The 70733-nt window shown below is 48.2% G+C and overlaps 3 protein-coding genes across 7 annotated transcripts; 2 read left to right on the top strand and 1 right to left on the bottom strand.

Moving 5' to 3' along the window:
* The first annotated feature begins 13829 nt into the window (after window positions 1–13829).
* Window positions 13830–39235, top strand: Ptprh (protein tyrosine phosphatase receptor type H). The gene is made up of 18 exons (XM_040734058.1): window positions 13830–13936; window positions 14650–14683; window positions 14896–15162; window positions 17196–17462; window positions 19117–19383; window positions 20821–21087; window positions 22257–22523; window positions 25616–25882; window positions 27463–27541; window positions 27654–27698; window positions 31209–31299; window positions 32913–33003; window positions 34187–34263; window positions 34379–34513; window positions 35454–35576; window positions 35699–35859; window positions 37882–38017; window positions 38103–39235. The coding sequence occupies exons 1-18, from the start codon at window positions 13886–13888 to the stop codon at window positions 38241–38243; spliced, it is 2766 nt and encodes a 921-aa protein (XP_040589992.1). The 5' UTR covers window positions 13830–13885; the 3' UTR covers window positions 38244–39235.
* LOC101830195 (transcription initiation factor TFIID subunit 13-like) lies at window positions 36568–54955 on the bottom strand. Of its 3 annotated transcripts, XM_040734060.1 has the most exons (3): window positions 54951–54955; window positions 52426–52428; window positions 36568–37282 (listed from the first exon to the last, which is right to left on the bottom strand). In XM_040734060.1, the coding sequence occupies exon 3, from the start codon at window positions 37275–37277 to the stop codon at window positions 36903–36905; it is 375 nt and encodes a 124-aa protein (XP_040589994.1). In that variant the 5' UTR covers window positions 37278–37282; window positions 52426–52428; window positions 54951–54955; the 3' UTR covers window positions 36568–36902. The 3 variants fall into 3 exon arrangements, with proteins under 3 accessions (XP_040589994.1, XP_040589995.1, XP_040589993.1); XM_040734061.1 differs by lacking the exon at window positions 52426–52428; XM_040734059.1 differs by lacking the exon at window positions 52426–52428 and having other exon boundaries at window positions 36571–37294.
* On the top strand, window positions 39838–48761 carry Syt5 (synaptotagmin 5). Of its 3 annotated transcripts, none has more exons than XM_021235386.2 (9): window positions 39838–40008; window positions 40933–41071; window positions 41567–41739; window positions 44700–44819; window positions 45013–45180; window positions 45933–46100; window positions 46339–46453; window positions 47292–47425; window positions 48221–48761. In XM_021235386.2, the coding sequence occupies exons 2-9, from the start codon at window positions 40993–40995 to the stop codon at window positions 48419–48421; spliced, it is 1158 nt and encodes a 385-aa protein (XP_021091045.1). In that variant the 5' UTR covers window positions 39838–40008; window positions 40933–40992; the 3' UTR covers window positions 48422–48761. The 3 variants fall into 3 exon arrangements, with proteins under 3 accessions (XP_021091045.1, XP_012979098.1, XP_005084186.1); XM_013123644.3 differs by having other exon boundaries at window positions 39841–40008; window positions 46336–46453; XM_005084129.4 differs by lacking the exon at window positions 39838–40008 and having other exon boundaries at window positions 40074–41071; window positions 46336–46453.
* Window positions 54956–70733: the final 15778 nt, after the last annotated feature.

Raw genomic sequence — 70733 nt, 5'->3', positions numbered from 1 at the left:
AGTGAGGGGAGCCAAGGTGGCCCCCAAGGTCCCCCTTCTTTACTTCAGCTAAATAGGCTTTTAAAGTGTGATGAGCATGTTCCACGATAGCCTGTCCTGGGGCTTGTAAGGAATTCCAATTTTGGGGGAGATATCAAAATCTAGACAAAAGTGATTGAAACCTCTGCTGACGTAGGCGGGGCCATTACCGGTCTTAATTTGTTTTGGGACCCCTATTTAAGCAAAAGCCTGTAGACAGTGGCTCTTAAGATCTTTCACTTTTTCACCAGAGTGGACAGAGGCAAATATCAGGTGGGAAAAAGTATCTACAGAAACATGAACAAATTGTAATTTACCAAAGGATGGCACATGTGTTACATCTATTTGCCAAATGTGGTTAGGCAAAAGTCCTCAAGGATTGACCCCCAAGTGAGTCACAGGAGGAAATTCTGCACAAAGAGGGCAATCCTTGACTATTAGAACAGCCTGTTCTTAGGTAATCCCAGTATGAAAGCCCAGAGACCCTGCACTAAGATGAAAGCGCTTGTGCAGGGATTGTGCTTTAGCGAGTCCTGGTAAAACTGCATGCCTGTCAGCCGTGCGATTTCCTTCGCTGTGAACCTTGTTGGGAGCTGGGAACTGGTGCTGCGAGCCTGGGTGGGTGGTTGTGTTAGGACCTCACACTGATCTTTTATTTTTTCCAGGTACACAGCTGTCCCTCCGTTTCGTTGCTCACAGATGCCTGCCACTGAGAGACGTAGTGTGTATTTACGTGCATGCTTGTGTTATTTGAGCCGGCCGCACACTACAGCCCAGCTTCATCTCACGGTGCCCCTTCTACCTGAGCCTCCAGATTCTGGGGCGACAAACCTGATTCACCTTTGCCTCAGCCCCGTGCCTGCTTCTGCACTTCCTGCCGAGAAGGTCCCCGACTCACCCTCTGACACTGCAAGCCCCAATAAACTCTCCTCTAAGTGCCCTCAGTCACGGTGTCCCTCCTCTAAGTGCCCTCAGTCACGGTGTCCCTCCTATAAGTGCCCTCAGTCACGGTGTCTCTCCTCTAAGTGCCCTCAGTCACGGTGTCTCTCCAATAAGTGCCCTCAGTCATGGTGTCTCTCCTCTAAGTGCCCTCAGTCACGGTGTCCCTCCTCTAAGTGCCCTCAGTCACGGTGTCTCTCCTATAAGTGCCCTCAGTCACGGTGTCTCTCCTATAAGTGCCCTCAGTCACGGTGTCCCTCCTCTAAGTGCCCTCAGTCATGGTGTCTCTCCTCTAAGTGCCCTCAGTCACGGTGTCCCTCCTATAAGTGCCCTCAGTCACGGTGTCTCTCCTATAAGTGCCCTCAGCCACGGTGTCTCCTCACCATGGAAGAGTCCCTTGCAGTCCCTTCAGTGGCAGGTTAAGGGTGGGAGCGGGCTCTGTTCTGAAGAGTCGAGGAGGAGAAGGAAGATCCTCTGTGTCTTACTTAACATGTCTTTGCCCTGCACAGGCAAGGGTTCCTCCATTAGCCACGCAGAAGCCAGGGGGATGCAGACAACAGAGGTGTGTGGCCGGGCCGGGCGGTGGTAGCGCACGCCTTCAATCCCAGCACTCGGGAGGCAGAGGCAGGCGGATCTCTGTGAGTTCGAGGCCAGCCTGGTCTACAGAGTGAGTTCCAGGACAGCCAGGACTGTTACACAGAGAAAGAAACCTTGCCTTGGAAAGTCAAAAAGGGGTGGGGGGCTGGGCATAGAGGAAGACGTCCAGTGTTGACCTTTGCCCTCTGTCCTGTGTTCATGGGAACATGCATCATCATACACATATATATTAAACACATGCTGCGTTCCTAGGTAGTGAAAAACAAGTTTTTTTTTTTTTTTTGAGACAAGGTTCAGGCTGTCCTTAACCTCAAGTCCTCTGGCTTCAGTCTCTCAAGAGGTGGGGTTACAGCTGTTGGCTACCATGCATTGAAATAACTAACCTTCCTTTAGTTTTTGAGACAGGTCCTCACCATGTAGGCCTGGCTGGCCTGCGGCTGGCTGTGTACACCAGGCTGGGCTCACGTGCCTCTGCCTCTGGAGTGCTAGGATTAAGGGCATGTCCCACCAGATCTGGGGTGCCCCACCCTGAGACAGAGCCCTCTGTGTAGTTCAAGTTGGCCTGAAACTCATACCGTGTTGATCAGGCTGACCTCGGACCGGGCTTCTGCCTCGCAAGGGTTGGGATTACAGTTGTGTACTACCTTAGACCCTCGCCCCACAGGAACAAAACTGAAAGTTCCTGTGGTTCTAATGGCGGCACATTCTGGAACGCATTAAGATAACTGCATCTTTGCATCTTAGGAGATGTGGAAGAGGAGGGAGCTGGGCTGGGCTGGGGGAAGTTAGGATGGGGTAGGGGTGAGGCGGGAGGGGAGCTGAGAGGGGGTGGGGGTTTGGTCAAAAGGGAGTTGGGATGCGAAGGGGTGAGGTAGATGGGGATTTGGGATTGGTAGGGGTGAGATGGGAGGGAGCTGAGATGGGGTAGGGGTGAGGTGGGAGGGGAGCTGAGATGGGGTAGGGGTGAGGCGGGGAGGGAGCTGAGATTGGGTAAGGGTGAGGCGGGAGGGGAGCTGAGATGGGGTAGGGGTGAGGCGGGAGGGGAGCTGAGATGGGTAGGGGTGGGGCGGGGGTTGGGAAGCCTGTCCAGGAGGTCAAAGTGCAGCACTTGCGTTATGACCCCCGTGAGTCTCGCTTCCTCCTCTGACTCAGGGACACTCTCCAAGGCTGAGATGATGCTAGGGACAGGGCAGTAAAAGGTAGCTCTCTCCCCACCCTTCCCCGCTGCAATTCTGCCCCGTCAATGACGGAAAGCGAGGAGGTCAAATATGCACCCTGGCCCGGTACGTCAGAGTAGATGGCATCGCCTGGATGGCCCCGTGACCCTCACTTTTTACAGTTTTCCAGTGCCGGGGAGCAAGAGGCCCTGGGGACAGGTGTGAGCCTCCTGGGCAGGGCGAGCAGAGACGTGCACACTCCTGTCACATCGGGAGGAAGCACAAGCCCTTCTGCAGTATGAGTTCAAATCTGTCCCGGGCAAGCACTAGAACAGCCAGGTGTGGTGTGGCACTCTGGGGGACTAAAAAACAGAAAACAACAACCACAGAAAACCCCGCCGAAGCCGAGGTGACTGCAGACCCCTGTGAGTTCAAGGCCAGCCTGGTCTACATAGACCGGGCGAGACCCTGGAACTCAGCTGGGGTCTGCCTGCGTGGTTTGCGCACGGCCCTGGGTCTGACTTCGCGCACTGCGGAAGCCAGAAGTCCTGGAGGCTGGTTAGATCCCAGCTCTGGGAGGTGGGGTGGTGACGGCTGGCTGTGGTGCGCCCCATCCACCAAGAGAGGACAGTGAGATGGACGGACAGCCTGCACGGTGCGTGGAGAGGTCCCGGAGGCGTGGAGAGGTCCCGGAGGGCGTGGAGAGGTCCCGGAGGGCGTGGAGAGGTCCCGGTGCGTGGAGAGGTCCCGGAGGGTGTGGAGAGGTCCCGGAGGGCGTGGAGAGGTCCCGGAGAGCGTGGAGAGGTCCCGGAGGGCGTGGAGAGGTCCCGGAGGGCGTGGAGAGGTCCCGGTGCGTGGAGAGGTCCCGGAGGGTGTGGAGAGGTCCCGGAGGGCGTGGAGAGGTCCCGGAGAGCGTGGAGAGGTCCCGGTGCGTGGAGAGGTCCCGGAGGGCGTGGAGAGGTCCCGGAGGCGTGGAGAGGTCCCGGAGGGCGTGGAGAGGTCCCGGAGGGCGTGGAGAGGTCCCGGTGCGTGGAGAGGTCCCGGAGGGCGTGGGGCCAGCCTGGGGTGTATGCGACAGGTTGCCGTGTAGCCCAGGCTGCTCTCTCTCTGACCCTTGGTCCTCCTCAGTGCCGGGATGACAGGTGTGACGACACACCTTGCTCTGGTGCAGGACATGCCATCCTCCAGCCTCAGCTTCTTGGGCGCGGCGATGCCGAGCACACTAGCCACACCCTCGGTGGTGAGATTTTCCAGGCCACCCTTTCTCTAATTCCCCATGGCTTGTTTCCAGGTGGCTGTGGTCATTTCTCATACAGGAGGAATCTGAGTCACCGCGGATTGAAGTCGCCCTGTCGAGGTCACGGAGGAGCCTGTGACAAGGTGCGAATGTAAATAGTGTACCAGGAAGGATGACAGCCCGGGCTTCCTGGTGTGGACTCTCCCGAGCCGAGCCGAGAGCGCGGGACAGGAGGGAGCCTGCGGGAGGGAGGGAGCAGCGGGAGCAGCGGGAGGATGGATGTGCTGGGGACCGAGTGTGCAAAGGGCGGGGCGTCGGGGCACGCAGGGCTCGTCTCCGTCAGCCGCAGAGGCCTCTGGGAGGCCGGAGGCAGAGCAGAGTCAGGCTTAGCCCACCGGTGGGATGCAAGACGCAGATGCCAGGCCGGTCGAGCGTGTGTGTGTGTGTGTGTGTGTGTGTGTGTGTGTATGCATGCACATGCATATGTGTTTACATGTGTATGTATGTGTGTGAAATACGTGTGCATACATGTGGGTATGCATGCACATGCATATGTGTTTATGTATGTATGTATATGTGTGAAATATGTGCATACATGTGTGTATGCATGCACATGCATATGTGTTTACGTGTATATGTGTGTGGATACATGTGCATACATATGGGTATGTAGGCACGTGTGCTTATGTTCATATCTATGTGTACATATGTGTGCAAACTTACATGTGTGTATGTGTGTGTGTGGGTATATGTGAGGAGCCGCCCTCGCTATCGCTATTGCCGTTAGAAGATGGCGCTGACATCCACTGTCAGTTGGAGTTAACTGTCGCTGTCAGTTGGAGTTAACTGTCGCTGTCAGTTGGAGTTAACCGTTTAAACTGTGCCTCTCCCGTGACGTCATCTGGGGTGATGTGCAAACCACCAATCCCGGCTCTACACGTCTCACTCGGAGCTCCTAGGCTTATATAAGGGGCTGGGTTTCTTAGCTTGGGGTCTCCTCTAAGAAGCTGATCATCTATCTCTCAAGATGCATTAAAGCTTTACTGCAGAAGGATCCGAGTGTTCTGCGTTGTTCTTGCTGGCGAGACGGTAGCGCGGGACATCTGGTGCCGAAACCCGGGAACTCTTCAACATCGCCGGCGCCGCGGGAGACCCCTCGGAAGACGGGGCGGATTCAGAACTGCAGGGACGTAGGTTCAGAGAGGTATGCTTTATCCTGAACAACCCTTTTCTCGACTTTGGCCTTAGTTTGTCATCACCGTGGGACGGGTCAGTGGAGGCTTTGGTGCTAGTCCTGTTTGTCCTTCTCCTTCATCGTGGCTGGTGCTGACAGAACGGCGCTGTCCGTCTGGCGCTGTCCGTCTGGCGCTGTCCGTCTGGCGCTGTCCATCTGGCGCTGTCCATCTGGCGCTGTCCATCTGGCGCTGTCAGTCTGGTGCTGTCAGTCTGGTGCTGTCAGTCTGGTGCTGTCAGTCTGGTAACGGAGTTGAGCGCGTTTTTTAGATAAGCTGTCAGCGCGATGGGGTCGTCACAGTCAGTGGTTACAGCCTTACAGACTGTGCTAAAACAAAGAGATCTTAAAATTGCACCACGAACACTTCAAAATTTTGTGAAGGAGGTAGATAGAGTGGCACCATGGTATGCTTGTTCCGGGTCCCTCACTGTGGCCTCATGGAACAAGCTAGGTAAAGAACTAGACAGGAAGCATGCAGAAGGAGATCTCTGCTTAGGTACCAAAGCCATTTGGAAGCTAGTTAAAAACTGCTTGGAGGATGAGGCCTGTCACCCTGCTATAATAGAAAGTCAGGGAACCTTAGAGGAAGTTCAGGATAGCATGTCAGAAACTGAACGGAGTGAGAGAATGGGAGCTCGCAAAAGAAAAGACATGTCTAAGAAAAAAGGCCCTCCCCAGGAAGTTAAGAAAGGGGGAGAGAAAGAAGGGAGTTATCATTCACCCCTTAACAAATCTAAGAAAAAGAAAAAGCCAGAATCTAGTCTATACCCTGCAGTAGAGCTAGAAGCCTTGGAGCTAGATAATTCTGATTCTGACACTCTGGATTCTAGCGAAGAAGGTGGTCTAGAGGAGGAGGTGGCACGGTATGAGGAAAAAGATATCACCCTGATAGACACCGGCCACTGAAAACAAAAATGAATGTGAGGCCACCGCCTATAAATCCGGCGGGCTCACGCCTCTCAGCGCCTCCGCCATATGAGCTTCGGCTGAATACTGGTACTGACTCCTTTTTACCTTTAGAGGAACGGAGAAAAATACAAATGGCTTTTCCAGTATTCGAGAATGTGGAAGGCGGAAGAGTACATACCCCCGTAGATTACAATCAAATTAAAGAATTGGCCGAATCCGTTCGTAATTATGGGGTCAATGCTAACTTTACCACATTACAGGTGGAAAGGCTTGCTAATTTTGCCATGACTCCCACTGACTGGCAAACGACAGTGAAAGCAGTGCTTCCCAACATGGGACAATACATGGAATGGAAGGCTCTCTGGTATGATGCAGCCCAGGCACAAGCTAGAGTTAATGCCACGGCTGAAGATGAGAATCAGAGGCAGTGGACATTTGAAATGCTGACAGGTCAGGGTCAACATGCCCTTAATCAAACCAACTACATCTGGGGCGTCTATGGTCAGGTGTCGGCCGCCGCTATTAAAGCATGGAAGGCCCTCACAAAAAGGGGAGAGTCCAGTGGACACCTTACAAAGATTGTCCAAGGACCCCAAGAGCCATTTTCAGACTTTGTGGCCAGAATGACAGAGGCCGCCAGTCGCATCTTTGGTGATTCAGAACAAGCTATGCCCCTGATTGAGCAACTTGTCTATGAACAAGCAACCCAGGAATGTCGAGCGGCTATCGCCCCTCGCAAAAGCAAAGGTTTACAAGATTGGCTCAGAGTGTGCAGGGAGCTGGGGGACCCCTAACCAATGCAGGACTAGCTGCCGCCATTTTACAAACGCACAGGTATAGAGATTTATCTAATCGAAAAGCTTGTTTTAATTGTGGGAGAATGGGGCACCTTAAGAAAGATTGTCAAGCCCCTGAAAGAACAAGAGAATCGAAGCTTTGCTATCGTTGTGGTAAAGGTTATCATAGGGCTAGCGAATGCAGGTCAGTCCGGGATGTAAAAGGGAGGCTTCTGCCCCCTATTGAAGAATCCAAGGTACCCCAATCAAAAAACGGGTCACGGGGCCCATGGTCCCAGGGCCCTCAGAAATATGGGAACCAATTTCAGAAAAGCAATCAAGAGGAAGTAGAGGTTTCCGAGGAACCTCCGGAATGGACTTGCGTGCCGCCTCCGACTTCTTACTCATGCCCCAAATGAATGTTCAACCGGTCCCAGTCCATTCCCTGACCTTTGCCCCCTGCCACCATTGGGCTTATTCTGGGCCGTGGCTCCTTAACTTTACAGGGACTCATTATATATCCTGGGATTGTTGACCCATATCATAAAGAGGAGATTCAAGTTCTCTGTTCTAGCCCTCGGGGTGTATTTTCTATAAAGCAGGGAGATAGAATTGCACAACTGGTGTTGCTGCCCTCCCTCGGGGATGGAGAAACCTACACTTTACAAAAAAGGGCTATGGGATCTTCTGGAAGTGATTCAGCCTATCTGGCTATACCCCTAAATGAGAGACCTACAATAAAATTGTTAATTAATGGAAAAGAATTTGAAGGGATAATGGATTCGGGAGCAGACAAAAGCATTATTTCACTCCATTGGTGGCCGAAGTCTTGGCCCACTGTTGTTTCATCTCATTCTCTACAAGGTCTTGGATACCAGTCCTCTCCTGCCATCAGTGCCTCAGCCTTAACCTGGCGGGATGCTGAAGGCAAACAGGGATGTTTTACCCCTATGTGTTGCCACTCCCTGTAAATTTATGGGGACGAGATGTGTTACAAGCCATGGGCATGACCCTAACTAATGAATACTCCCCCAGGCATCAGCCATTATGGCAAAGATGGGGTATACAAATGGTAGAGGCTTGGGTAGGCAAGAACAAGGCAGAATAAAACCCATTACACAACACGGAAATCGGGGTAGAAAAGGACTGGGTTTTATTTAGGGGCCGTTGAGGCTTCACGACCCATACCATGGAAAACAGAGGAGCCGTTATGGGTCTCTCAATGGCCTCTATCCTCTGAAAAATTAGAGGCTGTCACAAGATTAGTGCAAGAACAGGAACGGCTGGGGCATCTAGAGCCTTCTACCTCCCCATGGAATACACCAATTTTTGTTATTAAGAAGAAATCTGGGAAGTGGAGATTACTCCACGACCTGCGGGCCATTAACAATCAGATGCATCTTTTTGGCCCTGTTCAAAGAGGCCTTCCTTTGCTTTCTGCACTTCCTCAAGATTGGAAGCTTATTATTATAGATATTAAGGATTGTTTCTTCTCTATTCCACTTTACCCACGGGATAGACCAAGGTTTGCCTTCACTATCCCTTCTCTTAATCATATGGAACCAGACAAGAGATTTCAGTGGAAGGTACTGCCGCAAGGCATGGCCAATAGCCCAACAATATGTCAGCTATATGTGCAGGAGGCTTTGGAGCCAATTAGGAAGCAATTTACATCTTTAATCGTTATCCATTATATGGACGATATTCTTATTTGTCACAAAGAGTTAGATGTTTTACAAAAGGCTTTTCCCATGCTGGTGGCTGAATTAAAACAGTGGGGATTAGAGATTGCCTCAGAAAAGGTTCAAATTGCAGATACAGGCCTCTTTTTGGGCTCAAAGATTACTCCCAAAAATATAGTTCCTCAGAAAATAGAAATTCGCAAAGACCACTTACAAACATTAAATGATTTTCAGAAACTTCTGGGAGATATAAATTGGTTGAGGCCCTTTTTAAAAATTCCATCTGCTGATCTAAAACCCCTCTTCGATCTCCTGGAGGGTGAGCCTCATATCTCCTCACCCAGAAAATTTACCCCTGCCGCCCACCGAGCCTTACAGATGGTGGAAGAGGCCTTACAGGAAGCACAATTACAACGAATTGAGGAGTCACTACCTTTTAATCTGTGTGTTTTTAAGACAGCTCAATTGCCAACTGCAGTCCTGTGGCAACATGGACCATTACTTTGGATTCATCCAAATGCTTCCCCTGCTAAGATTATTGACTGGTACCCTGATGCTGTTGCACAGCTCGCGCTCGCGGAATAAAAGCAGCTGTTACACATTTTGGCAGGGATCCTGATTCCTTGATTGTGCCTTATACTGCTGCACAAGTTCAGACCTTGGCAGCCACATCTAGTGATTGGGCAGTTTTAGTTACTTCCTTTTCAGGACAAATTGATAATCATTTTCCAAAGCATCCAATTTTACAGTTTGCCCTAAACCAGGCTATAGTGTTTCCACAAGTGACAGCTAAAGACCCACTCCCAGATGGGACTGTGGTGTACACTGATGGATCAAAAACTGGTATGGGAGCTTATGTGGTCAAGGATAGGGTTATATCTAAACAATATAATGAAACTTCACCTCAAGTTGTAGAATGTCTGATAGTACTGGAGGTTCTTGAGGCTTTTCCAGGACCCCTCAATATTGTATCAGATTCCTCTTATGTGGTTAATGCAGTTAATCTCCTTGAGATAGCTGGAATAATAAGATCCTCCAGCAGAGTTGCTAACATCTTTCAGAAGATACAAGCTGCCTTGTTAAATAGGAGATTTCCTGTTTTCATTACCCATGTCCGAGCACATTCTGGACTCCCAGGTCCCATGTCCTTAGGGAATGACTTAGCGGACAAGGCTACAAAGCTGGTGGCCACTGCCTTGTCTACCCATGCACAAGCAGCAAAAGAATTCCATAAGCGCTTTCATGTGACGGCTGAGACCTTGCGCCGTCGTTTTGCTCTATCCAGGAAAGAGGCTAGGGAAATTGTTACTCAATGCCAGAATTGCTGCGAATTCTTACCTACTCCCCACATGGGAATAAACCCACGTGGCATTAGACCATTGCAGATGTGGCAGATGGATGTTACTCATATTCCCTCTTTTGGAAGGCTTCAATATGTTCATGTTTCTGTTGACACCTGTTCTGGCGTAATGTTTGCCACACCCCTAACAGGGGAAAAGGCCTCATATGTGATTCAACATTGCCTTGAGGCCTGGAGTGCTTGGGGAAAACCCAGAATTTTAAAAACAGACAATGGACCAGCATATACCTCTCAAAAATTCCGACAGTTTTGTCGGCAAATGGATGTTACCCATCTAACTGGCCTACCTTATAACCCTCAAGGACAGGGCATTGTGGAACGTGCCCATCGTACACTCAAATCATATCTGATTAAACAAAAGGGGAGTATTGAGGATGTTCTACCCTCGGTACCAAGAGTTGCTGTATCCATGGCACTTTTTACCCTTAATTTCTTGAACTGTGATGCCCAAGGCCACACTGCGGCTGATCGCCACAGTTTAGAGCCTGATAGGCCAAAAGAAATGGTAAAATGGAAAGATGTCTTGACTGATCTCTGGAAAGGCCCGGATCCTATTCTTATAAGATCCAGGGGAGCTGTGTGTGTTTTTCCACAGGAGGAAGAAAACCCCCTGTGGATCCCTGAAAGACTCACTCGAAGAGCTCCTTCACAACTCCAGAATAAGAAGGATGGAGGCCAAGTGGGTGATGAAGACTCTCCTACTCGGGATGATGGTTCCTAGTATGATGGGAGAGTTACGGTGGGCCATCATGTCTACCTTCCCCTACCGATGCCAGTGATGCAGAATGCCCAGGTGTTCCCTAGATTTTTCACAAATAATAGAGAGTTGGGGCTTGCCTTTTTGCCTTTAGATCCTCAGATACAGAGTTTTCAGGATGAGAGAACCTTGTCATTAGTAGGAAGCTTGTGCTTTACTGTGATTTCTTCATTAAAGGATAATTTTATTCATATGGATCCAGAAAGATCTAATGCTAATCCTTTTGAATTAATGGAAGCTGTACTGATCTTTCTCCTATGATAGTGAGAAGGGACAGATTGGAAAGGGGCATTAGGCAACAGTCTGAGTGAGGGACAGAGCTCTGGATCATCTGATTGGTCCTCCTCCAATGTTAAGTATACCCCTTTTAAGAGAACTAATTATTCAGCTGCCCTTTATTTGGGTTGTGAGTAATGATACCTTAGGTAAGAATCAGAAAGAAATAAATTGTTCTGCTTAGAATTGTTTTTATGCATTATGCTGGGATGCTATTAAGCACCCTTTTGCTTTGGTAATGCGCATGCCTCGATTTATTCCAGCTCCTGTTGAGGCGCCAAGTAATTTGAGTTTGTTTAGGGAAAAGCGAGATTTTTGGGATCTCTGCTATTATTGTGGGCCTGATAGCCACCGCCGCGGTTACTGCTTCGGTTACCGCCTCGGCCCTTGCACTTTCTGCCACTGTGCAGACAACTCAAACCATTAATGAACTATAGGCCACTGTGACCATGGTCCTAGATAAACAGGCCACTGCCAATTCTCAGATACAAGGAGGCCTGATGTTGGTAAACCAACAGATTAATTTGGTTCAGGAACAATTGGATATATTGTGGCAGATGGCCAAATTGGGATGTGAACAAAGTTGCCTGGCCTTTGTGTCACTTAGTACAATATGAGAATTTTACAAGAGCAGCTAACCTGTCAAAAGCTCTGTCTCAACATTTATTACAGAATTGGACTTTTGAGTTTGAGCAGACACTCCGTGAGTTGAGAATGGCGATCCTGCAAGTGAATTCGACGCATCTGGATCTTTCTCTGATGGAAGGCCTCTCCCCTGGATTTCATCTGCATTTTCTTATTTTAAGGAATGGGTGGGGGTAGGATCATTTAGCCTAGTTCTCTGCTGTGGAATAGTGTTGATGCTTTGGATGGTGTGTACGCTCAGAGCCCAAACAAAAGGAGAAAGTGGTGGTGGCACAAGCACTTGCTGCCTTAGAACACGGAGCATCCCCTGACATTTGGTTAACCATGTTAAAGCAATAGGTCGCTGGCCTCCCAGCTCTTGCACCCCACGAGGCTAGTCTCATTGCACGGGATAGAGTGGGTAGGCTTCAGCAGCCCAAGGAGTTGCAAGGCTAAGCACTGCACAGGAGAGGTCTGCGGTATAACGACTTTCTCCTGGGAGATAAGTCATCTTGCATGAAGGTTCTATGTCATGATCTCCTTCCCCCAGAAAAAAGACATCGGACTGGTCAGGACTTCCTCTGGGGATAAGACCCTGGAGAGGAGCTTTGTACATGTTCCGAATTTGCACATGGGGATTTGACCTCTATCTCCACTCCAAAGTTGTGGGTGTCCTATTGCTTCAAAAATAAATGAATAGGGGGAGATGTGAGGAGCCGCCCTCGCTATCGCTATTGCCGTTAGAAGATGGCGCTGACATCCACTGTCAGTTGGAGTTAACTGTCGCTGTCAGTTGGAGTTAACTGTCGCTGTCAGTTGGAGTTAACCGTTTAAACTGTGCCTCTCCCGTGACGTCATCTGGGGTGATGTGCAAACCACCAATCCCGGCTCTACACGTCTCACTCGGAGCTCCTAGGCTTATATAAGGGGCTGGGTTTCTTAGCTTGGGGTCTCCCTCTAAGAAGCTGATCATCTATCTCTCAAGATGCATTAAAGCTTTACTGCAGAAGGATCCGAGTGTTCTGCGTCGTTCTTGCTGGCGAGACGGTAGCGCGGGACAGGTATACACATGTGTATGTATGGATGTGTGTGCCTATGTATATGCCTATGTGTATATGTGTGTTGTATACATGTACACGTGTATGTGATTATGTGTATATATGTGTGTGGATATGTGTGTCTACAAATGGGTATATATACATGATGTATGTATGCATATGCATGTGTATACATGCATGTATGTGTATGCCTATGTATATGTCTATGTGTATATATGTGTGTAAATGTTTATGCATCTGTATATGTGTGTGTATGTGTACACATGTGTGTATGTATGGATGTGTGTGCCTATGTATATGCCTATGTGTATATGTGTGTTGTATACATGTACATGTGTATGTGATTATGTGTATATATGTGTGTGGATATGTGTGTCTACAAATGGGTATATATACATGATGTATGTATGCATATGCATGTGTATACATGCATGTATGTGTATGCCTATGTATATGTCTATGTGTATATATGTGTGTAAATGTTTATGCATCTGTATATGTGTGTGTATGTGTACACATGTGTGTATGTATGGATGTGTGTGCCTATGTATATGCCTATGCATATATATGCCTGTGGAATATGTATACATACATGTGGGTATATATACATGCATGTATGTATTCATATGTATGTGTATACATGCATGTGTGGGTGTATATGCCTATGTATATGTCTTTACATGTGTGTAAATGTGTGTGTGTGTTTAAGACAGTATCTGAGTCTGCAGTCCTGACTTGTTTCTAATGTACAGTAAGCCTGCCTCAGTTTCCCCTCTCAAGTGCTGGGATTACAGGTGTGAGTCGCCACACCTGGCTTTGGGCTGGCTGTGATGCGCCCCACCCACCGAGAGAGGGCAGCCAGATGGATGGACATTGGGCTCTGTGTAACTGGGGCCTTTGAAGTCTGCACGGAGCATTCACACGCAGTGGGAGCCGACCCCGGTCTGCCTAGGGCATCGGGGGGCAACCGAGTGGAGAAGAGGCTTTTGTGGTCCAGAGTGGGGTGAGCTGGCACTGAGGACTCCAGACACGACCCAACAGAAGGTGCCCAGGACGTCTGAGTGGGGGTTTGAAAGGCGAGGAAGGAGGGTGAGGGACAGGGCAGGGCTTTTAAGCGTGGCACTACTTCCTCCTCCGCCCATTCCAGCGTTAGCCTCTGGCCTCACCAATGGGCTGGCAAAAGAAAAATTCTCAGGTTTAAAGTCCAACGGGCGGAGGTTCCAGACCTAGGACTCCTGTGTTCCCCGCGCAGTAAAGATACATGGCCAGAGCTGGTGGGAACCTTGGGTTCTGGGGGAGCCTGGTGCTACTGGTAAGTTCTCTCCTGCTCAGGGCTGAGCTGGGATCCCAGGGAGGGAGGGAGGCATAGAAGGGGCATCCGCATTCCCAGAGTCGTGGAGACCTCCCTGGCCTTGAAGAAGCAGGGGATGGTCTCTAGTTGGAGAGGGACGGAGCTCTGAGTTTGGAGGGATGCAGACAAGTCTTGCCATACTGGAGTCGGGATGCCGTCGTGTCCGGTGAACATGGCATCAGGCTGCTCGCACACACAGCCCAGAAGCCCAGAGTCTGCCTGCCCTCCTCCACACCCAGAGACCTAAGCCCTAACTTCCCGCACACCCACAGTTCTCCCCCACCTGCCTCCACTCATAGCCTGTCTCCAGAGTTCGTTTTCCATCTCCTCTTGTCCCTCTTGGTCCATGGCTGCCTCCCCCCAGTGCCTCTGGTTATATTTTTCTTTCCCCCAGAAACTGAAAGTCCTTGTGTTATCTCTTGCCCTTATCTGGGAACCAACCTCGGTTCCCGCTTCCCCGGAGCTCCACCTCTGCCATGGGTGACCGTCTCCCTAACCAAGAGCACACGAGTACGGTTGACCTTTATCATACCCGGTTCCTACAAGCCTCTCCTCGGTCAAGGCTCAAGGAGAGCTGGGGGGCAGAGATCAGTAGGTTCTCGGGCAGCGATGCCAGCCCCACCTCCCCATCTCACCTAGCTCAGCGAATTCTTTTCCTACCTGGATCCCTGTAGGTGCTGTCCGGCTTCACTGTGGCCAGGGTGGCTGGTGAGTAAAACCTTCCGCAATCATTGTCCCCGGCAAGAGGTGAGGTCCCGGTGCCCTTGAGTCTGACGGCCCAGGGCGGGCTGAGCACAAGACCAGTCTCTCAACTTGTGGGGAAGGGGTGGTACGGGCGGGCAGGCGGGCGGGCGGGGAGGAAGAATGATGCATGCGTGGTCTGTGCTTTTTAAATTTGAGAGTCTCACTCTAATTTTCAGCTCTAAACCCAGTGAGAAACCTAAAGGCAGAGAACCAGACCAACACCTCCATCACCCTGACCTGGGACATCCCGGAGGATACTGACCCCCAGAACCTGACCTACTGGGTGCAGTGGTTTGAGGATGCCGACAGAAATACTACTCAAAACACAACAGACACCAGTTTCACGGTGGGTGGTCTTGCTCCTGCTTCGTCATACGAATTTTCCGTGTGGGTAGAAAAAGACGGAAACAGAAGTCTCCCGCAGAACCTCAGTGTCTCCACAGGTGAGAGGCAGATGCTTGTAATCGTTCCTCCTTTTGAAGAGACATGTCGTGTATAAGGGGTGACAGGAGAGCCTGGTGGCGCTGGCGGGCAGCACACTCGTTTAATCCCGGCACTCGGGAGGCAGAGGCAGGCGGATGTCTTGTGAGTTCGAGGCCAGCCTGGTCTACAGAGCAAGCTCCTGAACAGCCAGGGTTACACAGAGAAACCCTATCTGAGAGAGAGAGAGAGACAGACAGACAGAGACACAGACACAGACAGAGAGACAGAGACAGAGACAGAAGGTGGCAGATTCCACCATCCCACAGAACTGGAATGAAATCCATACCGACAGTTCTCTGGGTTTTATCACCCACACTGAATAGAGGAAAATAGATACAGGTGACGGGGACCCTCCCAGTTCATGCAGCCCAGAGGGCCCCAGAGGTCCCCAGAGGGCCCCTTCCTTTATATTGTGAGCATAAGGGGAGCATGAAACTGGTGTTCCTAATTCCATACTAAACTATTCCTGGCTCCCTGGGCTTCGGCTGGCCACACCTCAAGGGCTCCCCCGTCACACAAGGCTCGTGCCTCTCTGCTGGACTACCAACTGGTCTCAGTCACCCCACCCCTACCACGGGGCCCATGACTTACAGAAACGTGAGGACCAGCAACAGCTGACCTTCCCCTCGGTCCCCATTTGCAGCCCCAAGCCCAGGGCAATGAAGGACAGAGAGGGCAACTACTTACTGCACTGCCTTGTTTTCACCTTGTGACCTGGTTGGGTAGGGAGTCATCTGTAGAAGCAGAAGCAGGTAGCTGTGTCATGGAATACAGGGACTTCTCCTCCCCAGCAGCCCTGGACTGCCACGGGCTCCCTTAGGTAGCGTCTCACGGGTACACGCTCCACTTAGGCCATTAATCTTTGTGGTTGTTGTTTTTGTTTTGAGACAGGGTTTCTGTGTGTAACAGTTTTGGCTGTCCTGGAACTCGCTCTGTAGACCAGGCTGGCCTCGAACTCACTTAGATCTGCCTGCCTCTGCCTCCCGAGCGCTGGGGATTGAAAGTGTTCGCCACCACGGTAGGTCATTAATCTTGCCTGGGCTTTCTGCCTATGGCCATAACGGCTGGCCTGCTCCCCCTCCCCCATCTTCTGTCACTGACACTCCCTTCACCTCCTTTCCATGGTGTTTCTGAGCCTTGGAGGGGATGACAGGTGTGGCTTCAACATGTCAACCATCCTCCACCAGGCTCCGTGTTAACCACCGTCGCTGCAAATAGCGGCTTCTTTAACCAAGGCCGAGGAGCCGTGAAAGTCCCTGGGACCAGTCGGCGCACTGGCTCCCATGTGGATTCTGTGGGCTTCTGCATGTCCAAACCATGCTTCGTTCTTTTTTTTTTTTTTTACTTTTTTTTTTTACTTTTTTTTTTATTTTCCATTTTAAATTTAGATAAGAAACAAGGTTGCTTCACAAGTCAGTACGAGGTCCCTCTCCCTTTCCCTCCCCTCCTCCCGTGCCCTCCCCCCATACCCCCCCCCCCGCATGCTTTGTTCTTACATTGATTAATTAATTAGAGACAGGGATTGGCTTTGTAGCCCATGTTGTTGTGGAACTCACTATACAGAGCAGACTGGCCTTGAACTAACTAGCCATCTCCCAAGTGCTGGGATTAAAGGGATGTGCCACTATACCTAGCTGATTGATTTATTTTTGTGTATGCATATGTGTGTGTGTGTGTGTGTATGTTGTGTGTGTGGTGGCCAGAGCTTGTTGTCAGCTGTCTTCCTTTGTGAATAAGTACCTTGTTTCTTTTTACTATTTCTTAATTTATTTATTGCTGTCATATTTACGTGTTTTTGTGTGCACACTCAAGCGTAGATATAACACCACATCCCCAGTCTGGAGTTCACTATGAAGCCCAGGCTGTCCTTGAACTTACAAAGTTCTCCTGCTTCAGCCTCCCAAACTATGAGATTGTAGGCACAAACCACATAGGTTTCACAGATTAAGAAAATTTGGAGACAAATAACCCTCCCTACTGCTTTTATTTTCAGCCCCAAACCCAGTGGGAAACCTAAGGGTGACACATCAGACCACCAGCTCCATCAGCCTGATGTGGGATGTCCCTGAGGGCCACCCCTCCCAGGACCTCACCTACTGGGCTGAGTGCAGCAGAGGAGGTGGCAGTAATGCTACCCGGGACACACCAGACACCAGTGTCACCGTGGATGGACTGGATCCTGGCTCTTCCTATGAATGTTCTATGTGGGTGGAGAGAGATGGGCTCAACAGCTCCATCCAGACTCTAAATGCCTCCACAGGTGAGAGTGGACACTGTCTCCTTTCTCTCCCCTCCTCCCGGTTTTCTGGCCTGAACCTCAGGACCCTCCTGCCCGTGCTTCCTGGACGCCTGCAGTGTAGGTGTACATTGTCACACCTCCCTGACGATTTAAAAAGATTTTATCTGTCTTTATCTTGTGTATATGTTTTGCCTGCCCTTGCAAGAGCACCAGCCGCATGCATCGTGCTTGGGGCCAGAAGAATGTGGAGGGTTCATTGGAAGTTAGATGCAGTTGTGGGCTGCCCGGGGATGCTGGGAACTGAACCTGGGTCCTCTGCAAGAGTAGGAATGCTGGGAGCGCTCACCCATCTCTGCAGCCTCTCATCTGGTCTCTGACCCTCTGATGGAAACGGTGTGTGGTTACAGGGTGTTTGGGAGCTGACAGAGGAAGGTGACAGAAACAGAAAGGAAGCCACAAACACACACTCCAGTCTCTGTCAGCCACTCTAAGACACAGGACAAACACACACTCCAGTCTCTGTCAGCCACTCTAAGACACAGGACAAACACACACTGCAGTCTCTGTCAGCCATTCTAAGACAGAGGACAAACACACACTCCAGTCTCTGTCAGCCACTCTAAGACACAGGACAAACACACACTCCAGCCTCTGTCAGCCACTCTAAGACAGAGGACAAAAAAGAGAAAGATGCCGAGATCTTCATGAGAAACTCTTTTTTCTTTTTGGATTTTTGACACAGGGTGTTACTGTGTAGACTTAGATTTGTCTTGAACTCACAGAGATAGATCCTCCTGCCTCTGCCTACCAATGCTGGAGTTAAGGCCAGTGACACCACTGCCCAGCTTCATGAAATTTTTGTAAGATCTAGAACATCTCACTTGTTCTTGCAACCAATATTTATAAAAGCAATGAGGCTGGGCATGGGGATACCATTTTTATAAATTTTTTTTTTGGTGTTCGAGACAAGGTTTCCCTGTGGCTTTGGAGGGTGTCCTGGAACTCGCTTGGTAGTCCAGGCTGGTCTCGAACTCACAGAGATCTGCCTGCCTCTGCTTTCCGAGTGCTGGGATTAAAGGCGTGAGCCACCAATGCCCGGCCTCATTTTTATAATTTTTAAAGATTTATTTACTATGAATACAACAGCCTGCCTCCATGTCGGTCTGCAGGCCAGAAGAGGGCTCCAGATCTCATTATAGATGGCTGTGAGCACCATGTGGTTGCTGCGAATTGAACTCAGGACCTCTGGAAGAGCAGTCAGTGCTCTTAACCTGTGAGCCATCTCTCCAGCTCCAACATTTTATTATTTTTCTTTCCTTCTTCTTCCTTTGAACAAGATCTTACTATATAGCTCATGCAGGCCTCAAATGTGTAGCAATCCTCCTGCCTCAGCTTCCCAATTCCTTAGAACTGGATTTCCAGACACGAGTTACCGTGCCTTCCTAGGTCTGGCATTAGTAATCCAGTGATGAAATTTTCCCAAACTGTGCAATAACTCTCACTGGCATCCCAGTGCCCACCACCCACATGCTAAGAGTTCAAACAGCAAATGGAAAGTGGCTGCCTTACTGGACATTCTAGGTCTCCATCAATCCACCTCTGTCACTGTGTCCTGAAGGGTAGAAGATTGAGGACCAGGAGCACCACCTCATGTCCCCTTCTGTCTCCAATGCAGCTCCAAACCCAGTGGGAAACCTAAGGGTGACACATCAGACCACCAGCTCCATCAGCCTGATGTGGGATGTCCCTGAGGGCCACCCCTCCCAGGACCTCACCTTCTGGGCTGAGTGCAATAGAGAAGGTGGCAGTAATGCTACCCAGAACACACCAGACACCAGTGTCACCGTGGATGGACTGGATCCTGGCTCTTCCTATGCATGTTCTGTGTGGGTGGAGAGAGATGGGCTCAACAGCTCCATCCAGACTCTAAATGCTTCCACAGGTGAGAGCGGTCACTGTCTCCTTTCCCTCTCCTCCTCCCGGTTTTCTGGCCTGAACCTCAGGACTCTCCTGGCCGGACTTCCTAGACGCCTGTGTTACAGGTGTGCACCATCCATAATACCACCTTGACTCTTTAAAAAGATTTTCTATCCACTTTTTAAATGTATTTTAGTGCTTTGCCTGCCCATGTGCAATGCACGGTCCTTGGGGCCAGAAAAATATGAAGGGTCCATTGCAAGTTAGCAGACAGTTGTGACCTGCCCGGGGATGCTTGGAACTGAACCTGGGTCCTCTGCAAGAGCAGGGAATGCTGGGAGGGCTCACCCATCTCTGCAGCCTCTCATCTGGTCTCTGACCCTCTGATGGAAACGGTGTGTGGTTACAGGGTGTTTGGGAGCTGGCAGAGGAAGGTGACAGAAACAGAAAGGAAGCCACAAACACACACTCCAGCCTCTGTCAGCCACTCTAAGACACAGGACAGACACACACTCCAGTCTCTGTCAGCCACTCTAAGACAGAGGACAAACACACACTCCATCTCTGTCAGCCACTCTAAGACACAGGACAAACACACACTCCAGCCTCTGTCAGCCACTCTAAGACAGAGGACAAGAAAGAGAAAGATGCCGAGATCTTCATGAGAAACTCTTTTTTCTTTTTGGATTTTTGACACAGGGTGTTACTGTGTAGACTTAGATTTGTCTTGAACTCACAGATAGATCCTCCTGCCTCTGCCTACCAATGCTGGAGTTAAGGCCAGTGACATCACTGCCCTGCTTCATGAAATTTTTGTAAGGTCTAGAACATCTCACTTGTTTGTGCAGCCAATATTTATAAAAGCAATGAGGTTGGGCATGGGGATACCATTTTTATTATTTTTAAAGATTTATTTATTATGAATACAACGGCCTGCCTCCATGTCGGTCTGCAGGCCAGAAGAGGGCACCAGATCTCATTATAGATGGTTGTGAGCCACCATGTGGGTTCTGGGAATTGAACTCAGGACCTCTGGAAGAGCAGTCAGTGCTCTTAACCCGTGAGCCATCTCTCCATCCCTGACATTTTATTAGTTTTCTTTCTTTCTTCTTCCTTTGAACAAGATCTTACTATATAGCTCATGCAGGCCTCAAATGTGTAGCAATCCTCCTGCCTCAGCTTCCCAATTCCTTAGAACTGGATTTCCAGACACGAGTTACCGTGCCTTCCTAGGTCTGGCATTAGTAATCCAGTGATGAAATTTTCCCAAACTGTGCAATAACTCTCACTGGCATCCCAGTGCCCACCACCCACATGCTAAGAGTTCAAACAGCAAATGGAAAGTGGCTGCCTTACTGGACATTCTAGGTCTCCATCAATCCACCTCTGTCACTGTGTCCTGAAGGGTAGAAGATTGAGGACCAGGAGCACCACCTCATGTCCCCTTCTGTCTCCAATGCAGCTCCAAACCCAGTGGGAAACCTAAGGGTGACACATCAGACCACCAGCTCCATCAGCCTGATGTGGGATGTCCCTGAGGGCCACCCCTCCCAGGACCTCACCTTCTGGGCTGAGTGCAATAGAGAAGGTGGCAGTAATGCTACCCAGAACACACCAGACACCAGTGTCACCGTGGATGGACTGGATCCTGGCTCTTCCTATGCATGTTCTGTGTGGGTGGAGAGAGATGGGCTCAACAGCTCCATCCAGACTCTAAATGCTTCCACAGGTGAGAGTGGTCACTGTCTCCTTTCCCTCCCCTCCTCCCGGTTTTCTGGCCTGAACCTCAGGACTCTCCTGCCCTAACTTCCTGGACGCCTGTGTTACACGTGTGCACCATCCATAACACCACCTTGACTCTTTAAAAAGATTTTCTATCCACTTTTTAAATGTATTTTAGTGCTTTGCCTGCCCATGTGCAATGCACGGTCCTTGGGGCCAGAAGAATATGAAGGGTCCATTGCAAGTTAGCAGACAGTTGTGGGCTGCCGGGGATGCTGGGAACTGAACCTGGGTCCTCTGCAAGAGCAGGGAATGCTGGGAGCGCTCACCCATCTCTGCAGCCTCTCATCTGGTCTCTGACCCTCTGATGGAAACGGTGTGTGGTTACAGGGTGTTTGGGAGCTGGCAGAGGAAGGTGACAGAAATAGAAAGGAAGCCACAAACACACACTCCAGCCTCTGTCAGCCACTCTAAGACACAGGACAGACACACACTCCAGTCTCTGTCAGCCACTCTAAGACACAGGACAAGAAAGAGAAAGATGCCGAGATCTTCATGAGAGACTCTTTCTTCTTTTTGGATTTTTGACACAGGGTTCTCTGTGTAGCCTTGGTTGTCCCGCAACTCTCTTTACTCTAGGTTGGCCTTGAACTCACAGAGATCCTCCTGCCTCTGCCTCCCACGTGCTGGGATTAAAGGCATGCTCCAGCACTTCCCAGCTTCATTTGATTTTGGAAAGATGTCACCATCTTATTTGTATGAGTAATGTATATTTAAAGAGCAATAAGGTTGGTTTTGGGGGACATTATATTATATTTTCCTCCTTCCTTCTTCCTTTCAACATGATCTTACTATATAGCCTCTGCTGGCCTCAGATGTGTAGCAATCCTCCTGCCTCAGCTTCCCAAGTACTGGATTTCTAGACACGAGTCACCATGCCTTGCTAGGTCTGGCATTATGAATCCAGTGATGAAATTTTCCCAAACTGTGCAATAACTCTCACTGGCATCCCAGTGCCCACCACCCACATGCTAAGAGCTCAAACAGCAAATGGAAAGTGGCTGCCTTACTGGACATTCTAGGTCTCCATCAATCCACCTCTGTCACTGTGTCCTGAAGGGTAGATGGTTGAGGACCAGGAGCACCACCTCATGTCCCCTTCTGTCTCCAATGCAGCTCCAAACCCAGTGGGACACCTAAGGGTGACACATCAGACCACCAGCTCCATCAGCCTGATGTGGGATGTCCCTGAGGGCCACCCCTCCCAGGACCTCACCTACTGGGCTGAGTGCAGTAGAGAAGGTGGCAGTAATGCTACCCGGGACACACCAGACACCAGTGTCACCGTGGATGGACTGGATCCTGGCTCTTCCTATGAATGTTCTGTGTGGGTGGAGAGAGATGGGCTCAACAGCTCCAAGGTGACTGTCTATAACTCCACAGGTGAGAGATGATACCCTTGTATTCTTTTTTCCTTAATGGGATGTGGTGAAATGTGACAGGAGGCCAGGGCATGGTTCATGATTCAACAGAAATAATGGAATTCACACATCCAGATGGATATATATATATATATATACATATATATATGTTAGATGATATATACATAGATGATACATAGACAGTTGATAGAAGATAGATGATAGATAGATATATAGATGATAGATACATTGATGATAGATAGATAGATAGATAGACAGACAGACAGACAGATAGATAGATAGCACTACTGGAAGTTCAACACAAGGCTTCATGCTTCCAAGGCAAGAATGATACTAAGTTGCTGTGTGGTCCACGCTGGATTCAGTCTTCAAAGTGCTGGAGTGCAGCCATTTCCGCTCATTTGTCTGCAAGGACAGTTGTTGGTGATGCCTGAAATGGTTAGGAGAGCATGGCCAACCATCTAGCAATGGGGCCATTAACGGTAGAAGACAGGATCTGTCTTGGAGAAGTCTTGGCTCAAGGAAGGAAGAGTTGTTGCAGCAATTGTAGCTTCTGGCTGGGGCTGGTTAGGATGCAAGACTTGATGACAGTCCAGAATAGCAAGATGTGTGTGTGTGTGTGTGTGTGTGTGTGTGTGTGTGTGTGTGATATCACATTTTCTTATCAATTTTTCTATGGAGGAACCTCTAAGAGGGCTCTGTATCTTGGCTATTGTGACCAGTGTAGCAGTAATCACGGATGTGAAGGTATCTCTTTGGAATGCTGACTTCAAACCCAGGTCACGTGTGGAGGTGCAGACCTGTAATCCCAGCTCTCAGGAAGGGGAGGCAGGAGGATCATGAGTTCAAAGTCCCTCTGGCTGTGTATCAAGTTGGAAGCTAGCCTAGCCAATGTGAGACCTTATAAGAAGACAAAACAACAAGGCTCCTTGGGGTGTCCACCTGGGCAGGGGGTGTGTATTTGAGTGATACGGAGATTCTCGTTTTGGTTTTCTAAAGAACTTCCGTACTGGTTTCTACAGTGACTGAACCAGTGGACACACCCACGTAGGCTCCATTCCTTAACCCCTCAACTCTTCCATCCCACTGAGCTGGGATCCTCGCTACCTCCTGACTGGGCCATGGGAACACTGTGGCAGGTTCTGACAAGGAGAACCAAAATCACTCCAGAGACTTGTTTCATTGTTAATGTGTTGTGTCCAGACTCCGGAGCCCCCAAACCAGCAGGAGACCAGATCTGGTGCAAAAGCAAAGAGTCTTTTTAATTACAAGTTAATTCAGGTCCTCCATCCGTTGGACACAGCGAGTGTAGTAGGAGGCACCACTTGCAGCAGTGGGCGGAGCATATATTAGGGGTAGAGCAAGGGGCGTGACTGGGCATCTTCTAGTTGCATAATGACAATCTCAGAATTGGTGCAACTCTGGGCTGGGAGAACTTGTCCTGAACTGATTGGCCAGCTGCAGCTGCAGAAATGTTGCTGCTCCCGGAGGCCATCTGAGGCCTGTTGCAATCTACTGCATTCCGCTATTTTCCATAGAGCACATCCAAAGCCCGCCTGCTAACTTCTGATTGGTTCCTTACCACATGGAGGCTGTCTGGCAGTTTCTTCCCAGTAATTAGGGAAAGGTCGGGCAAGGAGGGGCGGGGGAGGTGGAGGAAGGCGGCACTCAGCACCTCCTGCTGAGCTAGGGGCCTACATCTTGCTGGGTCTCTTCTGCAGTCTGTCCTGGCCGTCAAAGCAGGGGTCTGGGTGAGGGTCTGGGCCCTTCAGATGTATGGACGCTTCAATCCTTGGTCTTCGGGGCTGAGACTTTCAAAATTAGTAGCTTCCTCTAGCCACTTGGTGTGTTTAAGAGTAAGAAAAGGTCTGTCTTTGGGCGGAAGCGGGACAGGCAATTTGAAAAGGTCAGACTGTGGGGCGAGAGAGGTAACTGGACCACCCCATCATGCCACAGGGCCAGGGCTTCCTAGATTGAGGTACAGAGATTCCAAGACCTCAAGGGAGCTGTAGTTTGAGGTGACTGTAAGTGATGAATGAGACCCAGCGTGAAACGGACAGAGAGATCTCAGATGATCATGTGTCTAGGTTCTTTCTGTCACTGGAGTCACTGATGACCAGAAACTCACTACGTGGCTCAGGTCAGCCTTGAACTCATGGCAGTCTCCTGCCTCAGCCTCCCAAATACTAGGATTACAGGTGTTAACCACGGTGATTGTCTGGGGAGGGGGCCCTCTGCGTCCACAACCCTCCCCAATGAGGTGACAGAGCTACAGAATAAAAGCAGTACCAACAGCTCCGTGACCTTGATATGACATGCTTCCGGGGACCCCTACTCTCACAACTACAACCACTGGGTCCATGGGCAAGTCAGGAAGCGTCCCAGAGAAGCAAGATGCCATAGGATATGAGCAAAAATCCAAGGCTAATCCCAGCGAGACTTGGTATGACGTCTAGAGGCTCAGGTCTCGCACTTTGTACAGCTTTAGGTTGTAGACAGGGAGGAGATTTCAGTGAACTCTCTGTTTCTGTCTGTCTGTCTTTGTCTGTCTGTCTCTCTCTGTCTCTGTCTCTGTCTGTCTGTCTCTGTCTCTCTGTCTCTCTCTGTCTCTGTCTCTCTCTGTCTCTCTGTCTCTGTCTCTCTGTCGCTGTCTCTCTCTCTCTCACTCTCTCTTATATTTTGAGACATGGTTTCTCAGTGTAACAGCCCTGACTGTCCTGGAACTCACTCTGTAGACCAGGCTGGCCTCAACCTCACAGAGATCCACCTGCCTCTGCCTTCCGAGTGCCCGGATTAAAGGTGAGCGCCACCACAGCCCAACACTAAAATATTTCTAAAGGGAGAAAAAAAAAATATGAGTGGACTACAAGTTCCATAATGCCATCGAGTTGGGACTGCCTACATTATGTGATACGGAGTTCAAAGCATTGTGGGGGTTGTAGTCTGGGAGGACTTCAGTCTTCTGGGGATTGGAGAAGATGAACTGTTTGGGTTTGGAGAGGAGGGGTGGCCTGCTCTCAGAGAGTTGGTGGTGCAAATCCAGGCGCCGTCGGTGGGTGCCTCAGACTGACTGCCTTTGTTTCCTTTGCTCAGAGCCAGCTGCTGTCAACAGCATCTCCTGTGTCAGCATCTCTGGGGGCTACGGGCTCTTCCTGAACTGGTCCTGCCCATCCGGGGGCTATGACACCTTTGAGGTGGAAGTGGGCAGACAAAGGAGCTCCCAGAAAGGAGATCTGTGTGGGAAGGGCGTGTCTGTGTCAGACCTTGGGCCAGCTCAGTCCTACACGGCCACCGTCACGACTGTCTCGAACGGACTGAAGGCCCCTTCCTTCTCTGTGACCTGCTACACAGAGAGCGCGGGTGAGTTTTCAGATCTGGCCGTGAGGGGAAGGCATGGGGTTTGTTTTTGTTGTTATTGTGTTTTGTTTTGGTCTGTCTGCCTTTTGTTTTCTGATTTCTGTCTCTCTTTCTTTCTCATTGAGTGTGTACATGTGTCTGCAGGTTCATGTGTACACGTGTGCATGCATGTGGCCAGACGACAATCTTGGCTTTTGTTCATGTAGCATCTCCATGAAAAAACTTTTTAAGATTTATTATTTATTTATTATATACACAGCGTTTTGCTTCTGTAGGCAGAAGAGGGCACCAAACTGAATGATGGACAGCTGTGAGCCACCGTGTGGGGGCTGGGACTTGAACTCAGAACCTCAGGGAGAGCAGCTGGTGCTCTTTTAACTGCTGAGCCATCTCTCCAGCCCCCATGAAAAAATTTTAATAAGGTTTTCTTTTTTTTTTCCCGAGACAGGGTTTCTCTGTATTGCTTCGGAGGCTGTCCTGGAACTCCCTCTGTAGACCAGGCTGGTCTCGAACTCACAGAGATCCTCCTGCCTCTGCCTCCCGAGTGCTGGGATTAAAGGTGTGTGCCACCAACGCCCGGCGATAATGTTTTTATTATTTATTTAATTGATTGATTGAGTTGTGTGTGTGTGGCGTGCGCGCACCACGTTGCACGCGTGGAGGTCCTAAAACAAATTGCAAGAGTCAATTATTTCCTCCCACAATGTGGGTCATGGGGATCTAACCCAGTTCCTTAGGGCTGGTGGCAGGCACCCTCACCCCCGATCCACCTCCACATTTATTTATTTGTTTTTTCTTTTTGAGACGTGGTCTCTCATTGACTTGATGCTGACCAGGCAGGGCTGTGCTGGTTGCGTACCCAGCTCCAGGAATCTGCGTGTCTCTCCCAAGCCAGACACATCGTAGGGCGAAGGCGCTGGTTTCCAAGTCTGATGACTTGAATTAATCTCCAGGGACCTACACAGCGGAAGGAGACAACCGGCTCCTGAAGTTTGTCCTCTGACTTCCCCTTATGCATGCACCCTGACATGCGTGCACACAGAGGGAAAGAAAATAGATAAATAGACGTAATTAAAAAAATAATGCATTTGGATCTGTGCCCAGGAAGGAGGGCTTCGTCCGGAAGCATGGTTTTGTCTCTCATCTCTTTCCGTCTTCATTGTGGGGCCTCTCAGCAAAGAGCTGGCTGAGGACAGAGACGGCAAATCGGCAGACAGGTCGGAGGACCTGAGTTCAATCCCTGGGATCCATGTGGTGAAAAGAGGAGACTGGGCAAAAAATTGTTCTGTGCCGGGCGTTGGTGGCTCACGCCTTTAATCCCAGCACTCGGGAGGCAGAGGCAGGCGGATCTCTGTGAGTTCGAGGCCAGCCTGGTCTACAGAGCGAGTTCCAGGACAGCCTCCAAAACAATACAGAGAAACCCTGTCTCGAAAAAACAAAACAAAACAAACAAACAAAAATTGTTCTGTGACTTCTACACACACATGCCATGTCACATGGAGCCACAGGCACGAGTGGTGGCCGTTACCATAGTCGTCGTCATCATCATCTTCATCATCGTCTCTCCTCGTGTCTTGTTGCAGGGGTCATTGCAGGAACCATCGTGGGAGTCCTCCTGTTCCTAATCCTCCTGGGCCTCCTGATTTTCTTCCTGAGGAGGAGGTGAGACTTGGAACAGGGCTGGTGGGTACTTGGCTAGTGGGCGCCCTGCAGGGAAGATGGGGTTCTCTGGTCCAGGCTGGAGATTCACATCCCCGTGTCTTTATTCCAAAAGAAAGAAGATCCAGGAGAAGGAAGTGCCCGCGGATCTGGTGTTCAGGTGAGCGGGGCCGGGAGAGCATCTGAGCTAAGGCGAGGGGCATTTGCTGCTCACTGGATAGGTCACAGGGCAGAACTCAGGAGGTCTCGGGAGGGATTGTGACCCCTGCAAGGGACCACATCTCATTCATGGAGACCCAGCCTAGAATCAGTTCTTCTTCTTTTTTTTCTTTAAACATTATATTTGTTGTTCTTCAAGAATTTCATCCATATATGCAATGTGATTTCATCGGATTCAGCTTAATTTTACATTTTATTTATGTGTGTTGGTTGGAAGTTTCGGTCCCACGAGCTGATCCCAGGTCACCACACAGAGGCTTAGTATTAATTATAAGTGCTCAGCCAATAGCTCAGGCTTGTTACCAGCTAACTCTTACATCAGAATTAGCCCATAGTTCTTATCTATGCTTTGCCACGTGGCTTGGTACCTTTTCTCAGTACGGCATGCCCATCTTGCTTCTCTCTGCATCTGCGGGCGACTCCTCTGACTCTGCCCTTCATCCCAGCATCCTTAGTTTGGTTGTCCTGCCAATGCTTCCTGCCGGTCCTTTATTAACAATGAGAGTAGTGTGTATGCACAGTGCACAGAGGGGTGATTCCACAGCTTATGTGTGCCAGTGTTTTACCTGCATGTATGTCTGTTTGCTACTCGCAGTCTTGGTGCCAGAGGGGGACAGAAGTGGGCATCAGATCCCATTAGAACTACATACAGATGCTTTTGAGTGGCTGTGTGTGTGTGTGTGTGTGTGTCGGGAAGATCAGCCAGCCTTTTAAACACTGAGCCATGCTTCCAGTCCCCTCCTAACTGTTTTACGTTTATTTATTTGTGTCCACATACTGCAGGGGTCAGGGAACTTCTTGTGGGAGTCGGCTCTCTCTGCCTCTCTCTTTTTGTAAAGATGTATTTATTATACATACAGTATTCTGCTTGCGTGTATGCCTACAGACCAGAAGAGGAGGGCACCAGATCTCACCATGTGGTTGCTGGGAATCGAACTCAGGAGCTAAGGAAGAGCAGCCAGTGCTCTTAACCTCTGAGCCATCTCTCCAGCCCGGGCTCTCTCTCTTTCAGGGATAAACTCAACTTGTGTCCTAGCACCAGGAAGTGCTGGAAAGCAAGATGATGTAGACTACGCTCTATGTGTGGAGTCAAGAAGAGAGGGGAGGGAGAGGTTGAGGAACACACTGTACAGGCGTTACAACTAGAGGAGGAGGTGGGATGTGGTGGTACCCACCTTTAATCCCAACGGGCAGGCGAATCTCTGAGCCTACAGAAGACAGCCAGGGCTGTGAGGAGGAGGAGAAGCGGGAGGGGGAGGAGGAGGGGAGGCGAGCAAAGATCTAAAGGAAGCCGGAAGGGTTTGGGACAGTTTTAGGATGCCCTGTAATGTACCAGGAAGATGGAAAAGAGATGACTGTTAAGGACTCAAACAAGAGCATCTTGATGAGTGAGTCTATTAGAGATTACTTACAGAACCCTGGATGCCTGTAGAAGGCTGCATTCCCGGAAAATCACCATCATACTTGCAGAGACCACCACGCTCCTAGTTTGAGACCGGGCTAGAGCCGGAAGGACGCAAACCCAGGCCTTGAGCGCCACCGTGTGGGAAAACAGAAGCGACTACAGGCTGCCTTTAAAGAAGGGAACGCACGAAGCCAGACTCTGGGAGAGTTTGTGCAACCAGGTTTCTGCCAGGGATCCCGACAGCCTCATAAAACTCCGTCAGTTTGCTTTATGGAAGTCTCAGATAAAGAACAGACAAATGAGTTACTCTGGCTAGGGCCGAGACCAGTCTCGTACACGGGGTGAGAGCTCTCCCGCTACACGGACAGGTAGCTGCGCTCTGGGTGCTTAGGGAACATGGTGCATCTTTGGGGTTGGGTGGTGTCAGGGAGTGACGCCAGATAGGTGGCAGGCAGAGTCTTATAGGAGAAAGCAAGGATGCACTTCTGAGAGGGAAGTTTGGAGAGGGTTTTCTGTTTAAGATTTTATGTTATTATTTTTTACGTGTAAGCCTGCTCTGCCTGCATGTATGTATGTGCACCACGTGTGTGCAGTACCGGCAGATGACAGAAGAGGGCGTTGGATCCCAAGAACTGGAGTCCCAGGTGGTTATAAGTCATTATGTGGGTGCTGGGAGTCAAAGCCAGGACCTCAGGAAGAGCAGCCAGTGCTCTTAACCCCTAAGCGGTTTCGACAGCCCGCCGTCTTCCTTTTAAAGGCAGAATACTCCCCTGTGTGGGTAGACCACATTTGGTTCATCCATCCGTTCACTGGTGATGGCTCTTGTTCCATTAAATGTTTTAAATTGCATTTATGGTGAGCGTGGTGTGTGTGTGTGTGTGTGTGTGCTTGTGTGTGTGTGTCATATCCATTCATTCATTGATGGACGTTTAGATGTTGTTTCCGTTAAATGTTTTAAATTACATTTACGGTGTGCATGCGTGTGTGTGTGCATGCGTGTGTGTGTGTGTGTGTGTGTGTGTGTGTGTGAGTTGGTCCTCTCTTTCTACCCTGTGGGTCCTAGATACCAAACTCGGGTAGTCAAGTTTACCTGTTAGTGTCTTTGCCTGCTGAGCCATCTTGCTCATCTTGTTGGCTCTTGTCCTGTTGTTTTAGAGGCAAGGGTCCATTATGTAGTCCAGGCTGGCCTTGAACTCCTGGTGCTCCTCTTGCCTCCGTGTCACAAACACTGGGTTCCGATTGCGCGTGACCATGCGTGGCTAGTATTGCTTGCACCTTTTTGCTGTTGTGAGCCACGCTGTTGCGATTGGTGGTGAACCAATGACCTTTGAGATTCTCCTTGCTCTGGCAGATTTACTCAGACGTGGCATTGCTGGGTCAAAACCATTGGAGCTCGCCCTGTAGACCAGGCTGGCCTCGAACTCACAGAGATCCGCCTGCCTCTGCCTCCCAAATGCATGAGGCTTCGTTTGCTTTCTTATTTCATGGAGTGTGTGTGATGTGTGGATGTGAGAAGACTTATGTTCTTCCCGCCAGCCTGGTCCCAGAGGCGCGTCAACCCCAAATAACACACAGGACGCTATATCAATTATGAAGCTGTTGGCCATTTGTTATGGTTTCTTATTGGCTAGCTCTGACTTAATTATTAATCCATAACTGCTAAGCTAAGTATTTTCACGTGGTCTTCTCTTACCGGAGAAAGGGTCTGAACCTCTTACTTCTCTCTCGTCTTACATCATGACTGACTGCGCTTCTCTTTCCCAGAATCCTCTTGGACTCCTAGTCCCACCTATCTTGCTTGCCTATTGGCCAACAGCGCTTTATTTATCAACCAATAAGACAGACATATACACAGAAGGGCTTCCCCCATCACAAGGGGGTCAGTTCCCTCTTTCCAGGATGGAACGCAAGCAATCCAGCTTCATGTTAGGACTCTCTCCCTGCTGAGACATCTGGCCAGCCTCAAGGTGCCTAGCCATTTTATTTTATTTTATTTTATTTTATTTTATTTTATTTTATTTTATTTTACCCTTCTTCCCACCACAGATTCTCAGGGGATATCCTAGCCAAAGACTTTGCTGACCATGTCAGGGAGAACAAGAAGGACAGCAATTATGGATTTTCCAAGGAGTATCAGGTGGGTGAGAACAGAGGCCTTAGAGCTGGTTCCCACACACCCTAGCTTCCTACTCTGTCCCTTTATTGGTTTATTTATTTCTATGTTATGGGTGTGGGTGTTTTGTCTGCATGTGTGTGCGTGTGTGTGTGTGTGTGTGCCAGCGCACGCACCATGTATATGCAGTGCCTACAGAGGCCACAAGAGGGCGCTGGATCCTCTGCAACTGAGTTACACATGGTTTTGAGAAGTCACACGGAATTGAACCAGAGTCCTTTGTAGGAGTAGCCAGTTCTTTTAACCATTGAGCCATCTTTCCAGTTTCTTTTCTTTTCTCTTCTTATACCATTTGGGACTTTCTTAGGGATCGAACTTAGTCCTTAGGCTTGGTCGCAAGTGCCTTTATCCAATGAGTCATCTCGCTGCCCCAAATAATTTATTTAGATTATACTCATATTCTCCTCACACTCATGCTGATCTCTTACCTTTCCCAAAGCCCCCCTTTCTGTTCTCAAGTCACCGTGTGTGTGTGTGTGTGTGTGTGTGTGTGTGTGTGTGTGTGTGCCAAATGAATTTTATTAGAGTTGTTCACAGAAATATGGATGACTGGTTACTGACTAAAGCATGTTCAATATACCAGTGGCTATACAACTGGAGAAAATATCTCTTCTGGGCTGGAGAGATTGCTCAGAGGTTAAGAGCACTGGCTGCTCTTCCAGAGGTCCTGAGTTCAATTCCCAGCACCACGTGGTGGCTCACAACCATCTGGAATGAGATCTGGTGCCCTCTTCTGGCGTGCTGGCATATATGCAGGCAGAACACAAAGCATAATAAACAAAATTTTAAAAAGAAGGAGAATGTCTTTTCCTTCTCTGGCAATTGTCAGCTGCCTGTAGATCTTCTATGATCCCCACCTCCATCCCGAGACAGGGTCTCATGTATTCCAGGCTGTCCCAGAACATCAGTATAGCCAGAAGTGACTTTGAACATACGATCCTCTTCCTTGACCTCTTACATGCTGGGATTACAGGTGTGCTCTACCGAACCTGGTTTACACAGTGTTGGGATCGAACCCAGGGCCTTGTGCATGCTAGGCAAGCCCTCTACCAGCTGAGTCACTCCCCCAACCTACTGCTTTTAATCATACAAAAAAGTGTGAGCGTGTTCTTTCCAACTCTCTGAAGCCCTACAACAATGATGGATAACTTGGGGGGGGTTGTTTGTTTGGTTTGGTTTTTTTGAGACTGGATTTCTCTGTGTAACAGCCCTGGCTGCCCTGAACTCACTCTGTAGCCCAGGCTGGCCTTGAATTCACAGAGATCCACCTGTCTGTGCCTCCCGAGTGCTGGGACTAAAGGCGTGCGCCACCAACGCTCAATGATAACTTGTTTTAGGCACGGGACACCCTGACACTCTACCCAGGGCATCTGCCTGAGGAAGCCCCCAGCTTCCCCTAAATCCTCACAAGTGCCCCCAATGCGGATGGTCATATACCCCCAATGTTTGTGAGTGCCGCAGAGTCCCAAGGTTCAACCGGTAAACAGAGGAGGGCCATGTGGAGTTGTGTGGGCATTGGAGGAAGGCAAAGAAAATCCAACATCTTGACCCTCTTCTCTGTCTCTCTCTGTCTCTAGCAACTGACTCTGGAGGAGCAAGGTCAGTCTCAGTCGACAGCATCGGCTTTAGAGAACACATCCAAGAACCGTTACAGGAATGTACTGCCCTGTGAGTGTCCACTGCTGGTCACCCTCCTCTGCCTCTGGGTGGAGTCCGCCAGAACCCCATTCCTGCTCTGTCTGTCTGTCTGTCTGTCTGTCTGTCTGTCTGTCTGTCTGTCTCTGTCTCTCTCTCTCCCTCTCACCCCATTCCTGCTCTGTCTGTCTGTCTCTCTCTCTCTCTCTCTATTTCTCTGTCTGTCTGTCTCTCTCTCTCCCTCTCACCCCATTCCTGCTTGCTCTCTCTCTGTCTCTCTCCCTCTCTCTCTCCCTCACCCCATTCCTGCTCTGTCTGTCTGTCTCTCTCTCTCTCTCTCTATTTCTGTCTGTCTGTCTCTCTCTCTCCCTCTCACCCCATTCCTGCTTGCTCTCTCTCTGTCTCTCTCCCTCTCTCTCTCCCTCACCCCATTCCTGCTCTGTCTGTCTGTCTGTCTGTCTGTCTGTCTGTCTGTCTTTCTCTCTCTCTCTCTGTCTGTCTCTCTCTCTCCCTCTCACCCCATTCCAGCTCTCTCCCTCTCTCTCCCTCTCTATCTCTCTCTCTACCCCCCGTATGTGTGCGTGTGCTCACACACGTGCATGTAGGTTTGCATATTTGTATGTAGAGGCCAGATGACTTCTTCAGTCACTAGTCACTTTAAAAAAACCTTTACATTTTTATTTTTATTTACTTGTGTGTGTGTGTGTGTTTTGTATACAACTGTGTCCACGGAGACCAGTAGTTTTGGACCGACTGGAGCTGAGTTCCAGGTGGGTGTGCACCCCAACATGGGTTCTGGGAACTGAACTCAGGTCCTCTGCAAGAGCAGCGGATGCTCTTTTCCACTAAGCCGTCATGTATTTATTTATTTATGGTGTGCTGGTGTGACACGCATGCCACAGCAAATTGTGGCCGTCGAAGAACAGTTAGTTCTCTCCTTCCACCATGTGATTCCACCGGAATCAAAGTCAGCTCATCAGGTTTGGTGGAAAGCGCCTTTACCTGCTGAGCTATGTTTTCTTCTTTTGTCTTTCCAGACAGGGTTTCTTTGTGTAGCCCTGGCTGTCCTGGAACTCGCTCTGTAGCACAGGCTGGTCTCGAACTCACAGAGATCCGCCTGCCTCTGCCTCCCAAGTGCCGGGATTAAAGGCGTGCGCCACCACCGCCCGGCTCTCACAGCTCTCTTTACACTGCTGATGCTTCTGTGTTCTCCTAGATGACTGGTCCCGGGTGCCCCTGAAGCCCCTCCAGGAGGAACCAGGCTCCGACTATATCAACGCTAGCTTCATACCTGTAAGGTGGCAGTGGCGGGGGAGGAGCACTCAGTGAGCCTTGAGAGACAAAGAGTGGAAGGGGGACAGTGATCATATGATGGCCTCCCCTTGACATGACTCTTTTCCTCAACTAGGGCCTCTGGAGCCCCAAGGAATTTATTGCAACCCAGGGTCCCCTGCCTCACACGGTGGGTGATTTCTGGCGGATGGTGTGGGAGCAGCAGAGCCGCACCCTGGTCATGCTAACTAACTGCATGGAGTCTGGACGGGTGAGAAGAGATCTCTGTCCTGGTGCTAACCCTGAGCACCAGCCCTTGACCCTGCCCCATCTGGACCCTGACTCAGTACAGTCTCTTCTACACATCTCTGCATTTCTCCAATATAACTCCAACCATCCTCCAACATGACCCATCCCCTGCACCTTCATAATGTCCATAGGGGTGTGCGTGTGCGTGTGTGCGTGCCTGTGTGTCTCTGTGTGTGTGTGTGTGTGTGTATTGTCTTGGTCCGTGTTCTGCTGCCGTGAGTGAATGCCACAGACGGGATTTTTTTTTTTTTTTTGGTTTTTCGAGACAGGGTTTCTCTGTGGCTTTGGAGACTGTCCTGGAACTAGCTCTTGTAGACCAGGCTGGCCTCGAACTCACAGAGATCCGCCTGCCTCTGCCTCCCAAGTGCTGGGATTAAAGGCGTGCGCCACCAACGCCCGGCCTCAGACGGGATATTTTATAGAGAAATGAAGTCCATGTGTCTCATGCTTTTGGAGGGTGGGAAGTTCAAGAGCTCGCTGCTGGCATGTGGGGAGGATCTTCCTCCCGCGTCATGACAAGATGGAGAGTACCACGTGGTAAGGCACAGCCAGCATGACAACTCAGTTCCCGTCGTCCTCATCGTATACCATCATGAATATCATCTTGAGGGCCCTACCCGTATGCACACACAGGCATATTCACTCCCCACAGTGCGCACGCACGCACGCGCGCGCACACACACACACACACACACATGCACGCACTCACTAACACATGCATGCAGGCACACACACACGAATGCATGCATGTGAACACACACACTCACTAACACACGCACGCAAGCACACACACAGGAATGCATGCATGCACTAACACATGCACACAGGCGTGTGTGCACGTACATGCGCACACACACATGCCCTGTTCTTTGCTTTCTGACTGTCCCTGTCTCCCTGCCCAGGTGAAGTGTGAGCATTACTGGCCTCTGGATTCTCAACCCTGCACTCATGGGCAGTTGCAGGTGACACTGGTGAATGAGGACGTGAAGGAGAACTGGGCAGTGAGGGATCTCCAGCTCTTCCACGTAAGTCCCTTCAACCCCACCCCGAACTCAAGAAGCCTCCTGCAGTGTGTATACCAGAGACTCCCCATTAGGCATAGAAACTCCTGGAGTCTCTACGCTCCTCAGTCCTCATCTCCTTCCAGGTGAAAGAACAGCAGTCTCTCTCTGTGCGCCAATTCCACTACCTGGCCTGGCCAGATCATGGCGTTCCTTACTCCCCAGACCCCCTGCTGGCTTTCCGAAAGATACTGCGGCAGTGGCTGGACCAGAACATGGATGGAGGCCCTCCTATTGTGCATTGCAGGTGGGTACCACCCTAGACGTCTCCAATGGGGAGCTCTGTCCCCTGTCCCTAGGGACTCAAAATCCATCACGGACATGCACACATACACATAATTAAAAGTAAATAAACCCGTTTTTCCTCTTTAAGTGCAATTTTAAGCCTTATTATAAGCCACATAGAACAATGATTTAATGCAATAAGATAAATACACACAAAGCCTGCATATCCTTAGCTATGAAAATGCTTTACACAGCCACACAAAGGTTTAGTCAACTACACATTTTCACAATGAAGGTACGTACATTTACGTCACTATAACACCACCCAAAATACCTGTCCTGACATCAGGTTTATAAGCTTTTCCTTCCCTACTACTGAAAGCATTTATCTTTAGAAACTTTATTGTTACCAAGGAAGATGAGGTCCACTAACACTAACGAATAGTAGTTTCTTAAAAAAAAGTATTCTTTAGAAAATATTAAAATAAATGATCTATTAAGACAGATAAAGATTCTTACAAGAACTTAGTTCCTTAAAAGAAACACAAACCTAATCCCAGCACTCGGGAGGCAGAGGCAGGTGGATCTCTGTGAGTTTGAGGCCAGCCTGGTCTACAAAGCGAGTTCCAGGACAGCCTCCAAAACAATACAGAGAAACCCTGTCTTGAAAAACCAAAAAACAAACAAACAAAAAAAAACAAAAAAAACCACAAACCAGTTCTTTCTCTTTAATAACTTCTCCTGCCACTGTCACAAAAACTTGAAATTCATAAAGTCAAAAGGATATTTAGACTGTATACTATGCAGCCATGGTATATAGCTTGGACTACACAAGTCTATCTAAATACTACCTTACCTTTTTCAGATGGAACTACACAGTTGGTAGTCATCAAAGCCCAGCAAAGAATTAAATACAGTCAAACACAAGCAATGGAAGGCTCAAGTTATAACGCTAAAATTGAAGACCTCTTTCATTGCATACTTAGCTATCATGATATACTGTAGACAAGTTATAATGTATGGTTTCCAAACAAAATATCAAAATTTCAGATATTACAAATGGTGTCAAGATCCATAGTTGGCTTCGTCAAAGGCTTTTCTAGCCCGTTTCAATTCTTCCTTCATAGTAAGTAAATCTTTAAGTCTAGCAAACTTCCTTGGGTCCTTTCGAATCAGGAAGACAGTATCTTCAACTTGCACTCGACCCTGTCGTGCAATGGACATTGCCTTGTGAGGCATTTCAGTAATGAACTCTATGACAAGGTTTTCAAGAATATCCACTGACTCAGTGTAAGGATTCTGATCATCCCCAAACCCATACATCATACATCGCAATTCTTTGGAGAAAAGTCTCTTTCTTTTCCCCTGTCCACCTTCTGCTCCTCCTCCAATTCCTTCATTTTCCTCCTCAAAGGTGGGGTCTTCCTCCTCATGTGCCATCCCAGCTGCCCGCCAGCCTTCTCAAATAAACCCTTTAAAAAGCAACTAGGGGCCAGACCCGGCGACAAACACCTGTAATCCCAGCCCTCGGGAGACAGAGGCAGGCGGATCTCTTAAGTTCTGGGCCAGCCTGGTCTACCGAGTGAATTCCAGGAGACATCCAGGGCTACACAGAGAAGCCCTGTTTTGAGAAACCAAAACCGAAACCAAAACCAAACCAAACAACAACAGCAAACCCAAAACCAATTAGGTTGGGAGTTCCTCCTGTGAATTTCAGTTCCAGACCTGTTATTAGCTGCATGCCCTGACACACGTGACTTCTCTTTCCTCAGTTTTCATGGTGCCACCTGTAACATGGGCGTGCTGACAGGGCCTGCTTTCATGACAGTTATCGGTGACAAAAATCAAGCCACGTTCACAGAACATGGCCGACGGACGCAGAAAAAAACACTAGTCTCTGTCCTCATTGCCTCACCGTCCCCGCTTAAATGGAGGCTTGTTGAGTGTCACACTCTTTGGGTGGTCCAAAACCATACACTCTCAGCTAGGAACTCCAGCCTTCCCTCGCCTCTGGCTACTGACCCATGCCTTGTCCCTTGCCTAGTGCTGGCGTGGGCCGGACGGGCACCCTCATTGCGCTGGACGTCCTGCTCCGACAGCTGGAGTGCGAGGGGCTGGTGGGTCCCTTCAACTTCTTGAAGAAGATGAGAGAGAGCCGGCCACTGATGGTGCAGACAGAGGTGAGGGGCTATAGGGGACGTGGGCATGGTGGGGAGGATGAGGGACCCTTTGGGGATCATTGCTCATCTCTGTGAACCTCCCCAGACCCAGTATGTATTCCTCCACGAATGCATCATGAGCTCCCTCCAGAATTCATCCCCTGCCTATGAGAATGTGGCAGGCGTCTACGAGAATATAGCTGCCATCAGAGCCCACGAGTCTGAGGTCTCGGCTACTGGGTGCTGAGCCCATGCACACGGAAGTACTCAGGCTGGATATGGACCCCCCCCCCATGGAGCCCAGACACCAGGACCTCCGAGAGAACTGAGGATTGCAGTCCCAGGCTCCCCAGAACACTGGAAAGCTGTCTCCTGTTGTCCACGGACAGGATGGGATTGGTGTACTTCAACTGTGAGCTCTGTGCGAGCTGGGAGCCCAAGGACAGGGGTAAAACCAGGGGATTTCCTGTTCTTTGAGTGGAGGTGACTGCGGTCAGGGTATGCAGGGTCCCAAAGAAAGAAGTTGGAACCTGGATTCAGAAGCAAGAATTGGGGTCTGCAATTGTGCTACCTGAGGAGCAAGGGCAGGCAGGTACCTGCCCCCCGCCCCGCCCCCTTATTTCAGAAACCAAACCGGTCTCCTTGAACTGGAGGCTGAAGGAGTCCCTTTGCTAGTGATCGCCGTGGAGCCCTGAACATTCTTTCTGTCTATGTGATTTATTTTACTATTCTCCCTAAGGTGGGTTTTTGTCTCTGGGATAGGAGAGGGGGTTCCAGATCACAACACCTGAACACGGATGGGGAGAACTTGAAGAACCCATTATATTCCACCACCCCCCTAAAAATATACAGGATTGGAACTGGAAGAATAGCACAGTTGGAAAACGCTTGCTTTGCAAACATGGGACCTGAGTTTGAGCCCCCAGAAACCACGTGGAAAAAGCTGGGTGTGGTGGGACTTGCTTGCAGCGGCAGAATGGAAGAGGCAGAGACAGACAGATCCCTGGGGCTTGATGGCCAGCCAGCCTAGTCTACTGGGTATGTCCCGGGCCGATGAGACCGTCTCTCAAGACGAGATGGACAGGGACACTGAGATGCCTCAGCTGGAAAAGACCCTTCCTGAGTTCAATCCCCAGGAAGCCACACGGCTGTAGGAGGGAGCCGGCGCCTTCAGACTGTCTTTTGACCTCCACGTGCCCACTCCCCCACACAAATAAATAAACGTTATTTAAGTTTTTACAAGGTGAGTGGCACCTGAAGGAAAACATGCAAAGTTATCTTCCGACCTCCACACAAATGCACACACACACACACACACACACACGTGCGTGCACGCATACATATACAGGTTCGAACCGCGAGTCTCTCGGATAGGGCTGAGGTAGCAGACCTCTGTGTTGGCCGCGACCTGGGAGGTAAGGGCTCGCCTCCTTGGATTGGTTAAGGGGAAGCGATGTCTGAGAGCAGAAATGTTGGAAGCTCCTATTCGTTGCCTCGAGAATCTGGGTAGCTGAATACTCCAGTCTCCAGAGGGGTTGCTCAGGGATCCCAAAACCGAGTGTTCTGGAATCCAGTTATTTTTGCATTGTAAAAAAAAAAAGTCTGGTGTGTGTGTGTTTGTGTGTGTGTGTCTTGCGGGGGCTGGTGCTCAGAGTAGATGTCCGATGACTTAGCCAGGCGTCAGAACATTCTAGGGTACTAAGATCAACGTCCGTGGGCGCCATGGTGGCTCTCGGGTGTGGCGGGCCGAGGGGCGGAGCAGGGCGTTCTCCTATCTCCGGGGCAGAACACGCACGCACACACACATGCACACATTCATACATGCGCGGGCGCGCGCGCGCGCTCACACCCAGGGGCGCAGGCACCAGCCTGGCTGGACTCAGCCGCGCCCCCACCCCGCCGAGCTAGATCAGCAGACGGGACAGCGCCATCCGCCCACGTGCTGGGGGCGGGGTCCCGGCAGCCCACGACTCCGGGCGCCTCCAGGAGGGTCCTGTCCAGCCACCTAGCAGGTAGGAGCTGCTGGGACCCTCTGTCCCAGCCGGCCACATCCTCAGTCCGGTTCGCAGAGGGGACCGAGGTGTGTGGGAGGGGTAGGTAGGGGTGAGTACTGGGTGGAGGGACCCTGACAGGGATCATCAACTCTGAGCAGCAGGTAGAAGCCCCGACCGAGGAGATTTGGCTGTGTGGAGCGGGGAGACAGGTGTGGAGACAAAGGGAGCAGGTTGGTAGGCAGAAAAGCAGGCAGAGACCAAGAGAGACCGAGGCCAGGCAACAGAGGGCAGCAGAGACGCGGGCGAGAGAAGGATGGAGGGGGGCAGATAGGGAAGATGCCCACCGGGGCTTTAGAGAGGAGGTGGACTGGGTCACGAGAACAGGTGTGCAGAGTCGGGGTGCGCGCGCGAGACTCGTGAGCAAGAGGATGTGGGGGGTGGTGCCCAGCAGAGGTCCCCCCACTTCGCCAGCCGGAGTGGTGGCGCAAGGGGTCCGATGCGGAGGGAGGAGCCGCTGTGGATGCACAGACCACAGGCCGCCCGCCCTCCACCACCCTGGCTGTGCCGCGGGACCCTGCACCGGCACCGCCCGGTCTTCCTTTCCGTGCGTCAGTCCCTCCCGTTGTCTTGGCAACAGGCTCGTTGCCCAGCAACCAGCCTTGCTATCATCCTGCCTGGAGCCTGGCGGTCTCTCTGGGCAACAGTGGTCTGCTGGTTCCCACGTCTGCCTTCGCCCGCTTCCGGTTCAAACCCTTGGGAAGGGCTAGGAAGGAGGAGAAGAGGGTGGTTGTGGGGGGGGGGTGCCTGCAGTGAGGAGACGTCTCTTTGTGATGGAATTGGGTCCCCCAAAAGCCCGCCCTCGGCCTGGAAAGGCGGAGATTAACTCCCAGTGTGCACCGAAAGTCTTTGATGCGCGGAAAACTCAATGGATGTTTGGGGTAGGAGTGGGGGGGATAGGGTGCTTGGGTACCTCTGCAGGAAGCACCGCGGGAACCCGACGCCATGTTCCCGGAACCCCCGACCCCGGGGTCTCCAGCGCCTGAGACACCTCCAGACTCCAGCCGCATCAGGCACGGGGCAGGTGAGAAACCCCTGGACCTGCCCCAGTGGGAAGCCCCGCTGGGTCCCTAGGGGGCGGGACTCAGATGCAAAGACTCGGGTTGGTGGGCTGGAAAATCCGGCAGGGATCGTCGGTCAGTGTCCCAGACTAGCATATGAAACACCGAAAAAGAGAGACAGGTCTTCGGGGGGGGGGGGACCAGAAGCGGATCAAGGGTGGGGCGTGGAGTGGGATCATAAATCAGCGAATGGAAACTGAGACCCAGGAGTGAGCAAAGCAGAAATCAAAATGGGGGTAGAGACGTCAGGACTGTAAGAGGCAACAAATCTTGTCAGCGTGGGTTAGAGCATCGGCTCAGCTTTACAGGTGAGGCTGGTTGGAAGGAAAACATGGAATTGAACTGAACGGAATTGGCTGGAGGGAAAAGCAGGCTTCAGGCTTCAATGTGGAATCGAACCTGAGCCAGCCAGCCAATTTCCCAGAGCTTTGACGTGTGCTGTGTCCACCTTTCTGCAGTACCTGCCTGGGTCCTGGCCACCATCGTGCTGGGCTCAGGCCTCCTGGTCTTCAGCAGCTGTTTCTGTCTCTACCGGAAGCGCTGCCGGAGACGGATGGGCAAGAAGAGCCAGGCCCAAGCCCAGGTCCATCTCCAGGAAGTGAAGGAGCTGGGCCGGAGTTACATCGATAAGGTGCGACCCTTCCCTACGCACACTCCCCGCAGTTTCCCCAGCTATCCTCGTCTTTGGTCCCTTCCCTTCTTAGTCCCACAGGATTCTGGGGATCAGAGCTAGGATTAACTCTCGTGTCTGAGCTGGGTGTGATGGTGCATATGTGTAATCCCAGCCCTTGGGGAGGCTGAGGCAGTAGGGGATGCTGTGAGTTCAAAATCAGTCAGAGCAGTGTAGTACCTGCAACGCCAGCCTGGGCTACAAAACAAATCAGAGCTGAGAAGCCGGCTTGGTGGTTCAGAGAGCTTGCCACTCTTGCAGAGGACACGGGTTCAGTGCCCACAACCATCTGTAACTACAGCTCTGGGAGACCCTCTTCTGACTTCTGTGGGTGCCTAGCACACATATGTCACGCATACATGTGTGCAGGCGAAATACTCATACACATAAAGTAAATAAACACATAAAACGAAATAAAACAAAAAACACTCAGTAGGCAAAATGGTTGCTAAGAAGCATGAGGGTCATGGCTCTGACCCCTTACCTGTTCAAAAGCTGGGCGTGCGTTTGCATACCTATAGCTCCGTTGCTGGTGATGGGGGTGGTGGTGGTAGAGACTGGCATATTCCTGGAACTCCATGGCCAGCCAGTCTAGGAGAAATGATAAACTCTAGGTTGAATGAGAGACCCTGCCTCAAAAAATAAGGTGGAGAGTAAAAGAGGAAGGCACCCAAAATTGACCTTTGAACTTCACACACATACTTGGGAATAGATGAGTTACATACCAACCTACATAGGCACACATCACACACACACTCTGTCTCTGTGTCTGTCTCTCTGTCTCTGTCTCTGTCTCTCTCTCTCTGTCTCTCTCTCTCTCTCTCTCGGGATGTTGTCATATGCAGGGCACCAACAGACACTGTGGTATTGACAATCCAGAGGGTCAGTTTCCTGGTGGAGGTGGTTTTTGTGGCTAGACCAAAACAACAGAGTTTTAGCTAAGAGCCAGGACAAGAATATTCTAGTCAAAGGAAGAGCAGGTATTGAGGACTGGTTATTGCATTTTGAGGTGAGTCAACAGAGAGTTGTTCACAGTGGAGGCATCTGGAAGGCTGAGCACCCTCCATGTAACGAGGGCAAATGATCCTGTAATGAGGGTTCTTTGTCCCCCAGCAGGGATTCCTCCCCTGAGAGCCCCTAACTAAAACACAAGACTTATATTAATTATAAAATTGTTGGCTGGTGGCTTTGGCTTCTTATTGGCTACCTCTGTCTTAATTATTAACCCATTTCTATTAATCTATGTATTTCCATGTGGTCTTGGCTTACTGGAGAAGGGTCCAAACTTCTTACTCCTTTACGGGCTACATGGCGACTGACTCTGCCTACGTTTCCCAGAATTCTCCTCGTCTCCTAGTCCCACCTATCTCCCTGCCTCTATTGGCCACAGTGTTTTATTCATCAACCAATAAGACAAACATATATACGGAAGGACATTCCCATCATGAGCCCTACTCTAGTGTTTGTCCAAGAAAGGGACAGGAGCCTGGGAATGTAGTTCAGCTGGTAGAGTGATTTCTTGGAATGCATGGAGCCCAAGGCCAACCCCCAGCACCACACAAACCTGGCATGGTAGTGCACATCCGTAACCCCAGATCTTGGGAGGTGGAGGCAGGAGGATCCAGAAATTCAAGGTGATCCATGGTTACATAGCGAGTTATATGCAGCATGTTTGAGAGAGAGAGAGAGAGTTCCAGCATATATATCATGTATGTGCATGAATGGACACACACACACACACACACACACACACACACACACGAAAAGTCATGGAGGACTTATACAGATCCTTCAAAAATAAAAGCCTAGGGGGTGTGGAGAGATATCTCAGTGGTTAAGAGCACTGATTGTTCTCCCAGAGGACCTGGGTTCAATTCCCAGCACCCACATGGCAGCTTACAACTGTCTGTAACAGCAGTTCCATGGGCTCCATCCAACATTGTCACACAGACATACATACATACATATGAAAATAGATAATGAAAATCTATTTAAAAAGAGCACTTGTTTCTCTTTCAGGGGAACAAGTTCTCTCCCCAGCACCCATGTAGGATGGCTCACAACGTCTATAACTCCAACCCCAGGGTATCCAATGCCTCTGGCCCCTGTAGGTGCCTGCACTCACATGCACACATCTGTGTGAAGACACATGCCTCCACATAACTTAAGCTATAGAAAAAACCAAGTGTTAGGCAATTGAAAGGCTATGGTAGAATCTGAATATTAAGTCTCTGAGTGTAGAGTGGAATGCAGGCCAGGCAGTCTGGGGTTTCCAGGCAACTCCCCCAGGACCATTTTCCATCTGTGTGAGCCTCAAGTTCAAGGCAATTAGCTCATTATCTCTCCTTCTTTCTCAACAAGCAGCTGTTATTATAATTATTACCTACAAGGATTCCTTTTGGGGGTCCTGGAACCCAGCCTCCATTCCTGTTCCTTAAGTCAGTGATTTCAAAGGTCATCTGTGTCAGGATCACCTCCAACTTCGTTGCAATGTAAATTTTGGATGCAATGTCACTAGACCTAGTGAATCAAAAAAACCTCGGTATTTTGCCACTCATCTCTGATGGAGACTAGACTTTGAGAATCTATGGTCTAAGAGAGAAAAAAACTTACATGCTAAATGTTAAGCACATGGTATATATACACCATTTCTCCTTCGTATTCTGTTATCCCAATACATTCACTAGGACATGTAGGGATGAAACAGTCCCAGACTGTAGCTCATGATGCCTATTTCCATAGCAGACATCACTAATCAAATGCTGACAAATATGTTGCTTTTATGGTATGTTGTTCCAGACATTACTAATCCATCACTGTTTAGATAAGATGGAGGGGTCTGGGAGCTTCTTGAGGTTTCTGAGCCTGGGAAGGTACTAGTTTCAGGGGAAGATTCTACCATCTTGCTCCTGGCTTTCCAGGTTCAGCCTGAAATAGAGGAGCTGGACCCCTCACCATCCATGCCGGGACAGCAGGTATCAGAGGAGCACCAGTTAGGACGACTGCAGTATTCACTGGATTATGACTTCCAGACTGGCCAGGTGGGTGTGAGGGAGGGAAGAAACACCTTCGGAAGGGGGAGGGTCTCGGGGGCTGGGGGAGGGTCTCGGGGCCTGGGGGAGTGTCTCAGGGGCTGGGGGAGGGTCTCGGGGGCTCCAGCCCTCCCTTTGTAGTGGAGTCCCTGGGAGGAGGCTGGAACTAGAGTCCGTCATCAGTGGTGTCTGGGCACTGCAGCTCCTGGTGGGTATCTTGCAAGCTGAAGGACTGGCAGCGTTGGACCTAGGAGGTTCCTCGGACCCCTATGTCAGTGTCTATCTGCTGCCAGACAAGCGGAGGCGGCATGAGACCAAGGTGCACCGGCAGACCCTGAATCCGCACTTTGGGGAGACCTTTGCCTTCAAGGTGAGTTCCTGCTGTCCTTACGCCGTGGTCCCCAGCCTACCTCTCTCTAGTCCCTGGAACGCCAAGGACTGACCCTTCAGCTTTCCCTGGAAGAAGACACAGCTCCGATGATGGATGACAGCGTGTGTGTATACAAGAGGTGGGAAGCTGTTCCGGGGACCTAGAATTATCCTTGGGAACACTGCCAATGCCCGTGCTGTCTGTTGCCTTGGTCCCTGTACGCTCCTCTTTGTGTTCTGTTAGCACGTGGGTCTCCATCCGTGGATCCCCGTGATTTATTGAGGCCCCTGGAGCCTCACTGCTCCATGTTATGGCGTATTTGTACACTGTGTGAAGACGTGTCACCGTGGTTGGTTTAATAAGGAGCTGGATGGCCGACAGCTGGGCAGGAAGAGGTTAGGGGGTACTTCTGGGGACAGAGAGGACTCTGGGAAAAAAAAGAAAGGAGATGCTAGCCAGACAGGGAGAGGAAACAGGGGGTGCAAGATGGAAAGAGTTAACGCCACGTGGCAGAACGTAGATTAATGTAAATGAGGTTAATTTAAGGTATAATAGCTAGTTGAGACAAGCCTGAGCTAACAGCCGGGCTGCTTTCATAATTAATAAGAAGTCTCTGTGTGGTTACTTGGGAGCTGGCAGCCCAGAGAAATGTCTGTCTACAGCCGCATTATACGTCCACCTGAGTATCCTATGCCCCCACGTCCTCCTCCTCCCTGACTTCCTGCCCTCCCCCTTGTATTTCCTTCCACCAGGTCCCCTACGTCGAGCTCGGGGGCAGAGTGCTGGTCATGGCTGTGTATGACTTCGACCGCTTCTCCCGCAACGATGCCATCGGGGAGGTGCGGGTGCCCATGAGTTCAGTGAACCTGGGGCGCCCGGTGCAGGCCTGGAGAGAGCTGCAGGTGGCGCCCAGGGAGGAGGTGAGCATGTGCGGCCCCGCCCATTCGTCCTCGGGACCAGAGACCACAGACTTTCCAGTCCTTCAAGTCTGCAAGCCTCCCCGTCCTCCCCCCACCCCTTTTCTTTGGCTCAGGCGAGCTAGCTGGCTCCAGGGACTAGATTTGACATCCCTGGTGCATGACTCCGGATCATCCAGAGTGAGCCAGCGAGGGGCAGCGGCCCAATTTGGGTGATAGGTTCCGTTCCTCCTTTTAGCAGGAGAAACTGGGGGACATCTGCTTCTCTCTCCGCTATGTCCCCACGGCTGGAAAGCTCACCGTCATTGTCCTGGAAGCTAAAAATCTGAAGAAGATGGATGTAGGAGGACTCTCAGGTGTGTGCGAAACAAAAATGACGTAGTGTGTGTGTGTGTGTGTGTGTGTGTGTGTGTGTGTGTTAGAGTTCCTATTGCTGTGATAAAGACTATGATTAAAAAAAAAAACCTGGGGAGGAGGAAACAGTTTATTTAATCTTACAACTCTTACGTCACGTTCCGTCACTGACTGAAGTCAGGGCAGGAACTCAGACAGAGCAGGGGCTGATGCAGAGGGTTGGAAAGGAGTGTCCCTTACTGGCTTCCCATGGCGTTCTCAGCCTGCTTGTTGTACATCCGGGACCATTTGTCCATGGTTGACCCTACCCACAGTTAGCTGCCCCGCCCCCCGCATCAAACCCCTAATTAATCAAACCCCCCATTGTCTTGCCTGTGGGTCAATATCATGGAGGCATTTTCTCATTTTTTTGGTTCACTTAGATAACTTGTATCGAAGTTGATAACGAAACGACGGGGGTGGGGAGGGTCGCCTAAGGGTTCTCACAGCTTTTTTTTTTTTTGGTTTTTCGAGACAGGGTTTCTCTGTGGCTTTGGAGGCTGTCCTGGAACTAGCTTTTGTAGTCCAGGCTGGTCTCGAACTTACAGAGATCTGCCTGCCTCTGCCTCCCGAGTGCTGGGATTAAAGGCATGCGCCACCAACGCCCGGCTTCTCACAGCTTCTTGATGTGAGGGGGTCGCAGAACCCCATACTGCTGTGGAGAGCCCAGAACTGATCTCATCCAGAAAGGGGGGATTTGAGGGGCGCATGGGGGTCTGAGAAAGAGTCTTCACTCTCCTACGCAGCCTGCTCCCCATGCACGAACAGTGGGGAGTTAAGGGGTGCCCTTCTTCGCCCCAGATCCCTATGTTAAGGTACACCTGCTTCAGGGAGGCAAGAAGGTTCGGAAGAAGAAAACCACCATTAAGAAGAACACCCTGAACCCCTATTACAACGAGGCCTTCAGCTTCGAGGTGCCCTGTGACCAAGTGCAGGTGAGTGCAGCCGTGCCCGGCTTCCACCACAGGAGCCCCCCCACCCCACCCCAGAGATGGAGTGGCAAAGGAAAAGGGGCCTGGGCGTCACTGAAGAAACCAGATCCTGTTCATCTCCGTTTCATTCTCTGGAGACCGGGAGGCCTGACCCTAAAACCTGGCCTTGGGCATGCTCTCCCCTAAGCAAGCCTTGCCACAGGATGCGGGTCCCCAGCAAGCCCTGCCCCCCCAAGAAGCTCAGACCTTCCAGTTCCTTTAAGAGAAAAGCCTTTATGGGTCACGGCACCCCTGTCAAGGACTTGCCTGTTTGTCCCTTCTGAGCCCTGATCTCTAAGGCGGTGCCTACCAAGCCCTGGACAACGGGGTCCTGTGGGTTTATCTCCATCGAAGTTCGTTTTCAGCGGGGTGTTGGTGGCGCACGCCTTTGATCCCAGCACGCTGTAGGCAGAGGCAAGCGGATCTCTGTGAGTTCGAGGCCAGCCTGCTCTACATAGCGAGTTCCGGGCCAGGCAGGGCTATGTAGTGAGAGAGTTTCTCTGAAGCAGAAAAGAAAGAAAGGAAGAATTTCCTTTTCAAAGGAACAAAAGTTCCGGGGCACCTTTTGGTCTTTTCCAACGGCCAGTTCCGGGGCACCTTTTGGTCTTTTCCAACGGCCACTACTCCCTGCCCCAAACTCCCGCGGGGGTGGGGTACCCCCACATAGCCTGGTCGCAGGGAGAGAATGTCCTTAGCAATGACCCCTGCGCTGCTCTCCATGTCACCCTCCTGTCTCCTTCTCCCGCCACCCCACTCCAGAAAGTCCAGGTGGAGTTGACCGTATTGGACTACGACAAGCTGGGCAAGAATGAGGCCATCGGGAGGGTGGCGGTGGGCGCCGCAGTCGGTGGGGCTGGCCTCCGGCACTGGGCAGACATGTTGGCCAACCCCAGGCGGCCCATTGCCCAGTGGCACTCGCTGCGCCCCCCTGACCGAGCCAGGCCAATGCCTGCACCCTGACCCCCCGTCAGGCACGCGCCTGACCCCAGATCCGTGACTCCCAGCTCCTTCCAGCTCTCCCCACATGCCTCTCCCTACTCCACAGACGTCGCGTCCACTCCTACCTCCACGCTGGGAACGTTCCTAACTCCCGGCACCACTCCCATCCCCAGAAACCACAGAGATCCTGCGGGGAGGTGGCTAAGTCTGACATTCCCTGCCCCGGGGTCCTCCCCTCTGCTTTGACAATCAGCTGAGAAGCCTATTATCCCCTTCCTCCCAATCTCTTAGCTCTTCCCAGACAGCTTGACCCCTGTAACTGCTCCTGGGGCCAAATAAATAAATACTCAGCAGCTTGGAAGCTCGGACCGGTGCTCCTCGATGTGTGTGGGGGAGGGGGAGGGTGCCCGGCACAGGACATGGTGGCTGGGACTAAGAATGACGCTCACCTCCAGGCCCAAAGGCGAGCCAGGTCAGAGTAACGCTGAACACCCTGGACACCCACCCAGGGAAACCACCCACCCACCCACCCACCTACCGCCAACCCACTCACACAGCTACCTATTCTTCCCCTGAACCTCGGTTTCCTCAGAAGAAAAAACTTATGATGGTAATACTACCTGCTGTGTAACTGCTGTGAAGAATCAGAGAGAATCCACCTAGCCGTGATTTAGTCCATGTGGTCACCAGCCAGGTAAATGTTGGACCACCGAGCCACGACCCCATCCTCTCACTGGGGGATTCTAGGCAGGTGATCTAACCACTGGGCAACACCCCCAGCCCCTCACTGGGGTATTCTAGGCTGGTGCTCTACCGCTGAGCCACACCCCAGCCCCTCACTGGGGGATTCTAGGCAGGTGTCCTAACCACTGGGCAATGCCCCCCCAGCTCCTTACTGAGGAATTTTAGGCTGGTGCTCTACTGCTGAGCCACACCCCCAGCTCCTCGCTGGGGGATTCTAGGCAGAACTCTACCCTAAGCCCACTCTGTAGCCTAGGCAGGCATTAAACTTGTCATCCTCCTGCCTCATCCTCCCTAGTATCTGAGATCACAGGCCCGCCACGCCAGGCCCCTGTGCGCATAGATTGTCCTGCTCAGCTGTGCGTCCTTCCTTCCCCTCCTCTCCCCCCTTTTCCTCTCTCTCCCTTATTTCCACCTCATTTCCCCTGAGGTCTCCTGTGTACAACCACTTGGACCAAGAAGAGACATAAGCCCAGACGTTACTCCTCACGACTTACTCTTATCAAGGAAACAAAATAGATTAGTGTCCAACTGAAATCTCCAGAAAGTCCATGACCATACCACCCTGAAGTCTCAAGAGCCCATGGCTGTTCTACACTGAAATCTCCGGAGAATCTACGGCGACACTATCCTCAAGGGCCCGATAAGGCAGTTACTTTAGGAAAAGCCAATGGTAGTCTTCCCCCCCCTCAACATGTGTCGATTCCCGCCATAATTTTGGGAGGATGATTACTTGACCAACTTCGTCTCTCCCCAGGCAGGATTTGGCATGATGGACGGGGCTTTGCTGTTTGGAAATTTAGCTCTCTGAGACCTCAGTGGAGGGGCAGGAAGTATCCCCAGAGACTAGGAAAAGGGTACATATTTGTCCCCTGAACTTCCTGGCAACCAGTGAGCAAAGAAATCAGACCAGTTATGTGGGTTATAGTGTCCATGAGATTTAGAAAATTTCCACAAAATTGCAGGCAGTGGTGGCACATGCCTTTAATCCAGCACTTGGGAGACAGAGTGAGTTTGAGGCCAGCCTGGTCTACAAAGCTAGTTCCAGGACAGCCAGGGCTGCACAGAGAAACCCTGTCTCTAAAAACAAAACAAACAAAAAAAAGAAAGAAAAGTAGAAAATTTCCACAAAATCATAGCAGTCATATTTACTGTGTGATTATGTGTATTGCTCTTAAGACCATATTTATTAATGGGGCTGGAGAGATGGCTCAGTGGTTAAAGGGACTGACTGCTCTTGCAGAGGTCCTGAGTTCAATTCCAAGCAACCACATGGTGGCTCACAACCATCTGTAATGAGATCCGGCGCCCTCTGCTGGTGTGAAGGTGAACACGCAGAGCACGCACACATACAAATATAAATAAAGTTAAAAAAGAGGACAGCAGCTACTACCACCACTACTGCCAATATTGCCCTCACAGCAAACTCATGATAAATGCAATGTTTGTTCTTATTGGCAAGTGAAAAAAATATGCAGCTGACTATGAGACCTATAGCCAAGAATTTTGACTTTAAGTCCTATTACTTGAACCTGTTATGGTGTATATATTTTTTTGTTTTGTTTTGTTTTTCAAGACAGAGTTTCTCTGTATTGTTTTGGAGGCTGTCCTTGAGCTCTCTCTGTAGACCAGGCTGGCCTTGAACTCACAGAGATCTGCCTGCCTCTGCCTCTGGAGTGCTGGGATTAAAGGCGTGCGCCACCAACACCCGGCTTTTTTTTTTTTATGGTGTATTTTTTAAGGATTTATTTACTTTATTATTTCGTGTGTATGAATGTTTTGCCTGCTTCTTCGTTTGTGTCTGATGCCTGCTGAGGTCAGAAGAGGGCGTTAGATCCCATAGGACTAGAGTTAGTATACCGCCGTGAGCCACCATGGGGATGCTGGGACTCGAACCTGGGTTCCCGGCAAGAGCCGCAGTACTCCTAACTGCTGGGCCAACTCTCTAGTTTCTAAACCTGTTATGATTTAGGTTAAGATCTCTGGGTCTCTGGTTTTTCCATCTCGGCAAGAAAGCAAACCAATAAGAAGAAAACCATTGCAAATAACCACCGATAGTAAGAAATAAATCTGGGGTCTGTGCTGGGGTCCAGCTAGTATCAGACCTACACTGCAAGGGGCCATCTATTCTGGACTGATGTCTTTGGGGCTGTGTTCAGAACCAGCCAAACAGCCCCGGGTCCGACCCTGAGTGGGGGAGTGTGGATCAGGGAAGTCCTAGCTACCCAGTGGCGTTAAGGACGAGACAGAGACATCATGTTATCTCAGGAGGGCTCCCAGTCAATACTGGAGACCACAGTTTATTCAAGCATCCTCTTAAATAGCTTTCCAAAAGCACGGGTACTGGCAGAAGACATCTATTATCATATAAACAGGGCTGACTAGGAAATACGTCCTTTAACCCTAGAGATGGTCCTAGAATGCATGTACACAAGCCCTTAGACTTTCTGTAAAGGCACATCTCACCAATCTTCAGACACATCCCCCTGGTCCCCAGGCACATCCCACTAGCCCTCATGATGGGTATGGGGCCTAGGTCTATTGTTACACAAACTAGAAACCATTCTCCACTGTGGCCAGGCCATCCGGAGGTAACCAGCCGACATCTAAAAGACAATAGGAGATTTGAGCTCCTGGAATTGAGCTGAGGCCTATATCTGAAATATCATATCCAGGCCCCGACAGGTCTGGAGAGATGGTTCGGTGGCTAAGAGCACTTGATGCTCTTGCAGTGGTCCTGGGTTTGGTACCCAACATCCACACATTAAATCACACCATTCATAGTTTTAGTTCCAGGAGATCTGGTGTGCCTTCTTCTGACCTCCACAGACAGGGGACACACATGTAGTGCACATACATGTAGCTAAAACTTACATGTAGGCTGGTGTGGTGCACATAGTCATAGCACTCAGGAGGCAGAGGCAGGTGGATCTCTGTGAGTGTGAGGGCAGCCTGGTTCACAAAGCACGTTTCAGGACAGCCAGTGCTAAATAATAGAGAAGGCTGTCCCATAAAAAAACAAACAAGTAATCTAAAAACTAAAACAAACAAGTCCAGTGAATGCTGAGAAATTTAGGGAGTTCAGGGAGGTCTTTTCTGAGGTGAAGTCTGAACATGGTAAGAATGGATGATATGCAAACAACGACAAGGGAGGAATAGGACGGACTATTATTCCATCACAGAAAGGAGTGACGTGAGCTGTGAGAGTACCAAGCACCCATGTAAAAGTCAGGCAAGGCCGATAGCATTGATAACACCACCACCGAGGGGGGGCGGAGCTATACAGACTCAGGGAGCGGCCTGACAAGCACGATGAACTTCCAGGCTAGTGAGAGACTTCTCGAGGAAATCAGAGGAAGACACGAGACGCATCCCTCTGGCCTCTGCATTTTTGTGGGCACAAGCATGCGCACACGCATGTGCGTGCATGCATAGAGTGCAGAGCACATGAAGGAATGAGATACTAACTTACACTTCACCATGAACCTGGAATTATATATTATATATAATTAAAAAAAATTTTATGTGCGTTAGGGTAAAGGTGTCAGAACCCCGAGTTACAGGCAGTTGTGAGCTGCCATGTAGGTGTTGGGAATTGAACCTGTGTCCTCTGGGAAGAGCAGCCTGTGCTCTTAACCACCGAGTCATCTCTCCAGCCAGCCCCCAAGTTATATAATTGTATGGTAGTGTAGCATATACTTCTTTTTGATGATACATTTCTTTTTATTTTGAGTGTTTTGCCCATATGTGTGTCTGTGTACCGCCTGCGAGTATGCCCTCAGAGGCCAGAAGAGGGCGTCAGATTCCTCGGAACGGAAGTTACGTACAGATGGTTGTAAGCTGGCTGCCATGTGGGTGCTGGGATGTGAACCCAGGTCCTCTGTAAGAGCAGCCAGTGTTCTTGACTGCTGAGCCATCCCTCCAGCCCCTCTCTGTGTAATCAAGCTTGAGCTTTTAACCCTGCTTCAGTCCCGTGACCAACACGGCCCCCTCCCCGCCTACCCCTGCCATTGGTGGATTGTAGTCGCGTGCCTGGCTTTATGATGTGGTGCTGGAGACGGAACACAGTGATTCTACCATGCTCGTCAAGAGCTCTTCCAAACTGATGCCAGGCCCAAAGCCATTGTTTCTATAGCATCCTTTCCTTTCATTTTTGTCTTCGTTCTAGTAAATTCTGTTCATTGCTGGGGCCTGAGAGACCAATGCTAGGTATCTCACCAGGAAGGAGTTTTAATTTCTATTTTTAATTGGCATTATTTATTTATTTGTGTGTGTGAGAGAGAGGGGAGGGAGGGGGGAGAGAAAGAGAGAGAGAGAGACACACACACACACACAAAGAGAGAGAGAGAATGAATGAATGAATGAATGAATGCATGCTTATATTCTGCTCACTTTGTCTACTTTCATACAGTCCAGGTCACAAGTCAGGGGAATGGTGACACCCACTTTCAGTCTGAGTCTTTCCAATGAACACATTCAAGGCAATCGCCCACAGGCATGCTCAAAGGTCCAGTCTCTGATCCAGACAGTCACTCACTGAGAGTCTCTTCTCAGCTGCCTCCATATTATAAAAAAACTAATCCATCATGATGCTTATCCTGCTGCATAAGTGAATCCTTAATAGTCTCCTAGTCTCCCCTCCCCACTACAGAGTTCCAGGAAGAAAATACCTGTAGACTTACACCAGTCTCTGCAAAGGACATGATAAATATTTCAAAGCTCTCCAGATATGCCTTGATCCTGCATCTCTCAAGTTGTTCTCTGCCAGGCTCAGGTGGGTCAGCATCTTATTGTGCCTGAGAGCAAAGGCAATTCCTTCACAGGAGATCCCAGTGAGGTTACAGTTCTCCAGCCTGTGAAGAGAAACACACAGACAAGGGACAGTTCGTGTGTATGTATGCATGCAAGTATGTATACACACACATATTTATACATATATACATATACATAAATAGAAATTTATCTATTTTACATCCTGACCAAAGTTTCCTCTCCCTCCTCTCTTCCCAGTCCCCCAATCAACTCCTCCATCTCTGTTTAGGAAAGGACAGTTCTCCCATGAGTATCAACAAATCATGGCATACCAAGTTGCAGTAAGACTAAGCACTTCCCCATATATTTGGGCTGGGCAAGGTGAACCAGTATTAGAAGGAATAGGGTCTTAAAAGCCTGTAATTTGGAGATAGCCCCTAGTCCCACTGTTAGAGGTCCCACAAGAGGACCAATTACACAACCATCACATATATGCAGAGATCAGCCCCATACAGGCTCCCTGGTTGTTGATTTTGTATCTGTTGAGTTCCAATGAGCCAGGTTATTGATTCTGTGAGTTTTCTTGTGGTGTCCTTGACCTCTTTGGACCCTACAATGGACAAGGGATACACACACACACACACCACACACACACACACACACACACACACACTTTGGTTTTTTGAGACTGGTTTTCTCTGTATAGTTTTAGAGCCTGTCCTGGAACTCACACTGTAGACCTGGATGGTCTTGAACTCACAGAGCTCCACCTGCCTCTGCCTCCTGAGTGTTGGGTTAAAGGCTTGTGCCACCACCACCCAGCTGTGTCCTTCCATTTTTAACTGCTAGAATTTCATCTCTTCCTGGGCCACCTCTCATTGAGACGGTAGCTTTTGCTGTCCTTGTTGTAAACATTTGTTTAGTTTTACTGTATGTGCATGAGAGTCAGCCTGCATGTATGTCTGTGGGCAGCATGCACGTCAGAAGGAGGCAGTGCATTCTCTAGAACTGGAGTTACATATGGTTGTGACCACCATGTGGGTGCTGGGAACCCAACTCGGAAGAGCAGCCAGTGCTCTCGGCTGCTGAGCCCTCTCTCTGTTTCCATCTCCATCATACTGCTTTCCTGACCCCATTATTTCTTCACTCTGTTACCTTCTCTCCCCCAGAAGTTGAAAACCTTAAGAGCATGTGATGGAGCAATAGGAAGCCTTCTGCTTCTAGAAAGAGAACTCAGGTTAAAGCACTTCCCCCTCAGCATAACACACACACACACACATGCAGGCATATGCAGGCACACACACATACACATACATACTACACACACAGACACTACACACACATTCACACACAATGCTACACAAAAAAACACACACAGAGACACTACACACATGCACAAAGCACACACACTGCATACACATACAAAAACTCACCCAAGAGAGTACACACACACAAACACTCACACAAACACACACACAAACACAGACACACGCACAAACACACATACTGCACACACTGCACACATACACAGAGTACACACACACAGCACACACAAAAACACATAAACACAGATACAGACAGTACACACACACACACACAAAAAACTAGTTGTGGAAGAGAATTAAAATTGTCCCTTGTTGCTGGGTGGTGGTGGCTCACACCTCTAATCCCAGCACTTGGGAGGCAGAGGCGTGCAGATCTCTATGAGTTCAAAGACAGCCTGGTCTACAGAGTGAGTTCCAGGACAGACTACAAAGCTACCCAGAGAAACCCTGTCTAGAAAAACAAACAAACAAACAGTAGAAAGAAAACAATGAAAAGAGACAATGACAGGGAGGGACACATCAGGTGCATATTCAGGCATGGCAACAGGGACGTCACAAAGAACAGGAAGACTGTCGGACACCGAGATGGTTGGAAGGCTAATGCTCTCTCTGCCAACCTGGATGAGCCGAGTTAGATTTTGGAACCAGCAGAGGGTTGTGAGAGAACTGATTCTTGTAAGTTGTCCTCTGCCCTCTGCATGTGTACCATGACATTCATGCATGGGTGCATACACAAAAATAAAAAGTAAGGTCAGTCACAAAAATCAACAAGTATCAACTGAAACAACAAAGTGCTGTTTGTAGTTTAAGAGGTTGACAAAACCAAAAACCAGAGTCAGTAGAAACTTCTAGCCCTGGGAACTCTGCTGTGTGTTGCAGATAGGACTAGAAACAGGTATAGCCAGTCACAAAGCCTGACAGACGAAAGATGAACCCTCTTCAGCTCTGCAGTTCTGCTCCTAAAATATCCATTTAAAGCATGCATGTATGCATGGACTGCATATGTACACACTCATACACATACCATTAAAAATAAACTGTAGATCAAAGGAGGAAGCAGAACAGACACCACTGTCTGTGTAAAATGTAAGGTAATATAAACCCGTGTGCCACCCTGCTTAAGGACATGTGTGTAGTAATACTGCCATGGAGGTAAAAGAGTCCAGCCCGTTCGATTGCATTCGAGATGGTTGATATACGCAGAGAGGGGAGAAGACAGTTATGATAACGTCTGCTTCATTCATTGGATGGTGGAAACACAGAACTCATTGCAATGATATAGACTAGGCCATTAGATGTAAGTATATGCCGGTCTTAGGGCTTCTATTGCTGTGGAGAGACACCATGACCATGGCAACACTTACAAAGGAAAGCATTTCATTGGGGCTAGCGTCCAGTTCAGAGGGCTAGTCTATTATCATCACAGTGGGAAACAAGACGATGGGACAGGCAGACACGGTGCTGGAGAAGGGGCTGAGAGTTCTATCTCTTGATCCACAGGCAACCGGAAGTGAACTGGCTTGAGCTTCTGAGACTTCAAAGCCCAACCCCTAATGGCATATGTCCTCCAACAAAGCCACACCTATTCCAAAAAGGCCACTTAATAGTAAGGCTCCCTATGGTGTTTTATTCAAACCACCACAATACCCTTAAAACATTTATTTTAATGTTTAAATTATGCGTGTGTGTCTGCGTGGGGGGTGTGTGCACATGAGTGCAGATGACCACACATGCCAGAAAGGGGCATTGGAGCCCCTGGAGATGGAGTTAAAGGCTGATTTTATCTACCCCACATGGGTGTCTGGGTGCAGAATTTGGGGTCTCTGCTAGAGTATTACATGCTCTTAACTGCTGAGCCCCAACTCTAGGTAGATTCCTATTGCTTTCATAAAATCCTGTGACCAAAAGCAACTTGGGGAGGAAGGCCTTATTTCACCGTGTAAACTATTACTTGCCATCCTGGTAAGTGAGGTCAGGAATTCAAAGCAGATACCATGGAGGGGTGCTGCTTACTGGCTTGCTCCCCATGGCTTGCCTAGTCTACTTTCTTACAGCCACCAGGGCCACCTGCTCAGGGGTGAGCTCAGTGGAATGGGCCCACTCACATCAATCATTAATCAGGAAAATATCCTACAGACTTGCCTGTGGGCCCATCTGATGAAGGTATTTTCTTAAAGATTCTCTCTTCCGGGCCGGGCATTGGTGACACATGCCTTTAATCTCAGCACTTGGGAGGCAGAGGCAGAGGCAGGCAGATCTCTGTGAGTTTGAGGCCAGCCTGGTTTGCAGAGCGAGTTCCAGGAGAGTCTCTAAAACAATATACAGAAACCCTATCTGGAAAAACAAAAAAAAATTCCCTCTTCTAGGGTCTGCAGAAATGGCTCAGAGGTTAAGAGCACTGACTGCTCTTCCAGAGGTCCTGAGTTCAATTCCCAGCAACCACATGATGGTTTATGACCATCTATAATGAGATCTGGCGCCCTCTTTTGGCTTGCAGGCATACATGCAGGAAGAACATGGTATACATATATGTAGATAAAATATCCATACATATAAAATAAACAAATCTAACATTAAAAAATTCAAAGCACCAACCCCCCCTAAAATATGCAAAACCCAAAAAGAACAACACAGCTAACACATGAACCAGTGATACCATTTCTGGGCATTATCCAAGGCAATTGTCATCAGTTTATTCTTTATTGTTGAGTAAAACTAGCAGTAGCTGGACGTAAGGAAGCCAGGCTGTCACAAAGCACACGATGTGATCGTTCATTCTGCAGAGACCACCCATCCAAGCTCGGTCAGCAATTCCAGCCTCCGCCTTTACCTCACAGACTGCAGAAGACAGTGGTGCGATCTCAGCGCCCTACACAGGAATTTCATGGCCTTGCCTGCCAGTCTTGTGTGTTCTATCCCCAGCTGTCGCAGATGCTGGTTTTCAGTCAAAACACAGGATAGGTCTTCACACTACGTGTGACTCGCATGCCTCAAACTGGAGGATGAAATGCATCCCATTTCTAAAGGGCTTCAGTGACCTTGCATATGCGTGAGTGTGAGGTCGGCACTGGAAGCCCTCCTCATTCACTCTCAACCTTATTTACAGAGGTTTTCTTTTTATTCATGCATGCATGGGAGTGTGTGCCAGAGTGGGTATGTGAACCAAGTGTTTGCAGGGATCCAAGGAGACCATCAGGGAGCATCAGTTTCTGCAAGGTTTCAATAACCTTGATCCCCAAGCCACACAAAGACACAACTAAGAAAGAGAACTTCAGACCAATATCCCTCATGAACATTGATGCAAAAATACTCAATAAAATACTGGCAAATAGGATCCAAGAACACATCAAAACAATCATTCACCATGATCAAGTAGGTTTCATCCCAGGGATGCAGGGATGGTTCAACATATGGAAATCCATCGATGTAATCCACCATATAAACAAGCTGAAAAACAAAATCACATGATCATCTCACTAGATACAGAAAAAGTCTTTGACAAAATCCAACACTCCTTCATGATAAAAGTCTTAGAGAGATCCTGGATAACAGGAACATACCTAAACATAATAAAAGCTATATATAGCACACCAACAGCCAACATCAAACTAAATAGACAGAAACCGAACGCAATTCCTCTAAAATCAGGAAATAGACAAGGATGTCCACTCTTTCCATACCTTTTTAATATTGTACTTGAAGTTCTAGCTAGAGCCATACGACAACAGAAGGAGATCAAGGGGATACAAATTGGAAAGGAAGAGGTCAAACTTTCACTATTTGCAGAGGATATGATAGTTTACATAAATGACCCAAAGAACTCTACCAGGGAACTCTTACAGCTGATTAACACCTTCAGCAAAGTGGCAGGCTACAAGATCAACTCAAGAAAATAAGTAGCCCTACTATATACAGATGATAAAAGGGCTAAGAAAGAAATCAGCGAAACATCACCATTTATGATTGCCACAAACAACATAAAATACCTTGTGGTAACTCTAACCAAACAAGTGAAAGACCTGTATCGCAAGAACTTTGAGTCTTTAAAGAAAGAAATTAAAGAATCCCTCAGAAAATGGAAAGATCTCCTATGCTCTTGGATAGGTAGGATCAACGTAGTAAAAATGGCAATCCTGCCAAAAGCAATCTACAGATTCAATGCAATCCCCATTAAAATACCAGCGCAATTCTTCACAGACCTTGAAAGAACAATAACCAATTTTGTATGGAAAATCAAAAGACCCAGGATAGCCAAAACAACCTTACCCAACGAAGCAACATCTGGAGGCATCACCATCCCTGACCTCAAGATCTATTATAGAGCTGTAGTCCTGAATACTATTTGGTATTGGCACAAAAATAGACAGATAGACCAATGGAATCGAACTGAACACCCTGATATTAACCCATACATGTATGAACATCTGGTCTTCCAAAAAGAAGCTAAAAATATACAATGGAAAAAAGAAATCATCTTCAACAAATGGTGCTGGCATAACTGGATGCTGGCATGTAGAAGAATGCGGATAGATCCATGTCTATCGCCAAATGGATCAAAGACCTCAACATAAATCCAGCCACACTGAACCTCTTAGAAGAGAAAGTGGATGGTACCCTTGAACAAATTGGTACAAGAGACAGCTTCCTGAACATAACACCAGTAGCACAGACAGTGAGGTCAACAATTAATAAATGGACCTCCTGAAACTGAGAAGCTTCTGTAAGGCAAAGGACAGTCAGCAAGACAAAAAGGCAGCCCACAGAATGGGAAAAGATATTCACTAACCCCAAATCTGACAGAGGGCTGATCTCCAAAATTTACAAAGAACTCAAGAAGCAAGTCTCCAAAACACCAAAGGATCCAATTAAAAAGTGGGCTACAGAACTACATAGAGAGTTCTCAATAGAGGAGTCTAAAATGGCTGACAGGCACTTGAGAAAGCACTCAACATCCGGGAAATGCAAATCAAAACAACTCTGAGATACCATCTTACTCCTGTCAGAATGGCTAAAATCAAAAACACCAATGACAATTTATGCTGGAGAGGTTGTGGTGAAAGGGGAATACTCCTCCACTGCTGGTGGGAGTGCCAACTTGTACAGCCACTTTGAAAATCAGTATGAAGATTCCTCAGAAAAATGGGAATCAACCTACCACAAGACCCAGCAACTCCACTCTTAGGCATATATCCAAAAGATGCCCATTCATACAACAAGGATGTCTGTTCCACTATGTTCATAGCAGCATTATTTGTAATAGCAGAACTTGGAAGCAACCTAGATGCCCCTCAACTGAAGAGTGGATAGAGAAAATGTGGTACATTTACACAATGGAGTACTATTCAGCAGAAAAAAACCCAGTGGAATCCTGAAATTTGCAGGCAAAAGGATGGCACTAGAGGAAACCATCCTGAGTGAGGTAACCCAGACACAAAAAGACAAACATGGTATGTACTCACTCATATATGGATTTTAGATATGGATCAAGGGAGTCTCAGCCTACAATTATAGTTCCAGTGAGTCTGGGAAACAGGGAGATTCCCAAGAGAGATGCATGATACCCCCAAAGAAGCAGAATGAGGTAAGATCTCCTGAGCAGATTGGAAACATCGGGGGAGGGGAGAGGGAAACAGGAAAAAGAGAGGGGGAGAAGAGGAGGGGAGAAGAAGGCATGGGGGAGCAGGAAGGTTGAGTCGAGGTAAGAATAGAGGAGAGCAGGATGAGAGATACTATAATAGATTGAATCATTATAGACTCGAGGAGAGAGCTGACACTAGTGAGATCTCCAGAGATCTACAAGGATAACACCAGCTGGCAAACTAAGCAATAGTAGAGAGACTACATTAAATGCTCCTCCTTGATGGTAAGGTTGATGACTACCTTATATGCCAACCTATAACCTTCATCTAGTGACTGATGGAAGCAGAGGCAGATACCCACGGCTAAACACTGAACTGAACTTCTGGAATCCAGTGACAGAGATGAAGGAGTGATGAGCAAAGGGGTCAAGACCATGATGGTGAACTCACAAAGACAGCTGACCGGATAAGGGGGAGCTCTTGAATCCCAGGCTGATGCCTGAGAGGCCAACAGGGGACTGATGCAGACTCCATGAATGTAGTCTCAGTGAGGAGGCCACAGAAATCACTGGGGCCTTGGGTAGTAGATCAGTGTCTACCATGGTTTATGAATGATCTTTGGGAGCCCATTCCACATGGAGGGATGCTCTGTCAGCCTGAACACATGGGGAAGGGCCTAGGTCCTGCCCTGGATGAAAGGACAGACTTTAAAGATCCCCCAAGGAGGGCCTCACCCTCCCTGGGGAATGGTGTGTGGATTGGGTGGGGGGCTGGAGGGTTGGTAGAGGGACAAGGGAGGAGGGGTGGGAGAGGGAGCTGGGATTGACATGTGAAGCATGCGTGTTTCTAATTTAAATACAAACATTACAAAAAATTAGCTTCTTCTCAGCACCTCATGGAACTTCCTCCAGAATTGACTGTGAACTCAATCACAAAGCAAATCCCAACAGATAGAAGAAAATTGAAATACCCAACTCCTGCATCCTATCAAATCTACATTGGAATAGGTTGTATAGCAACAACAGAAGCAACGAAAAGCTTACAAACTCATGGAAACTGAACAACTCACCACTACATGAAAACTTGATCAAGACACGAATTAATAAAGAAATGAAAGACTTCCTAGACTTGAATGAAAATGAACACACAACACACCCACACTTATGAGACACAATGAAGGCAGTTCTGAGAGGCAAGCTCATAGGGAAAATGCCTACATTAAAATGGAGATATCGCATATTAGTAACTAAACAGCCCACCTGAAAGCGCAAGAACAAAAGGAAGAAACCATTTTCAAAAGGAATGAATAAAACAAAGAATCAAACTCAGGGATGAAATCAATAATATAGAAACAACAACAAAAACCAATAAAAAGAATCAATGAAATGAATAATTGGTTCTTAGATTAAAATTGGTAAGATTGACAAACCTTAATCCAAATTGACTAAAAGGTAGAGAAAGAATATTCAAGTTAACAAAATTAGACATGAAAATGGGGCCATAACAACAGACACCAAGGAAATCCATACAATCACATGGGCATATGTTTAAATACCTGCTCTCCACCAAAATGGGAAAATCCAAAGAAATGGACTATTTTTTTTTTAGAGACAGGGTTTCTCTATATTGTTTTAGAGGCTGGAACTCACTCTGTAGACCAGGCTGGCCACGAACTCACAAAGATCTGCCTGTCTCTGCCTCCTGAGTGCTGGGATTAAAGGCGTGTACCACCAATGTCCAGCTAGAAATGGACAATTTAATTCATACATACAACTTACGAAAATTAAATCAAGATCAGATAAACAATTTAAATACCTATAACCCCTAGTGAAATAGAAGCAGTCACTAATTATTCTAAACCCAACAAACCCATGGCCAGATGGTTTTAGAGCAGAACTCTACCAGAATTACCAAGGAGAGTTAATGCCAATATTCCTGTCATTATGAAATAAAATAGAACCAGAGGGAATATTGCCAAATGCATTTTATGAGGACACAGCTAACCTGATATCCAAAATGAGTAAAGACCCAACAAAGAGAATTACAGACCAATTTCCCATATGAACATGGATGCAAAAATATTCAATAAAATACTCAAAAACTGAATCCAAGAACACAATAAAAATATCATTCATCATGATCAAGTAGGCTTCATCTCAGAGATGCAGGAATGGGTTCAACATATGAAAATCAGTAAATATAATACAGCCTATAAACAAACTGAAAGAGGAAACACATGATGGTCTCATTAGATGCTGAGAAGCCTTTGAGCAAACCCAATGCTACTTCATGATAAAGGTCTTGGAGGGATCAAGCATATGACAGACATGCCTAAACATAATAAAGGCTATGTCCAGCAAGCCTATAGTCAATATAAAATTAGTGGAGAGAAACTCAAAGTAATTCCACTAAAATCAGGGATCACATACAGCTGTTGACCTTCTCCTTGCCTATTAAATACAGTACTTACGGTCTTATCTAGAGCAATTAAGACAACTGAAGGTGATCAAGGGGATACAGATTAGAAAGGAGGAAGTCAAAGTAGCTTTGTTGTCAGATGACATGATAGTATACATCCTAAAAATTCCAATAGGGATCTCCTACAACTGATGAATGCTTTCAGTAAAGCAGCCAGAGATAAAACTAACTCAAAAAAAAAAAAACCAGTAGCCTTCCAATGTACAAATGAGAAATGGTCTGAGAAAGGAATCAGGGAAGCAACACCCTTCCCAATAGCCTCAAACACTATGAATACATTGTGAGTAACACTAACCAAGCAAGTGAAAGACCTGTATGATACAAACACTGAAGAAAGAAATTGAAGAAGATATCAGAAGATGCTAAGATCTCCCATGTTCATGGATTGCTAGGATTAACATAGTAAACATGGCCCATCTTGGGCCACAGATTCAGAGGCTGGTGGATGTGCTCCAAAGCAGGGCTTAGACATGGCACAGCCTCCCCCGCCCCTCAGCTAAGTGGGCCTCATTCAGACCATGTTGCTATCACCAACAGAGGAGAGAGGCTCAAGTTCCGGGCCCATGACCCTGCTTTGGCTGACTGACCTTGGCGGATTGTGACAACTTGGACCCAGTGGTGATGAGGTCTGGATGGGTCAAGAAAGCCATGTCCGACACTGCACAGCGGGAGGCTCTTTCTGGGGTGGGTGAGCGTGTGATGTCATGGACGACAGTGAAGAGATGGATGCCCAGGAGGAGAGCCCTCTTGAAAGGTCAGTCTCCAGAAAAAAGAAAAGGAAGAGACTCAAGAAGACCTGCATGCGGCTGGGGGAGAAGCCTATCCTATGAATAGTCGGCTGATGCTGGCTTCCTATATCCATCCTGAGGTCATTGTGAATGTTTCCCTGATTTGTAAAAACGCGTGGACTGTCACTTGCTCTGCTGCCTTTTAGACCAGGATGTGCTTAAGGTGCAACCACAGAGTTCCAGTTCTTTCTTTGTAGCTGATTTCATTGCTGTTTTTTATTTGGTGAGAGGCCCAAAATGATGGGATATTTTCATTTTCTTTATTCTTTTTCCTGGCATGACCCTAGCTTTGAACTTCTAGATACCTCTCTAAATCTATTATGTTAGTGTAAAAAGAAAAGAAACAAAAACACAGACAAGAAAGATGGCCATCTTCCCAAATGCAATTCCCATTGCAACCTCAAAATAATTCCTCACTCAACTTTAAAGGACAGTTTTCAGGATCATATGGAAACACACACACACACACACACACACACACACACACACACACACACACACACACAAATCCAGGATAGCTAAAACGATCCTAAATAATAAAAATGCTGTGGGAGTTATCAGTATCCCCAATTTTAAATAGTACAGCATGGTGTCAGTGCAAAAACTGACACAGTGGTCAACAGAACTGAATTGAAGCCCCAGACAGAAACCTCACATATGGACCCCTGTTTTTTTGATAAAGAAGCCAGAAAATCGCAATGGAAACAAATGGTGATGGAGCCCATAGCTGATACTGCTTGGATGACCAATAACCAGACACTAGGTAGTCCAGAGACCTGGGATAAAACCAAATACTACTGGTCTAAAGCCAAAAATAAGCAATAAAATGGCTCCTAATGACATTCGGCTACACTCATAGACCAATGCCTTGCTCAGCCATCATCAGAGATGCTTCCTCCTGCAGCAGATGGGAATAAATACAGAGATCCACAGCCAGACATGATTCAGAGAGTGGGAGACCTTGGATCGCTTGATCCTAAATGGGGCATTTCTATTAGATCTTTCCCCTCAGGGCTCAGGGAACCCTTGGGAAGAGGAGGTGGAAAGAGTCAGAGGGGATGGAGGGCACCAGGAGAACAAGGCTCTCTAACTAAACATGAACAAAGCTCACCTGAACTCATTCAGACTGAGGAGGCATCCATAGGGCCTGCACACGTCTGCACATGTCCTCTGCATATGTGCTATGGCTTCCAGTTTATTATTTTTATGGGGTTCCTGAGTGTGTGAATGAGTGGGACTCTGTCTCTTGTGTCTTCTCTTGGGTGCTTTTCCTTATGTTGGTTTTGTCCAATTCCAATGTATTTCCTTATTTTCTTTTATTAGTCTATATTTTATTATAGCATTTTTATTTTATTATCACAATTATTGTAGGTATCAATTGGGACATCTAAACCATATTCCCTTTCTCCAGGGCCCAGGGATCATTGAGGAAGATGATAAAGAAAGACTGTAAGAGGCAGAGGGCTCCCCCTCTTTGAATCCCCTGACCTGCGGAACCTGCCAGATGCTTCCTGCCACCAAAACCCAAAGAGGGACCTGGAGGCTGCCATTCCTGCATTGCCCCTATAGCCTCTGGTAGAGCAGTGAGTGCAGGGGCTCCTTCAGCCTACCTCTCCCTCTTCCCGAGTCCCTAACCTGAGGAGGCTAGCATACCCTTCCTGCCACTGAATCCTGCAGAGGGACCTGGAGAAAGTCAAAAGCATCCAGTATCAGCCACCATTCCTGTCTTGCCCATCCACCCCTCAGTAGAGTGAGAGAGAGAGACAGACAGACAGAGACAGACAGACAGAGACAGAGAGACAGATGGGGGTTGCCTGAAGGTAGAACAAAAACCTAACACCCAACATTGGTCGCCATTCCTGTATTGCCCCTGCACCATCTGGGAGAGAGGAGAGAATAGATCCTTGAACCAGACCCACCAGAAGAGGGAGAGACTCTACCTCTATCCACTGGAAGAACAGATGGGAAGGTGACAGTTTAAGAACACATCCAACAACAGAAAGACTTATATGACACATATAGGGACTCTACACCATCAAGACCTGAACATCCCAATGCAAATGAGACAGAAGAGAATGACCTTAAAAACAACTTCATGAAAATGATAGAGGCCCTCAAAGAGGATATGAGAAAATCCCCTAAAAAATGGAAGAAAAAACAAATCAATATGCAAGATATCAACAAATCTCTTAAAGAAAAGCCAATAAAAAACAATCAAACAGATGGAGGAAATAATTTAAATAGTTCAAGACCTGAAAACTGAAATAGAGACAATAAAGTAAACACAAACTGATGGAATGCTGGAATTAGAAAGGCTGGGTAAACAATCAGGAACTACAGATGCACGCATAGCCAACAGAATACAAGAGGTAGAAGAGAGAACCTCAAGTGCTGAGGATAAATTAGAGGAAATGGATTCAAAGAAAATCTTAAACCCAATAAATCCTTAACACAATGTATCCAGGAAATAAAGGAGACCATGAAAAGACCAAATCCAAGGATAATAGGTATAGGACGAAGGTGAAGAAGCTTAGCTGAAAAGGTGCACAAAAATAATTCAATGAAATGATAGAAGAATACATTCTCAAACTGAATAAGGACATGCCTATGAAGTGCAAGAAGTTTACTGAACACCAAATAGAGTAGAACAAAAAAAAAGAAAGTCCCCTATCAAAACAACAAACATACAGAATAAAGAAAGAATCTTAAGAGCAAAAGAAAAAGGTCAAGTAACATATAAAGGCAGACTTATCAGAATTACACCCGGCTTCTCCACGGGAACTCTGAAAGCCAGAAGGTCCTGGATAGATGTTCTACAAACATTAAGAGACCATGGATTCCACCACAGACTACCATACCCAGCAAAATTCTCAATCACTGTAGATGGAGATCATAAGATATTCCATAACAAAACTAGATTTACACAATACATATCCACAAATCCAGCTCTACAGAAAGTAGAAAACTCCAACCCAAGGAAGTCAATTACACTCAGAAAAACATAGGCAGTAGATAATCCTACTTTACCAAAAGCCAGAAATAGGGGAAAACCCCACAAACAGTACCACCACCAAAAACAAATCCAAAACAAACAAGAGCCAACCAACAATCAATGGTCATGAGTATTCCTCAATATCAGTGGTCTTAACTTACCAATAAAAAGATACAGGCTACCAGAATGGATAGAAAGACAGAATCAATACTTCTGCTGCATAAAAGAAAGACTCCTAAGCTCCAAAGACAGATGTTATCTTAAAGTCAAGGTTTGGGAAAAAATTCCAATCAAAAGGCCTTAAGAAACAAGCTAGTATAGCTATCCTAATATCTAACAAATTAGACTTCAAACAAAAATTAATTAAAAGAGATGAAGATGATCATTTCATATTCATCACAGGAAAAAAATCTATCAAGATGAAGTCTCAATTCTCAACCTCAATGCACCAAAAACAAAGGCACCCACATTTGTAAAGGAAATATTATTAAAACTCAAATCACACATCAAACACCACACATTTATAATGGGAGACTTCAACACCCCACTCTCACCACTAGACAGGACCACCAGAAAGAAATTTAACAAAGAAACAAAGTAATTAACAGAAGTTACCATCCAGTTGGGGCTAACAGACATCTATAGACATTGCATCCAATCACAAAAGAATATATCTTCTTCTCAGCACCACATGGAACCTTCTCTAAAACTGAACACATACTTGGCAACATAGCAAACCTCAACAGATACAGAAAAATTGGAATAACACCCTGTATCCTATTTGGTCACCGTAGTTTAAAGTTAGAATTCAATAACAACACAAATCGCAGAAACCCCACAAACACATGGAAATTGAACAATGCTTGTAATTGCATCATTCCCAGGTCAAGGAGGAAATAAAAAAGAAAGACTTCCTAAAATTCAATGAGAACAAATTCATAACATTCCCAACCTGTGGGACAGTTTGAGAGCAGTGCTAAGAGAAAAGTTCATAGCAGTTGGTGCCAACATGAAGAAACTGGAGATTAGTCACACTAGAGAATTAGCAGCACAACTGAAAGCTCTAGAACAAAAAGAAGCAAACTCACCACGGAGGAGGAGACACCAGGAAATACTCAAATTGAGGACCAAAATCAATAAAGGAGAAACAAAGAAAGCACTACAAAGAATCAATGAAACAAAGAGTTGGTTCTTTGAGAAAAATCAGTAATACAGAGAAAACCTTTATCCAAACAAACCAAAAGGCAGAGAGAGACCATGCTAATTAACAAAATCAGAAATGAAAAGGGGGACATAACAACGGACACTGAGGAAATCCAGAGAATCACCAGGTCATATTTGAAAACCTGTATGCCACAAAATTAGAAAATTTAAAGGAAATGGAAGATTTCATGGGTTGATATCACTTACCAAAATTAAATCAAGCACAGAGAAGCAATTTAAATAAACCTATAACCTCTAAGGAAATAGAAGCGGTCATACAAAGTCTCCCAAGAAAAAAAAAAGCCCAGGGCAAGATGATTTCAGTGTAGAATTATACCAAAATTCAAAGAAGAGATAATACCAGTACTCCTCAAATTGTTCCACACAATAGAAGCAGAAGGGTCACTGCCAAATTTTTTACAAGGCTACAATTGCCTTGGGACCAAAGCTATACAAAGACACAACTAACACAGAGAATTACAGACCAGTCTCCCTCATTAGCATTGATGTAAAAATACTCATTAAAATACTGGCAAATCGAATCCAAGATCACATCAGAAAAATCAACCATGTGATGAAGTAGGCTTCATTCCGGGGATGCTGGGATGATACAACATATGAAAATCATATAACATATGATACAACATATAAACAAAGTACAAAAGAAAATCACATGATCATCTTACTAGATGCTGAAAAACCTTTTGACACACTCCGAACCCCTACATGATAAAGATCCTGGAGAGATCAGGGATAACAGGAACATATCTGAACATAATAAAAGCAATATACAGTAAACCAACAGCCAACATTAAACTAAATGGAGAGAAACTCTCAAATCAGGAACAAGACAAGGCTGTCCACTCTCTCCATACCTCTTCAATATTGTACTTGAAGTTCCAGCTAGAGCAATAAGTCAACAAAAGGAGATCAAGGGGATAAAAATTGGAATGGAAGAAGCCAAGCTTTCACTATTTGCAGATGATAGGATAGTTTACATATGTGACGCAAAAACTCTACCAGGGAACTCCTACATCATATAAATACCTTCAACAAAGTGGCAGGATACAAGATTAACTCAAAAAATCAGTAGCCTTATTACATACAGATGATAAATGGGCTGAGAAATAAATCAAAGAAACATCACCCTTTACAATAGGCACAAACATAAAATATTTGGGGGAACTCTAACCAAACAGATGAAAGACCTGTATGACAAGAACTTTGTGTCATTAAAGAAAGAAATTAAAGAAGATACCAGAAAAAGGAAAGATCTCACTTGCTCTTGTATAGGTAGGATCAGCATAGTAAAAATGGCAATCTTGCCAAAAGCAATCTATGCAATCCCCATCAAGATCCCAACACAATACTTCACAGACCTTGAAAGAACAATAATCAACTTTATATGGAAAACCAAAAGACCCAGGATATCCAAAACAATCCTGTACAATGAAGGAACTTCAGGAGGTATCACCATCCCTGATTTGAATCTCTATAATAGAACTATAGTCTTGAAAACAGTCTGGTATTGCCACACAACTAGACAGGTAGATTAATGGAATCAAATTGAAAACCCTGATATTAACCCACACACCTCATTTTCAACAAAGAAGCTAAAATTATACAATGGAAAAAAGAAAGCATCTTCAACAAATGGTGCTTGCATAACTGGATGCTGTCATAAAGTAGATCCATATCTATCACCATGAACAAAACTTAACTCCAAATGGATCAAAGACTTCAACATGAATCCAGCCACACTGAACCTCTTAGAAAGTGGGAAGTACCCTTGAATGAATTGGTACAGGAGACAGGAGACAGGAGACAGGAGACAGCTTCTTGAACATAACACCAGTAGCACAGACACTGATTGAAAATTAATAAATGGGATCTCCTGAAACTGAGAAGCTTCTGTAATGCAAAGGACACAGTCAACAAGACAAAATGGCAGTCCACAGAATGGGAAAAGATAGGGCTGACCTCCAAAATTTATAAAGAACTCAAGAAGATAGTCTCCAAAACACCAAATAATCCAATTAAAAAGTGGGCTACAGAACTACATAGAGAATTCTCAATAGAGGAGTCTAAAATAATTGATAAACAATTGAGAAAGTGCTCAACATCCTTAGCCATCTGGGAAATGCATATCAAAACAACTCTGAGATACCATCTTACTCCTGTCAGAATGTCTAAAATCAAAAACACCAATGACAGTTTATGCTAGAGAGGATGTGGAGAAAGGGGAATACTCCTACACTGCTTATGGGAGTGCCAACTTGTACAGCCAGTTTGGAAATCACTATGGAGATTCCTAGGGAAAATGGGAATCAGTCTACCACCAGATCCAGCAATTCCACTCTTAGGTATATACCCAAAGGATGCCCATTCATACAACAAAGACATCTGTTCAACTGTGTTCACAGGAGCATTATTTGTAATAGCCAGAACTTGGAAGCAACCTAGATGCCTCTCCTC

The sequence above is a fragment of the Mesocricetus auratus genome, unplaced genomic scaffold (assembly GCF_017639785.1).
Source record: "Mesocricetus auratus isolate SY011 unplaced genomic scaffold, BCM_Maur_2.0 Super-Scaffold_100037, whole genome shotgun sequence".
Classification (NCBI taxonomy): domain Eukaryota; kingdom Metazoa; phylum Chordata; class Mammalia; order Rodentia; family Cricetidae; genus Mesocricetus; species Mesocricetus auratus.
This window is presented reverse-complemented; position numbering and strand designations above follow the sequence as displayed.

What these genes read in the sequence shown, in the direction of transcription:
- Ptprh (XM_040734058.1), top strand. Translation starts at nt 13,886, where the DNA reads ATGGCCAGAGCTGGTGGGAACCTTGGGTTCTGGGGGAGCCTGGTGCTA. An exon ending in CCCGCGGATCTGGTGTTCAG is followed by an intron (nt 27,699 to 31,208) that starts GTGAGCGGGGCC and finishes TTCCCACCACAG; the next exon opens with ATTCTCAGGGGATATCCTAG. An exon ending in GGGATCTCCAGCTCTTCCAC is followed by an intron (nt 35,577 to 35,698) that starts GTAAGTCCCTTC and finishes ATCTCCTTCCAG; the next exon opens with GTGAAAGAACAGCAGTCTCT.
- LOC101830195 (XM_040734060.1), bottom strand. Translation starts at nt 37,277, where the DNA reads ATGGCACATGAGGAGGAAGACCCCACCTTTGAGGAGGAAAATGAAGGA.
- Syt5 (XM_013123644.3), top strand. Translation starts at nt 40,993, where the DNA reads ATGTTCCCGGAACCCCCGACCCCGGGGTCTCCAGCGCCTGAGACACCT. An exon ending in ATGACTTCCAGACTGGCCAG is followed by an intron (nt 44,820 to 45,012) that starts GTGGGTGTGAGG and finishes TGGGCACTGCAG; the next exon opens with CTCCTGGTGGGTATCTTGCA. An exon ending in GGGAGACCTTTGCCTTCAAG is followed by an intron (nt 45,181 to 45,932) that starts GTGAGTTCCTGC and finishes TCCTTCCACCAG; the next exon opens with GTCCCCTACGTCGAGCTCGG.